Genomic DNA, 70,225 nt, shown 5'->3' with positions numbered 1-70,225 from the left:
TTAGTGGGTGAGTGAGTGAGTGAGTGGTGAGTGAGTGGTGAGTGAGTGGGTGAGTGATTGAGTGAGTGGGTGAGTGAGTGGGTGAGTTGGTGAGTGAGTGGTGAGTGAGTGGTGAGTGAGTTGGTGAGTCGGTGAGTGAGTGGGTGAGTGAGTGAGTGGTGGGTGAGTGAGTGGGTGGGTGGGTGAGTGAGTGAGTGGGTGAGTGAGTTGGTGAGTGAGTGGTTAGTGAGTGGGTGAGTGAGTGATGAGTGAGTGGTGAGTGAGTGAGTGGTGGGTGAGTGAGTGGGTGGGTGGGTGAGTGAGTGAGTGGGTGAGTGAGTTGGTGAGTGATTGGTGAGTGAGTGGGTGAGTGAGTGAGTGGGTGAGTGAGTTGGTGAGTGAGTGGTGAGTGAGTGGTGAGTGAGTTGGTGAGTCGGTGAGTGAGTGGGTGAGTGAGTGAGTGAGTGGGTGAGTGAGTGGTGAGTGAGTGGGTGAGTGAGTGAATGGGTGAGTGAGTTGGTGAGTGAGTGGTGAGTGAGTGGTGAGTGAGTTGGTGAGTGAGTGAGTGAGTCGGTGAGTGAGTGGTGAGTGAGTGAGTGGGTGAGTGAGTTGGTGAGCGATTGGTGAGTGAGTGGGTGAGTGAGTGAGTGGGTGAGTGAGTTGGTGAGTGAGTGGTGAGTGAGTGGTGAGTGAGTTGGTGAGTCGGTGAGTGAGTGGGTGAGTGAGTGAGTGAGTGGGTGAGTGAGTGGTGAGTGAGTGGGTGAGTGAGTGAGTGGGTGAGTGAGTTGGTGAGTGAGTGGTGAGTGAGTGGTGAGTGAGTTGGTGAGTGAGTGAGTGAGTCGGTGAGTGAGTGGTGAGTGAGTGGGTGGTGAGTGAGTGAGTGGGTGAGTGGTGAGTGAGTGGGTGAGTGAGTTGGTGAGTGAGTGGTGAGTGGGTGGGTGAGTGAGTTGGTGAGTGGGTGAGTGAGTGAGTGGGTGAGTGGGTGAGTGAGTGGTGAGTGAGTGAGGGGGTGAGTGAGTTGGTGAGTTGGTGAGTGAGTGGGTGAGTGGTGAGTTGGTGAGTGAGTGGTGAGTTGGTGAGTGAGTGAGTGAGTAGGTGGGTGAGTGAGTGGGTGGGTGAGTGAGTGAGTGGGTGAGTGGTGAGTGAGTGGTGAGTGAGTGAGTGAGTTGGTGAGTGAGTGAGTGAGTGGTGAGTGAGTGAGTGGGTGAGTAGTGAGTGAGTGAGTGGGTGAGTGAGTGGGTGGGTGAGTGAGTGGGTGAGTGGTGAGTGAGTGGTGAGTGAGTGAGTTGGTGAGTGAGTGAGTGGTGAGTGAGTGAGTGAGTGGGTGAGTGAGTTGGTGAGTGAGTGGTGAGTGAGTTGGTGAGTGAGTGAGTGGTGAGTGAGTTGGTGAGTGAGTGGGTGAGTGAGTGGTGAGTGAGTGAGTTGGTGAGTTGGTGAGTGAGTTGGTGAGTGAGTTGGTGAGTGAATGGTGAGTTGGTCAGTGAGTTGGTGAGTGAGTGAGTGGGTGAGTGAGTGAATGGTGAGTGAGTGAGTGGTGAGTGAATGGTGAGTGAGTGAGTGGTGAGTGAGTGAGTGGTGAGTGAGTGAGTGGGTGAGTGAGTTGGTGAGTGAGTGGTGAGTGAGTTGGTGAGTGAGTGAGTGGTGAGTGAGTTGGTGAGTGAGTGGGTGAGTGAGTGGTGAGTGAGTGAGTTGGTGAGTTGGTGAGTGAGTTGGTGAGTGAGTTGGTGAGTGAATGGTGAGTTGGTCAGTGAGTTGGTGAGTGAGTGAGTGGGTGAGTGAGTGAATGGTGAGTGAGTGAGTGGTGAGTGAATGGTGAGTGAGTGAGTGGTGAGTGAGTGAGTTGGTGAGTGAGTGAATGGTGAGTGAGTGAGTGGTGAGTGAATGGTGAGTGAGTGAGTCGTGAGTGAGTGAGTTGGTGAGTGAGTGAGTGGTGAGTGAGTGAGTGGGTGAGTGAGTGAATGGTGAGTGAGTGGTGAGTGAGTTGGTGAGTGAGTGGGTGAGTGAGTGGTGAGTGAGTTGGTGAGTGAGTGGTGAGTGAGTGGGTGAGTGAGTTGGTGAGTGAGTGGGTGAGTGAGTGGTGAGTGAGTGGTGAGTGAGTTGGTGAGTGAGTTGGTGAGTGAGTGGGTGAGTGAGTTGGTGAGTGAGTGGGTGAGTGAGTTGGTGAGTGAGTTGGTGAGTGAGTGAGTTGGTGAGTGAGTTGGTGAGTGAGTGAGTGGGTGAGTGAGTTGGTGAGTGAGTGGGTGAGTGAGTGGGTGAGTGAGTTGGTGAGTGAGTGGGTGAGTGAGTTGGTGAATGAGTGGTGAGTGAGTTGGTGAGTGAGTTGGTGAGTGAGTGGGTGAGTGAGTTGGTGAGTGAGTGGGTGAGTGAGTTGGTGAGTGAGTTGGTGAGTGAGTGAGTTGGTGAGTGAGTTGGTGAGTGAGTGAGTGGGTGAGTGAGTTGGTGAGTGAGTGGGTGAGTGAGTGGGTGAGTGAGTTGGTGAGTGAGTGGGTGAGTGAGTTGGTGAATGAGTGGTGAGTGAGTTGGTGAGTCTCATTACTTGCAGAAGAGGTGGTTCACGATGGCCAATACGAAGCAGAGGAACAGGAAGCACGTGACAGCCGTGAGGCCAATCAGGGCGTGGTACTCCGGCTTCCAGTCTGTGGATATAAAGCCCTCCACTCTACACCACCACACCTCTACAGCTACACCTCTACAGCTACACCTCTACAGCTACACCTCTACAGCTACACCTCTACAGCTACACCTCTACAGCTACACCACTACAGCTCTACAGCTACACCTCTACAGCTACACCTCTACAGCTACACCTCTACAGCTCTACAGCTACACCTCTACAGCTACACCTCTACAGCTACACCTCTACACCACTACAGCTACACCACTACAGCTACACCTCTACAGCTCTACAGCTACACCTCTACAGCTACACCACTACAGCTACACCTCTACAGCTACACCTCTACAGCTCTACAGCTACACCTCTACAGCTACACCTCTACAGCTACACCTCTACAGCTACACCTCTACAGCTACACCACTACACCTCTACAGCTACACCACTACAGCTACACCTCTACAGCTACACCTCTACAGCTACACCTCTACAGCTACACCACTACACCTCTACAGCTACACCTCTATAGCTACACCTCTACAGCTACACCTCTACAGCTCTACAGCTACACCACTACACCACCACACCTCTACAGCTACACCACTACACCTCTACAGCTACACCACTACACCTCTACAGCTACACCTCTATAGCTACACCACTACAGCTACACCTCTACAGCTACACCTCTACAGCTACACCTCTACAGCTACACCAAGACAGCTACACCTCTACACCTCTACAGCTACACCTCTATAGCTACACCTCTACACCTCTACAGCTACACCTCTACAGCTCTACAGCTACACCTCTACAGCTACACCACTACAGCTACACCTCTACAGCTACACCTCTATAGCTACACCTCTACAGCTACACCACTACACCTCTACAGCTACACCTCTACAGCTACACCTCTACAGCTACACCTCTACAGCTACACCTCTATAGCTACACCTCTACAGCTCTACAGCTACACCTCTACAGCTACACCTCTACAGCTACACCTCTACACCACTACAGCTACACCTCTACAGCTACACCACTACAGCTACACCTCTACAGCTACACCTCTACAGCTACACCTCTACAGCTACACCTCTACACCACTACAGCTACACCACTACAGCTACACCACTACAGCTACACCTCTACAGCTACACCTCTACAGCTACACCTCTACAGCTACACCTCTACAGCTACACCTCTACACCACTACAGCTACACCACTACAGCTACACCTCTACAGCTACACCTCTACAGCTACATCACTACAGCTACACCTCTATAGCTACACCACTACAGCTACACCTCTACAGCTACACCTCTACACCTCTACAGCTACACCTCTACAGCTACACCTCTACAGCTACACCACTACACCTCTACAGCTACACCACTACAGCTACACCACTACAGCTACACCTCTACACCACTACAGCTACACCTCTACAGCTACACCTCTACAGCTACACCTCTACAGCTACATCACTACAGCTACACCTCTATAGCTACACCACTACAGCTACACCTCTACAGCTACACCTCTACACCTCTACAGCTACACCTCTACAGCTACACCTCTACAGCTACACCACTACACCTCTACAGCTACACCACTACACCTCTACACCTCTACAGCTACACCTCTACAGCTACACCTCTACAGCTACACCTCTACAGCTACACCTCTACAGCTACACCACTACACCACTACAGCTACACCTCTATAGCTACACCTCTACAGCTACACCTCTACAGCTCTACAGCTACACCACTACACCACCACACCTCTACAGCTACACCACTACACGTCTACAGCTACACCTCTACAGCTACACCTCTACAGCTACACCACTACAGCTCTACAGCTACACCACTACACCACCACACCTCTACAGCTACACCACTACACGTCTACAGCTACACCTCTACAGCTACACCTCTACAGCTACACCACTACAGCTCTACAGCTACACCACTACACCACCACACCTCTACAGCTACACCTCTACACCACTACAGCTACACCACTACAGCTACACCTCTACAGCTACACCACTACACCACTACAGCTACACCTCTACAGCTACACCTCTACAGCTACACCTCTACAGCTACACCTCTACAGCTACACCTCTACACCACTACAGCTACACCACTACAGCTCTACAGCTACACCTCTACAGCTACACCACTACAGCTACACCTCTACAGCTACACCTCTACAGCTACACCTCTACAGCTCTACAGCTACACCTCTACAGCTACACCTCTACAGCTACACCACTACACCTCTACAGCTACACCTCTACAGCTACACCTCTACAGCTATACCTCTACAGCTATACCTCTACAGCTACACCTCTACAGCTACACCACTACAGCTACACCTCTACAGCTAAACCTCTACAGCTATACCTCTACAGCTACACCTCTACACCTCTACAGCTACACCTCTACAGCTACACCACTACAGCTACACCTCTACAGCTACACCACTACAGCTACACCTCTACAGCTACACCTCTACAGCTACACCACTACAGCTACACCTCTACAGCTACACCACTACAGCTACACCACTACAGCTACACCTCTACAGCTACACCTCTACACCTCTACAGCTACACCTCTACAGCTACACCACTACACCTCTACAGTTACACCTCTACAGCTACACCTCTACAGCTACACCTCTACAGCTCTACAGCTACACCTCTACAGCTACACCTCTACAGCTACACCACTACACCACTACAGCTACACCTCTACAGCTACACCTCTACAGCTACACCTCTACAGCTACACCTCTACAGCTCTACAGCTACACCTCTACACCTCTACAGCTACACCACTACAGCTACACCTCTACAGCTACACCTCTACAGCTACACCTCTACACCTCTACAGCTACACCTCTACAGCTACACCACTACAGCTACACCTCTACAGCTACACCTCTACAGCTACACCACTACCGCTACACCTCTACAGCTACACCACTACAGCTCTACACCTCGACAGCTACACCTCTACAGCTACACCTCTACAGCTACACCACTACAGCTACACCTACACCTCTACACCTGTACAGCTCTACACCTCTACAGCTACACCTCTACAGCTACACCTCTACAGCTCTACACCTACACCTCTACAGCTACACCTCTACAGCTACACCTCTACAGCTCTACAGCTACACCTCTACAGCTACACCTCTACATCTCTACAGCTACACCTCTACACCTCTACACAGCTACACCTCTGTATAGCTGTGTAGCTGTGTAGCTCTGTAGCTGTGTAGCTGTAGTAGCTGTGTAGCTGTGTAGAGGTGTAGCTGAGTAGCTGTGTAGCTGTGTAGCTGAGTAGCTGTGTAGCTGAGTAGCTGGGTAGCTGTGTAGCTGAGTAGCTGTGTAGCTGTGTAGATGTGTAGCTGTGTAGCTGTAGTAGCTGTGTAGCTGTGTAGATGTGTAAGTGTGTAGCTGTGTAGCTGTAGTAGCTGTGTAGCTGTAGTAGCTGTGTAGCTGTGTAAGTGTGTAGCTGTGTAGCTGTGTGGGTGTGGAGCTGTGTAGCTGGGTAGCTGAGTAGCTGTGTAGCTGAGTAGCTGTGTAGCTGTGTAGATGTGTAGCTGTGTAGCTGTAGTAGCTGTGTAGCTGTAGTAGCTGTGTAGAGGTGTAGCTGTGTAGCTGTGTAGAGGTGTAGCTGTGTAGCTGTGTAGCTGTAGTAGCTGTGTAGATGTGTAGCTGTGTTGTGGTGTAGCTGTGTAGCTGTGTAGCTGGGTAGCTGAGTAGCTGTGTAGCTGTGTAGATGTGTAGCTGTGTAGCTGTGTGTGTAGCTGTGTCGCTGTGTAGCTGTGTAGCTGTGTGTGTAGCTGAGTAGCTGTGTAGCTGTGTAGAGTTGTAGCTGTGTAGATGTGTAGCTGTGTAGCTGAGTAGCTGTGTAGCTGTGTAGTTGAGTAGCTGTGTAGCTGTGTAGATGTGTAGCTGTGTAGCTGAGTAGCTGTGTAGCTGTGTAGAGTTGTAGCTGTGTAGCTGTGTACCTGTGTAGCTGTGTAGCTGTAGTAGCTGTGTAGCTGTGTCGCTGTGTAGCTGGATAGCTGAGTAGCGGTGTAGTTGTGTAGCTGTAGTAGCTGTGTAGCTGTGTAGGTGTGTAGCTGTGTAGCTGTAGTAGCTGTGTAGATGTGTAGCTGTGTAGCTGTAGTAGCTGTGTAGCTGTGTGTGTAGCTGTGTAGCTGTGTAGATGTGTAGCTGTGTAGCTGAGTAGCTGTGTAGATGTGTAGCTGTGTAGCTGTGTAGATGTGTAGCTGTGTAGCTGAGTAGCTGTGTAGCTGTGTAGATGTGTAGCTGTGTAGCTGTGTAGCTGAGTAGCTGTGTAGCTGTGTAGCTGGTCAGCTGTGTAGCTGAGTAGCTGTGTAGCTGTAGTAGCTGTGTAGCTGTGTAGAGGTGTAGCTGTGTAGCTGTGTAGGTGTGTAGCTGTGTAGCTGTGTAGAGGTGTAGCTGTGTAGCTGTGTAGGTGTGTAGCTGTGTGGGTGTGTAGCTGAGTAGCTGTGTAGCTGTGTAGCTGTAGTAGATGTGTAGCTGTGTAGCTGTGTAGAGGTGTAGCTGTGTAGCTGTGTAGAGGTGTAGGTGTGTAGCTGTGTAGCTGTGTAGCTGAGTAGCTGTGTAGCTGTGTAGCTGAGTAGCTGTGTAGCTGAGTAGCTGTGTAGCTGTGTAGATGTGTAGCTGTGTAGATGTGTAGCTGTGTAGCTGAGTAGATGTGTAGCTGTAGTAGCTGTGTAGCTGTGTAGAGGTGTAGCTGAGTAGCTGTGTAGCTGTGTAGATGTGTAGCTGTGTAGATGTGTAGCTGTGTTGCTGTGTAGCTGTAGTAGCTGTGTAGAGGAGTAGCTGTGTAGCTGTGTAGATGAGTAGCTGTGTAGCTGTAGTAGCTGTGTAGCTGTGTGTGTAGCTGTGTAGCTGTGTAGATGTGTAGCTGTGTAGCTGAGTAGCTGTGTAGATGTGTAGCTGTGTAGCTGTGTAGATGTGTAGCTGTGTAGCTGAGTAGCTGTGTAGCTGTGTAGATGTGTAGCTGTGTAGCTGTGTAGCTGAGTAGCTGTGTAGCTGTGTAGCTGGTCAGCTGTGTAGCTGAGTAGCTGTGTAGCTGTAGTAGCTGTGTAGCTGTGTAGAGGTGTAGCTGTGTAGCTGTGTAGGTGTGTAGCTGTGTAGCTGTGTAGAGGTGTAGCTGTGTAGCTGTGTAGGTGTGTAGCTGTGTGGGTGTGTAGCTGAGTAGCTGTGTAGCTGTGTAGCTGTAGTAGATGTGTAGCTGTGTAGCTGTGTAGAGGTGTAGCTGTGTAGCTGTGTAGAGGTGTAGGTGTGTAGCTGTGTAGCTGAGTAGCTGTGTAGCTGTGTAGCTGAGTAGCTGTGTAGCTGAGTAGCTGTGTAGCTGTGTAGATGTGTAGCTGTGTAGATGTGTAGCTGTGTAGCTGAGTAGATGTGTAGCTGTAGTAGCTGTGTAGCTGTGTAGAGGTGTAGCTGAGTAGCTGTGTAGCTGTGTAGATGTGTAGCTGTGTAGATGTGTAGCTGTGTTGCTGTGTAGCTGTAGTAGCTGTGTAGAGGAGTAGCTGTGTAGCTGTGTAGATGAGTAGCTGTGTAGCTGAGTAGCTGTGTAGCTGTGTAGATGTGTAGCTGTGTAGCTGTGTAGCTGGGTAGCTGAGTAGCTGTGTAGCTGTGTAGATGTGTAGCTGTGTAGCTGGGTAGCTTAGTAGCTGTGTAGCTGTGTAGATGTGTAGCTGTGTAGATGTGTAGCTGTGTAGATGTGTAGCTGTGTAGCTGTGTAGCTGTGTAGATGTGTAGCTGGGTAGCTGAGTAGCTGTGTAGATGTGTAGCTGTGTAGCTGTGTACCTGTGTAGATGTGTAGCTGTGTAGCTGGGTAGCTTAGTAGCTGTGTAGATGTGTAGCTGTGTAGATGTGTAGCTGTGTAGCTGTGTAGATGTGTAGCTGTAGTAGCTGTGTAGCTGTGTAGAGGAGTAGCTGTGTAGCTGTGTAGAGGTGTAGCTGTGTAGCTGTGTAGATGTGTAGCTGTGTAGCTGAGTAGCTGTGTAGCTGTGTAGAGGTGTAGCTGAGTAGCTGTGTAGCTGAGTAGCTGTGTAGCTGTGTAGCTGAGTAGCTGTGTAGCTGTGTAGCTGAGTAGCTGGGTAGCTGTGTAGCTGAGTAGCTGTGTAGCTGTGTAGATGTGTAGCTGTGTAGCTGTAGTAGCTGTAGTAGCTGTGTAGATGTGTAAGTGTGTAGCTGTGTAGCTGTAGTAGCTGTGTAGCTGTGGTAGCTGTGTAGCTGTGTAGATGTGTAAGTGTGTAGCTGTGTAGCTGTGTGGGTGTGGAGCTGTGTAGCTGTGTAGCTGGGTAGCTGAGTAGCTGTGTAGCTGTGTAGCTGAGTAGCTGTGTAGCTGTGTAGATGTGTAGCTGTGTAGCTGTAGTAGCTGTGTAGCTGTAGTAGCTGTGTAGAGGTGTAGCTGTGTAGCTGTGTAGAGGTGTAGCTGTGTAGCTGTAGTAGCTGTGTAGATGTGTAGCTGTGTTGTGGTGTAGCTGTGTAGCTGTGTAGCTGGGTAGCTGAGTAGCTGTGTAGCTGTGTAGATGTGTAGCTGTGTAGCTGTGTGTGTAGCTGTGTCGCTGTGTAGCTGTGTGTGTAGCTGAGTAGCTGTGTAGCTGTGTAGAGTTGTAGCTGTGTAGATGTGTAGCTGTGTAGCTGAGTAGCTGTGTAGCTGTGTAGTTGAGTAGCTGTGTAGCTGTGTAGATGTGTAGCTGTGTAGCTGAGTAGCTGTGTAGCTGTGTAGAGTTGTAGCTGTGTAGCTGTGTACCTGTGTAGCTGTAGTAGCTGTGTAGCTGTGTCGCTGTGTAGCTGGATAGCTGAGTAGCGGTGTAGCTGTGTAGCTGTAGTAGCTGTGTAGCTGTGTAGGTGTGTAGCTGTGTAGCTGTAGTAGCTGTGTAGATGTGTAGCTGTGTAGCTGTGTAGCTGTAGTAGCTGTGTAGCTGTGTGTGTAGCTGTGTAGCTGAGTAGCTGTGTAGCTGTGTAGATGTGTAGCTGTGTAGCTGTGTAGATGTGTAGCTGTGTAGCTGAGTAGCTGTGTAGCTGTGTAGATGTGTAGCTGTGTAGCTGAGTAGCTGTGTAGCTGTGTAGCTGGTCAGCTGTGTAGCTGAGTAGCTGTGTAGCTGTAGTAGCTGTGTAGCTGTGTAGAGGTGTAGCTGTGTAGCTGTGTAGGTGTGTAGCTGTGTAGCTGTGTAGAGGTGTAGCTGTGTAGCTGTGTAGGTGTGTAGCTGTGTGGGTGTGTAGCTGAGTAGCTGTGTAGCTGTGTAGCTGTAGTAGATGTGTAGCTGTGTAGCTGTGTAGAGGTGTAGCTGTGTAGCTGTGTAGAGGTGTAGGTGTGTAGCTGTGTAGCTGTGTAGATGTGTAGCTGAGTAGCTGTGTAGCTATGTAGCTGAGTAGCTGTGTAGCTGAGTAGCTGTGTAGCTGTGTAGATGTGTAGCTGTGTAGCTGTGTAGATGTGTAGCTGTGTAGCTGAGTAGATGTGTAGCTGTAGTAGCTGTGTAGCTGTGTAGAGGTGTAGCTGAGTAGCTGTGTAGCTGTGTAGATGTGTAGCTGTGTAGATGTGTAGCTGTGTTGCTGTGTAGCTGTAGTAGCTGTGTAGAGGAGTAGCTGTGTAGCTGTGTAGATGAGTAGCTGTGTAGCTGAGTAGCTGTGTAGCTGTGTAGATGTGTAGCTGTGTAGCTGGGTAGCTGAGTAGCTGTGTAGCTGTGTAGATGTGTAGCTGTGTAGCTGGGTAGCTTAGTAGCTGTGTAGCTGTGTAGATGTGTAGCTGTGTAGATGTGTAGCTGTGTAGATGTGTAGCTGTGTAGCTGTGTAGATGTGTAGCTGGGTAGCTGAGTAGCTGTGTAGATGTGTAGCTGTGTAGCTGTGTACCTGTGTAGATGTGTAGCTGTGTAGCTGGGTAGCTTAGTAGCTGTGTAGATGTGTAGCTGTGTAGATGTGTAGCTGTGTAGCTGTGTAGATGTGTAGCTGTAGTAGCTGTGTAGCTGTGTAGAGGAGTAGCTGTGTAGCTGTGTAGAGGTGTAGCTGTGTAGCTGTGTAGCTGAGTAGCTGTGTAGCTGTGTAGAGGAGTAGCTGTGTAGCTGTGTAGAGGAGTAGCTGTGTAGCTGTGTAGCTGTGTAGAGGAGTAGCTGTGTAGCTGTGTAGAGGTGTAGCTGTGTAGCTGTGTTGCTGTGTAGCTGTGTAGATGTATAGCTGTGTAGCTGAGTAGCTGTGTAGCTGTGTAGATGTGTAGAGGAGTAGCTGTGTAGCTGTGTAGCTGAGTAGCTGTGTAGCTGTGTAGCTGTTGTAGCTGTGTAGCTGTGTAGATGTGTAGCTGTGTAGCTGTAGTAGATGTGTAGCTGTGTAGAGGTGTAGCTGTAGTAGCTGTGTAGCTGTGTAGATGTGTAGCTGAGTAGCTGTGTAGCTGTGTAGCTGTAGTAGATGTGTAGCTGTGTAGAGGTGTAGCTGTAGTAGCTGTGTAGCTGTGTAGATGTGTAGCTGTGTAGCTGTGTAGATGTGTAGCTGTTGTAGCTGTGTAGATGTGTAGCTGTGTAGATGTGTAGCTGTGTAGCTGAGTAGCTGTGTAGCTGTGTAGCTGGGTAGAGGTGTAGCTGTGTAGAGGTGTAGCTGTAGTAGCTGTGTAGCTGAGTAGAGGTGTAGCTGTGTAGCTGGGTAGCTGTGTAGCTGAGTAGCTGTGTAGCTGGGTAGCTGTGTAGATGTGTAGCTGTGTAGCTGTGTAGATGTGTAGCTGTGTAGCTGTGTAGATGTGTAGCTGTGTAGCTGAGTAGCTGTGTAGATGTGTAGCTGTGTAGCTGTAGTAGCTGTGTAGATGTGTAGAGGTGTAGCTGTGTAGCTGAGTAGCTGTGTAGCTGTGTAGATGTGTAGCTGTGTAGCTGAGTAGCTGTGTAGATGTGTAGCTGTGTAGCTGTGTAGATGTGTAGCTGTGTAGATGTGTAGCTGTGTAAATGTGTAGCTGGGTAGCTGTGTAGCTGTGTAGCTGTAGTAGCTGTGTAGATGTGTAGCTGTGTAGAGGTGTAGCTGTGTAGATGTAGTAGCTGAGTAGCTGTGTAGCTGTGTAGCTGTAGTAGCTGTGTAGATGTGTAGCTGTGTAGAGGTGTAGCTGTGTAGATGTAGTAGCTGAGTAGCTGTGTAGCTGTGTAGAGGTGTAGCTGTGTAGCTGTGTAGATGTGTAGCTGTGTAGCTGTAGTAGCTGTGTAGCTGAGTAGCTGTGTAGCTGTAGTAGCTGTGTAGCTGAGTAGCTGTGTAGCTGTGTTTTTGTGTAGCTGTGTAGATGTGTAGCTGTGTAGCTGAGTAGCTGTGTAGCTGAGTAGCTGTGTAGCTGTAGCTGAGTAGCTGTGTAGCTGTGTAGCTGTAGTAGCTGTGTAGATGTGTAGATTTGTAGATGTGTAGATCTATATTTGTATATTTACCGACTGATGCCATTTTCTTGAACTCGACAGAGACACACAGAGAGAGACACACAGGGAGACAGAGAGACACACAGAGAGAGACACAGAGACAGAGAGACACAGAGACAGAGAGACACACAGAGAGACACACAGAGAGACACACACAGAGAGAGACAAAGAGACACAGAGACAGAGAGACACACAGAGAGAGACACACACAGAGAGAGACACAGAGACAGAGAGACACAGAGACAGAGAGACACACAGAGAGAGACACACAGAGAGAGACACGGGGAGACACTGAGAGATAGAGACAGACAGAGAGACACACAGAGAGACACTAAGAGAGAGACACACAGAGAGACACTCAGAGAGAGACACACAGAGAGACACTAAGAGAGAGACACACAGAGAGACACACAGAGCGAGAGAGAGACACGGGGAGACACTGTGATAGAGACAGACAGAGAGGCACTGAGAGAGTGAGACACAGAGTGAGACACTGAGAGAGACACGGGGAGAGACACACAGAGAGACACTCAGAGAGAGAGAGCGAGACACGGGGAGACACTGTGACAGAGACAGACAGAGAGACACTGAGAGAGTGAGACACAGAGTGAGACACTGAGAGACACACGGGGAGAGACACACAGAGTGAGACACACAGAGTGAGACACGGGGAGACAAAGAGACAGAGAGAGGGGGACTGGGTCAGAGTGTGCACTGTCGGTGGTGATAAGTTTGGGTTAAAGTCCATTGTTAGGTGTGAGTGGGTGAGTGAGTGGGTGAGTGAGTGAGTGGGTGAGTGAATGGGTGAGTGAGTGGGTGAGTGAGTGGGTGAGTGAGTGAGTGGGTGAGTGAATGGGTGAGTGAGTGAGTGGGTGAGTGAGTGGGTGAGTGAGTGAGTGGGTGAGTGAGTGGGTGGGTGAGTGAGTGGGTGAGTGGGTGAGTGAGTGGGTGAGTGAGTGAGTGGGTGAGTGAATGGGTGAGTGAGTGAGTGGGTGAGTGAGTGGGTGAGTGAGTGAGTGGGTGAGTGAATGGGTGGGTGAGTGAGTGAGTGGGTGAGTGAGTGGGTGAGTGAGTGAGTGGGTGAGTGAGTGGGTGGGTGAGTGAGTGGGTGAGTGAGTGGGTGAGTGAGTGGGTGGGTGGGTGAGTGAGTGAGTGGGCGAGTGGGTGAGTGAGTGAGTGGGTGAGTGAGTGGGTGAGTGAGTGAGTGGGTGAGTGAGTGAGTGGGTGAGTGAGTGGGTGAGTGAGTGGGTGAGTGGGTGAGTGAGTGGGTGAGTGAGTGGGTGAGTGGGTGGGTGAGTGAGCGGGTGATTGAGTGAGTGAGTAGGTGAGTGAGTGAGTGGGTGAGTGAGTGGGTGAGCGAGTGGGTGAGTGGGTGAGTGAGTGGGTGAGTGAATGAGTGAGTGGGTGAGTGGGTGAATGGGTGAGTGAGTGGGTGAGTGAGTGAGTGGGTGAGTGAGTGAGTAGGTGAGTGAGTGGGTGAGTGAGTGAGTGAGTAGGTGAGTGAATAGGTGAGTGAGTGAGTGGGTGATTAGGTGAGTGAGTGGGTGAGTGAGTGGGTGAGTGAGTGAGTGGGTGAGTGAGTGGGTGAGTGAGTGGGTGAGTGAGTGGGTGAGTGAGTGGGTGAGTGAGTGGGTGGGTGAGTGAGTGAGTGGGTGAGTGAGTGGGTGAGTGAGTGAGTGGGTGAGTGGGTGAGTGAGTGGGTGAGTGGGTGGGTGAGTGAGTGGGTGGGTGAGTGGGTGAGTGAGTGGGTGAGTGAGTGAGTGGGTGAGTGAGTGGGTGGGTGGGTGAGTGAGTGGGTGGGTGAGTGAGTGGGTGAGTGGGTGAGTAGGTGAGTGAGTGGGTGAGTAGGTGAGTGAATAGGTGAGTGAATAGGTGAGTGAGTGAGTAGGTGAGTGAATAGGTGAGTGAGTGAGTGGGTGAGTGAATAGGTGAGTGGGTGGGTGAGTGGGTGAGTGGGTGAGTGGGTGGGTGAGTGGGTGAGTGGGTGGGTGAGTGGGTGAGTGGGTGGGTGAGTGAGTGGGTGAGTGAGTGAGTGAGTAGGTGAGTGAGTGAGTGAGTGGGTGAGTGAGTGAGTGAGTAGGTGAGTGGGTGAGTGAGTGAGTAGGTGAGTGAGTGGGTGGGTGAGTGAGTGAGTAGGTGAGTGAGTAGGTGAGTGAGTGAGTGGGTGAGTGGGTGGGTGAGTGGGTGAGTGGGTGGGTGAGTGGGTGAGTGGGTTGGTGAGTGAGTGGGTGAGTGAGTGAGTGAGTAGGTGAGTGAGTGAGTGGGTGAGTGAGTGAGTGAGTAGGTGAGTGAGTGAGTAGGTGAGTGAGTGAGTAGGTGAGTGAGTAAGTGAGTGAGTGAGTGGGTGAGTGGGTGAGTAGGTGAGTGAGTGGGTGAGTGGGTGAGTGAGTGGGTGAGTGGGTGAGTGAGTGGGTGAGTGAGTGGGTGAGTGGGTGGGTGAGTAAGTAGGTGATTGATTGAGTGAGTAGGTGAGTGAGTGAGTGGGTGAGTGAGTGAGTGGGTGAGTGGGTGAGTGAGTGAGTAGGTGAGTGAGTGGGTGGGTGAGTGAGTGAGTAGATGAGTGAGTAGGTGAGTGAGTGAGTGGGTGAGTGAGTGAGTGGGTGAGTGAGTGAGTGGGTGAGTGAGTGAGTAGGTGAGTGAGTGGGTGGGTGAGTGAGTGAGTGGGTGAGTGAGTAGGTGAGTGGGTGAGTGAGTAGGTGAGTGGGTGAGTGAGTGGGTGGGTGAGTGATTGGGCAAGTAAGTGGGTGAGTGAGTGAATAGGTGAGTGGGTGAGTAGGTGACTGAGTGAGTGAGTGAGTAGGTGAGTGGGTGAGTGAGTGGGTGAGTGAGTAGGTGAGTGAGTGAGTAGGTGAGTGAGTGAGTAGGTGAGTGGGTGAGTAGGTGAGTGAGTGAGTGAGTAGGTGAGTGGGTGAGTGAGTGGGTGAGTGAGTAGGTGAGTGAGTGAGTAGGTGAGTGAGTGAGTGAGTAGGTGAATGGGTCAGTGAGTGGGTGGGTGAGTGGGTGAGTGAGTGAGTGGGTGAGTGAGTGAGTGGGTGAGTGAGTGGGTTAGTGGGAGGGTGAGTGGGTGAGTGAGTGAGTGAGAGGCTACCTGGGGGAGCTTTGTCTGTGTGTGTAAGTGTGTCTGTGTTGGTGTGTCTGTGTGTGTGTGTCTGTGTGTGTGTGTGTCTGTGTGTGTGACTTTGTGTGTGTCTGTGTGTGACTGTGTGTCTGTGTGTGTGACTGTGTGTGTGTCTGTGTGTCTGTGTGTGTCTGTGTGTGTGTCTGTGTGTGTGTGTGACTGTGTGTGTCTGTGTGTGTGACTGTGTCTGTGTGTGTGTATCTGTGTGTGTCTGTGTGTGTGTATCTGTGTGTGTCTGTGTGTGATTGACTGTGTGTGTGACTGTGTGTGTCTCTGTGTGTGTGTGTGACTGTGCGTGTGACTGTGTGTGTGTTTGTGTGTCTGTGTGTGACTGTGTGTGTGTTTGTGTGTCTGTGTGTGTGTGTCTGTGTGTGTGTGTATCTGCGTGTGTGTCTGTGTGTGTCACTGTGTGTGTGACTGTGTGTGACTGTGTGTGTGTCTGTGTGTCTGTGTGTGTCTGGCAAAACAACCCCCTACCTCCTCGCGGTGCCGAACGGGCAACTCTGTCGTGGACAGTGCTGTGGGGGGAGATCCAATTTTGATTGGCTCCTCCCCTCATGGCGTCTGTGTCCACCACAGGGGCTAAACGGGGGCTCTGGACGGGTGCGAGGGGCTGGTAACCCCTCCACCTTCAATTAATTACCACGAAACCACGAATTAAACTGAAATATGTAACTAATAAGCTTGTGCCGGAGGCCCCGGGGGGCCAGGCGTCTATGACGTCTCCTGGCCAAACCCCAATTGGCGGAGCCAGGAGATTGAATACCTACCCTCGGGGCTACTCCAGAAACAACGAAAAGCCACTACGGGTGGCCACGTGGAATGTTCGAACGCTCACTGCAGAGGAGAGGCTGCCACTCCTCTGTCGGGAGCTGGACCGGTACCGCCTGGATCTATGCGGCATTCAGGAGGTCCGGTGGACCGGCTCTGGCTCCTGCCACCATGAGGGTGGACAGTCCTCTACTCGGGGCAGCAGACTGCCAAACAACAGGGTGTGGCTCTTCTTTTGAACAAAAGAATGAAGGGGGCGTGGGAGCGTGGCGGTGAGGTGTGGGAAGCTGTAAGCCCCAGGCTACTTTGGGCTCGCCTTCCCATCAACCGGAGGCGAGGAATGGTGGTCGTGGTTACTTATGCCCCCACCGAAGATGAACATCCGTGGAGGGATGCAGGCAAAGCCGATGAGTCAGATGCCTTCTATGACCTCCTGTCACAGGTGCTGGCTAAAGTGGCCCCTCGGGATAGAGTCATCATGTTGGGTGACTTCAATGCCCGAGTTGGTCATGATACTGGCACCTGGTCTGGAGTGATTGGAGGGCATGGGCCAGATCAGCTCAATAACAACGGTAGGAGGCTGCTAGATTTTTGTGCAGCCCATGGGCTTGTAATTACCAACACGCTGTTCCGGCATCGGCGCATCCACACAACATCATGGATGCATGCCGGGTCCAAGTAAGAACATCTGCTGGACTACGTAGTGACGGACCAGCGAATGCGAGCCCATGTCCTTGACACCAGGACCTACCGTGGAGCTGATCTGCCCTCTGACCATCGACTAGTCATCTGTAAGATGCGCCTGCCATTCTTCCACTCCGGTGGTGGGTGTACACCCAGGACCCCATTCCAACATAAAGTGGCCTGGTCTCAGTTATCTGATGAAAGTTGCAAGCGAGAATTTCATCATCGCTTGCGGCTGGGATTGGCATCGTCCCCGACTCCTCCTGATGTCGAGGGTAAATGGGCGAGGTTTAGGACTGTGACTCATGCAGCTGCAATGGCTGCTTTGGGTACACGGTCCAGACCTCCCCAGAGACCCTGGCTGACAGAGGAGGTGTTCAGGATGGTTGAGAAAAAGCGACAGGCCCACTGTCATCGGCTACAGAATCCCACGTCAGAGAATGAGGAGGCTTACCGCAGCCTTCGCTCGGAGGTTTGGAGAGCCGTGAGGCGCTGCAAGGATGGGTGGTGGTCGCGGGTTGCTGAGGAGATGGAGTCTGCCTCAGTGGCCCGTGATCACAAATCTCTATTTAACTCCATCAAAAAAGTAACCTGCAGCGCCACACCTATTACCATCATTAGGGGAAAAAACGGTGATCCAATCTCCGACCCCCAGGAACAGGTTCGCAGATTTGCTGAGCATTTCTGTGAGATCCTGGGGGAGGGAAAATCCCTCAGCCAGGAAAACATCGTGGCACAAAGTGGGGATGACCCTGCTGAGGCTGCGGTGCCTCAAATATTGGAAGAAGTCACCCCCTGTGAGTGGCTGGCTGAGGTGCCATCTGCTGAGGAAGTATTGAAGGTGATCCGGAGTCTGAGACCAGGAAAGGCAGCGGGCAGAGATGATCTCCCAAGCGAAATGCTGAGGGAGGGTGGCGTTTGTGCACAGACTGCCCTATATGACATCATAACAACAGTCTGGACCACTGGACGGGTTCCGCAGGATTGGAAGGATGCCCTGGTGGTCCCCCTTTTTTTTCTTAAAAAGGGGGACCGCACAGACTGTAACAACTACAGGGGCATCTCACTCCTCAGTGTGCCGGGAAAGGTCCTGGCAAGGATTATTCAGCATCGCCTTGCCAGGCACGCTGAGGAGAGGCTTGCGGAGCCCCAATGCGGTTTCAGGAAAGGGCGGTCCTGCACAGATGCCATATTTTCTGTCCGTCTGCTACAGCAGAGGTGTAGGGAATTCCAACAAGACCTACATCTCTGCTTTATTGACCTGGTCAAGGCCTATGATACCATCAGTAGGCCTGGGCTCTGGGTCGTTCTTCGTGCTTTTGGAGTACCTGACCCTCTGCTCACGATCATTAAGGACCTTCATGATGGTGAGCGGGCCCGGGTAAAACTACGTGGCCGGGAGTCAGAGCCATTCCCTGTACACCTTGGGGTGCGACAGGGATGTCCTCTGGCTCCCACATTATTTAACATCTATTTTGACCACGTAGTTCGTGAAGCCTTCAATAGCTGTACCGGGGGAATCTCCATATGGTACAGATATAATGGGAGGCTAATCGATGCCCGGGTGCGGTCAAGGGATGGCTCCCTATTGCTCAACCACGTTATGTATGCTGATGATTTGGTAATAGCTGCTCAGTCAGAGGAGGAGTTGGAGACGCTGCTGCTGAGACTGGAGCGTGCCACTAAGAGGTGGGGCCTTACCATCAGCCCCACCAAAACTAAGCACCTGCCTGGGTATTTTGTACCATCGGACACTCCACCCGCACAACTCCCAATCGGTGATGGGGCAGTTGTGGAGAGAGTGGAGAGTTTCCCATACCTGGGCAGTGTGCTTATGACTGGCTCCAGTTTAACAGCAGAGGTCTCACTCCGAATCAGTCGAGCGGCAATATCTTTTCAACGGTTGCGTAACGCTGTGTGGAAGCTACCTGGTCTGTCGCTCCGCACTAAGCTTCAGGCCTTCTCGGCCACGGTCATTCCCTCCCTTCTCTACGCTTGCGAAACGTGGACCCCCCTAATGGAACATCTTCGCCGGTTAGAAACATTTAGGCTGGCCTGCCTACGATCCATCCTGGGTTTAACCAGACTGGATTGTGTGAGGAGCTCACAAATCCTTGAAAGATCTGGGCAGGGTCCCATCGGTGAGCTCCTCCGGCAGGCAAGGCTGCGATGGCTGGGTCATGTAGCCCGCATGCCCAGCCACCGCATGTCGAAACAGCTTTTGTTTGGCCGGATCGAGGGGGCTAAGCGGGCGCGGCACGGGCTAGAGAAGAGATGGAGTGATGTGGTACAGGAGGACGTGGAGCTGAGTGGACTTGCCGATGACTGGTACCAGCGGTGTCAAGATCGGCCTCTGTGGAGGAGGCTCGTGAAGGATGCTACTGGGCAGTTGGAGGCAGTCGCCCTCCAACAACAACGGAGGGCGGAGGAGCGACGCTCACAACAACGAGCGGAGCGCCGGGTGGCTAAAGCACAGCAGGTTGGCACAGTAGGGGGCACAGGTGGTGCATCAGCCAGTCATCTCAGTCAGTCGACCCGTGGCACCTGCTGGGTCTGCCCCGTGACCTCCTGCCTGCGGGCGTTCGACACTTCACGTGGCCTCAGGGTGCACATAGCCTGGCACAAGCGTCGTGGTGACGTCACCGCCACTTAGTGGCGAATGGCGGTTGTTGTTGTTGTGTGTGTCTGTGTGTGTGTCTGTGTGTGTCTGTGTCTGTGTGTGTGTGTCTGTGTGTGTGTCTGTGTGTCTGTGTGTGTGTGTCTGTGTGTGTGTGTGTCTGTGTGTGACTGTGTGTCTGTGTGTGAGTGACTGTATGTGTGTGACTGTGTGTGTCTCTGTGTGTGTGTGACTGTGTGTGTGTCTGTGTGTGACTGTGTGTGACTGTGTGTGTGTGTCTGTGTGTGTGTGTATCTGCGTGTGTGTCAGTGTGTGTGTGACTGTGTGTGTGTGACTGTGTGTGTGTCTGTGTAAGTGTGTGTGTGTGTGTCTGTGTGTGTGTGTCTGTGTGTGTGTCTGTAACAGTCTAAAGTCCGTCTGTACCACCGTAGAGACCAGTATTTGTTCTTGACTCAGTCTCAAGGCATCAGATAGCAAATCTCTCTCTCCCTGCACGTCTCTCTAATAATCACCCACCACCACCACCCTCTCTCTCTGTACGTCTCTCTAATAATCACCCACCACCACCACCACCCTCTCTCTCTCTCCCTGTACGTCTCTCTAATAATCACCCACCACCACCACCCTCTCTCTCTCTCCCTGCACGTCTCTGTAATAATCACCCACCACCACCACCCTCCCTCTCTCTCTCTTAACAACTTCACAACGTGTGGGAAAAACACAGAGAGAATGGCTATGTTAAAGTCAAAACCTACACATCCACAGAGGCAACTAGTAATTTAGCATTGAAATAGCTGAGGGATTAGCTTGTGACTGGTCACAGGAATGGCTATGTTAAAGTCAAAACCTACACATCCACAGAGGCAACTAGTAATTTATCATTGAAATAGATGAGGGATTAGCTTGTGACTGGTCACATGAATGGCTATGTTAAAGTCAAAACCTACACATCCACAGAGGCAACTAGTAATTTAGCATTGAAATAGCTGAGGGATTAGCTTGTGACTGGTCACATGAATGGCTATGTTAAAGTAAAGACCTACACATCCACAGAGACAACTAGTAATTTAGCATTGAAATAGCTGAGGGATTAGCTTGTGACTGGTCACAGGAATGGCTATGTTAAAGTCAAAACCTACACATCCACAGAGGCATCTAGTAATTTATCATTGAAATAGCTGAGGGATTAGCTTGTGACTGGTCACAGGAATGGCTATGTTAAATTCAAAACCTACACATCCACAGAGGCAACTGGTAATTTATCATTGAAATAGCTGAGGGATTAGCTTGTGACTGGTCACAGGAATGGCTATGTTAAAGTCAAAACCTACACATCCACAGAGGCAACTAGTAATTTAGCATTGAAATAGCTGAGGGATTAGCTTGTGACTGGTCACAGGAATGGCTATGTTAAAGTCAAAACCTACACATCCACAGACGCATCTAGTAATTTATCATTGAAATAGCTGAGGGATTAGCTTGTGACTGGTCACAGGAATGGCTATGTTAAAGTCAAAACCTACACATCCACAGAGGCAACTAGTAATTTAGCATTGAAATAGCTGAGGGATTAGCTTGTGACTGGTCACAGGAATGGCTATGTTAAAGTCAAAACCTACACATCCACAGAGGCAACTAGTAATTTAGCATTGAAATAGCTGAGGGATTAGCTTGTGACTGGTCACAGGAATGGCTATGTTAAAGTAAAGACCTACACATCCACAGAGGCAACTAGTAATTTATCATTGAAATAGCTGAGGGATTAGCTTGTGACTGGTCACAGGAATGGCTATGTTAAAGTCAAAACCTACACATCCACAGAGGCAACTAGTAATTTATCATTGAAATAGCTGAGGGATTAACTTGTGACTGGTCACAGGAATGGCTATGTTAAAGTCAAAACCTACACATCCACAGAGGCATCTAGTAATTTATCATTGAAATAGCTGAGGGATTAGCTTGTGACTGGTCACAGGAATGGCTATGTTAAAGTCAAAACCAACACATCCACAGAGGCAACTGGTAATTTATCATTGAAATAGCTGAGGGATTAGCTTGTGACTGGTCACAGGAATGGCTATGTTAAAGTCAAAAACTACACATCCACAGAGGCAACTAGTAATTTATCATTGAAATAGCTGAGGGATTAGCTTGTGACTGGTCACAGGAATGGCTATGTTAAAGTCAAAACCTACACATCCACAGAGGCATCTAGTAATTTAGCATTGAAATAGCTGAAGGATTAACTTGTGACTGGTCACAGGAATGGCTATGTTAAAGTCAAAACCTACACATCCACAGAGGCATCTAGTCATTTAGCATTGAAATAGCTGAGGGATTAGCTTGTGACTGGTCACAGGAATGGCTATGTTAAAGTCAAAACCTACACATCCACAGAGGCAACTAGTAATTTAGCATTGAAATAGCTGAGGGATTAGCTTGTGACTGGTCACATGAATGGCTATGTTAAAGTAAAGACCTACACATCCACAGAGACAACTAGTAATTTAGCATTGAAATAGCTGAGGGATTAGCTTGTGACTGGTCACAGGAATGGCTATGTTAAAGTCAAAACCTACACATCCACAGAGGCAACTAGTAATTTATCATTGAAATAGATGAGGGATTAGCTTGTGACTGGTCACATGAATGGCTATGTTAAAGTCAAAACCTACACATCCACAGAGGCAACTAGTAATTTAGCATTGAAATAGCTGAGGGATTAGCTTGTGACTGGTCACATGAATGGCTATGTTAAAGTAAAGACCTACACATCCACAGAGACAACTAGTAATTTAGCATTGAAATAGCTGAGGGATTAGCTTGTGACTGGTCACAGGAATGGCTATGTTAAAGTCAAAACCTACACATCCACAGAGGCATCTAGTAATTTATCATTGAAATAGCTGAGGGATTAGCTTGTGACTGGTCACAGGAATGGCTATGTTAAATTCAAAACCTACACATCCACAGAGGCAACTGGTAATTTATCATTGAAATAGCTGAGGGATTAGCTTGTGACTGGTCACAGGAATGGCTATGTTAAAGTCAAAACCTACACATCCACAGAGGCAACTAGTAATTTAGCATTGAAATAGCTGAGGGATTAGCTTGTGACTGGTCACAGGAATGGCTATGTTAAAGTCAAAACCTACACATCCACAGACGCATCTAGTAATTTATCATTGAAATAGCTGAGGGATTAGCTTGTGACTGGTCACAGGAATGGCTATGTTAAAGTCAAAACCTACACATCCACAGAGGCAACTAGTAATTTAGCATTGAAATAGCTGAGGGATTAGCTTGTGACTGGTCACAGGAATGGCTATGTTAAAGTCAAAACCTACACATCCACAGAGGCAACTAGTAATTTAGCATTGAAATAGCTGAGGGATTAGCTTGTGACTGGTCACAGGAATGGCTATGTTAAAGTAAAGACCTACACATCCACAGAGGCAACTAGTAATTTATCATTGAAATAGCTGAGGGATTAGCTTGTGACTGGTCACAGGAATGGCTATGTTAAAGTCAAAACCTACACATCCACAGAGGCAACTAGTAATTTATCATTGAAATAGCTGAGGGATTAACTTGTGACTGGTCACAGGAATGGCTATGTTAAAGTCAAAACCTACACATCCACAGAGGCATCTAGTAATTTATCATTGAAATAGCTGAGGGATTAGCTTGTGACTGGTCACAGGAATGGCTATGTTAAAGTCAAAACCAACACATCCACAGAGGCAACTGGTAATTTATCATTGAAATAGCTGAGGGATTAGCTTGTGACTGGTCACAGGAATGGCTATGTTAAAGTCAAAAACTACACATCCACAGAGGCAACTAGTAATTTATCATTGAAATAGCTGAGGGATTAGCTTGTGACTGGTCACAGGAATGGCTATGTTAAAGTCAAAACCTACACATCCACAGAGGCATCTAGTAATTTAGCATTGAAATAGCTGAAGGATTAACTTGTGACTGGTCACAGGAATGGCTATGTTAAAGTCAAAACCTACACATCCACAGAGGCATCTAGTCATTTAGCATTGAAATAGCTGAGGGATTAGCTTGTGACTGGTCACAGGAATGGCTATGTTAAAGTCAAAACCTACACATCCACAGAGGCAACTAGTAATTTAGCATTGAAATAGCTGAGGGATTAGCTTGTGACTGGTCACATGAATGGCTATGTTAAAGTAAAGACCTACACATCCACAGAGACAACTAGTAATTTAGCATTGAAATAGCTGAGGGATTAGCTTGTGACTGGTCACAGGAATGGCTATGTTAAAGTCAAAACCTACACATCCACAGAGGCAACTAGTAATTTAGCATTGAAATAGCTGAGGGATTAGCTTGTGACTGGTCACATGAATGGCTATGTTAAAGTCAAAACCTACACATCCACAGAGGCAACTAGTAATTTAGCATTGAAATAGCTGAGGGATTAGCTTGTGACTGGTCACATGAATGGCTATGTTAAAGTAAAGACCTACACATCCACAGAGGCAACTAGTAATTTAGCATTGAAATAGCTGAGGGATTAGCTTGTGACTGGTCACAGGAATGGCTATGTTAAAGTCAAAGCCTACACATCCACAGAGGCAACTAGTAATTTATCATTGAAATAGCTGAGGGATTAGCTTGTGACTGGTCACAGGAATGGCTATGTTAAAGTCAAAACCTACACATCCACAGAGGCAACTTGTAATTTATCATTGAAATAGCTGAGGGATTAGCTTGTGACTGGTCACAGGAATGGCTATGTTAAAGTAAAGTCCTACACATCCACAGAGGCAACTAGTAATTTAGCATTGAAATAGCTGAGGGATTAGCTTGTGACTGGTCACAGGAATGGCTATGTTAAAGTCAAAACCTACACATTCACAGAGGCAACTAGTAATTTAGCATTGAAATAGCTGAGGGATTAGCTTGTGACTGGTCACAGGAATGGCTATGTTAAAGTCAAAGCCTACACATCCACAGAGGCAACTGGTAATTTATCATTGAAATAGCTGAGGGATTAGCTTGTGACTGGTCACAGGAATGGCTATGTTAAAGTCAAAACCTACACATCCACAGAGGCAACTAGTAATTTAGCATTGAAATAGCTGAGGGATTAGCTTGTGACTGGTCACAGGAATGGCTATGTTAAAGTCAAAACCTACACATCCACAGACGCATCTAGTAATTTATCATTGAAATAGCTGAGGGATTAGCTTGTGACTGGTCACAGGAATGGCTATGTTAAAGTCAAAACCTACACATCCACAGAGGCAACTAGTAATTTAGCATTGAAATAGCTGAGGGATTAGCTTGTGACTGGTCACAGGAATGGCTATGTTAAAGTCAAAACCTACACATCCACAGAGGCAACTAGTAATTTAGCATTGAAATAGCTGAGGGATTAGCTTGTGACTGGTCACATGAATGGCTATGTTAAAGTCAAAACCTACACATCCACAGAGGCAACTAGTAATTTAGCATTGAAATAGCTGAGGGATTAGCTTGTGACTGGTCACAGGAATGGCTATGTTAAAGTCAAAACCTACACATCCACAGAGGCAACTAGTAATTTAGCATTGAATTAGCTGAGGGATTAGCTTGTGACTGGTCACAGGAATGGCTATGTTAAAGTCAAAACCTACACATCCACAGAGGCAACTAGTAATTTAGCATTGAAATAGCTGAGGGATTAGCTTGTGACTGGTCACATGAATTGCTATGTTAAAGTCAAAACCTACACATCCACAGAGGCAACTGGTAATTTATCATTGAAATAGCTGAGGGATTAGATTGTGACTTGTCACAGGAATGGCTATGTTAAAGTCAAAACCTACACATCCACAGAGGCAACTAGTAATTTATCATTGAAATAGCTGAGGGATTAGCTTGTGACTGGTCACAGAAATGGCTATGTTAAAGTCAAAACCTTCACATCCCCAGAGGCAACTAGTAATTTATCATTGAAATAGCTGAGGGATTAGCTTGTGACTGGTCACAGGAATGGCTATGTTAAAGTCAAAACCTACACATCCACAGAGGCAACTAGTAATTTATCATTGAAATAGTTGAGGGATTAGCTTGTGACTGGTCACAGGAATGGCTATGTTAAAGTCAAAACCTACACATCCACAGAGGCAACTAGTAATTTATCATTGAAATAGCTGAGGGATTAGCTTGTGACTGGTCGCAGGAATGGCTATGTTAAAGTCAAAGCCTACACATCCACAGAGGCAACTAGTAATTTATCATTGAAATAGCTGAGGGATTAGCTTGTGACTGGTCACATGAATTGCTATGTTAAAGTCAAAACCTACACATCCACAGAGGCAACTAGTAATTTATCATTGAAATAGCTGAGGGATTAGCTTGTGACTGGTCACAGGAATTGCTATGTTAAAGTCAAAACCTACACATCCACAGAGGCAACTAGTAATTTATCATTGAAATAGCTGAGGGATTAGCTTGTGACTGGTCACATGAATTGCTATGTTAAAGTCAAAACCTACACATCCACAGAGGCAACTAGTAATTTATCATTGAAATAGCTGAGGGATTAGCTTGTGACTGGTCACAGGAATGGCTATGTTAATGTCAAAACCTACACATCCACAGAGGCAACTAGTAATTTAGCATTGAAATAGCTGAGGGATTAGCTTGTGACTGGTCACAGGAATGGCTATGTTAAAGTCAAAACCTACACATCCACAGAGGCAACTAGTAATTTAGCATTGAAATAGTTGAGGGATTAGCTTGTGACTGGTCACATGAATGGCTATGTTAAAGTCAAAACCTACACATCCACAGAGGCAACTAGTAATTTAGCATTGAAATAGCTGAGGGATTAGCTTGTGACTGGTCACATGAATGGCTATGTTAAAGTAAAGACCTACACATCCACAGAGGCAACTAGTAATTTAGCATTGAAATAGCTGAGGGATTAGCTTGTGACTGGTCACAGGAAGGGCTATGTTAAAGTCAAAGCATCCACATCCACAGAGGCAATTAGTAATTTAGCATTGAAATAGCTGAGGGATTAGCTTGTGACTGGTCACATGAATGGCTATGTTAAAGTCAAAGACCTACACATCCACAGAGGCAACTAGTAATTTATCATTGAAATAGCTAAGGGATTAACTTGTGACTGGTCACAGGAATGGCTATGTTAAAGTCAAAACCTACACATCCACAGAGGCAACTAGTAATTTAGCATTGAAATAGCTGAAGGATTAGCTTGTGACTGGTCACAGGAATTGCTATGTTAAAGTCAAAACCTACACATCCACAGAGGCAACTAGTAATTTAGCATTGAAATAGCTGAGGGATTAGCTTGTGACTGGTCACATGAATTGCTATGTTAAAGTCAAAACCTACACATCCACAGAGGCAACTGGTAATTTAGCATTGAAATAGCTGAGGGATTAGCTTGTGACTGGTCACATGAATTGCTATGTTAAAGTCAAAACCTACACATCCACAGAGGCAACTAGTAATTTATCATTGAAATAGCTGAGGGATTAGCTTGTGACTGGTCACAGGAATGGCTATGTTAAAGTCAAAACCTACACATCCACAGAGGCAACTAGTACTTTAGCATTGAAATAGCTGAGGGATTAGCTTGTGACTGGTCACAGGAATGGCTATGTTAAAGTCAAAACCTACACATCCACAGAGGCAACTAGTAATTTAGCATTGAAATAGCTGAGGGATTAGCTTGTGACTGGTCACATGAATGGCTATGTTAAAGTCAAAACCTACACATCCACAGAGGCAACTTGTAATTTAGCATTGAAATAGCTGAGGGATTAGCTTGTGACTGGTCACAGGAATGGCTATGTTAAAGTCAAAACCTACACATCCACAGAGGCAACTGGTAATTTATCATTGAAATAGCTGAGGGATTAGGTTGTGACTGGTCACATGAATGGCTATGTTAAAGTCAAAACCTACACATCCACAGAGGCAACTAGTAATTTATCATTGAAATAGCTGAGGGATTAGCTTGTGACTGGTCACAGGAATGGCTATGTTAAAGTCAAAACCTACACATCCACAGAGGCAACTAGTACTTTAGCATTGAAATAGCTGAGGGATTAGCTTGTGACTGGTCACAGGAATGGCTATGTTAAAGTCAAAACCTACACATCCACAGAGGCAACTAGTAATTTAGCATTGAAATAGCTGAGGGATTAGCTTGTGACTGGTCACATGAATGGCTATGTTAAAGTCAAAACCTACACATCCACAGAGGCAACTTGTAATTTAGCATTGAAATAGCTGAGGGATTAGCTTGTGACTGGTCACAGGAATGGCTATGTTAAAGTCAAAACCTACACATCCACAGAGGCAACTGGTAATTTATCATTGAAATAGCTGAGGGATTAGCTTGTGACTGGTCACATGAATGGCTATGTTAAAGTCAAAACCTACACATCCACAGAGGCAACTAGTACTTTAGCATTGAAATAGCTGAGGGATTAGCTTGTGACTGGTCACAGGAATGGCTATGTTAAAGTCAAAACCTACACATCCACAGAGGCAACTAGTAATTTATCATTGAAATAGCTGAGGGATTAGCTTGTGACTGGTCACATGAATGGCTATGTTAAAGTCAAAGACCTACACATCCACAGAGGCAACTAGTAATTTATCATTGAAATAGCTAAGGGATTAGCTTGTGACTGGTCACAGGAATGGCTATGTTAAAGTCAAAACCTACACATCCACAGAGGCAACTAGTAATTTAGCATTGAAATAGCTGAAGGATTAGCTTGTGACTGGTCACAGGAATTGCTATTTTAAAGTCAAAACCTACACATCCACAGAGGCAACTAGTAATTTAGCATTGAAATAGCTGAGGGATTAGCTTGTGACTGGTCACATGAATTGCTATGTTAAAGTCAAAACCTACACATCCACAGAGGCAACTGGTAATTTAGCATTGAAATAGCTGAGGGATTAGCTTGTGACTGGTCACATGAATTGCTATGTTAAAGTCAAAACCTACACATCCACAGAGGCAACTAGTAATTTATCATTGAAATAGCTGAGGGATTAGCTTGTGACTGGTCACAGGAATGGCTATGTTAAAGTCAAAACCTACACATCCACAGAGGCAACTAGTACTTTAGCATTGAAATAGCTGAGGGATTAGCTTGTGACTGGTCACAGGAATGGCTATGTTGAAGTCAAAACCTACACATCCACAGAGGCAACTAGTAATTTAGCATTGAAATAGCTGAGGGATTAGCTTGTGACTGGTCACATGAATGGCTATGTTAAAGTCAAAACCTACACATCCACAGAGGCAACTTGTAATTTAGCATTGAAATAGCTGAGGAATTAGCTTGTGACTGGTCACAGGAATGGCTATGTTAAAGTCAAAACCTACACATCCACAGAGGCAACTAGTAATTTATCATTGAAATAGCTGAGTGATTAGCTTGTGACTGGTCACAGGAATGGCTATGTTAAAGTCAAAGACCTACACATCCACAGAGGCAACTAGTAATTTATCATTGAAATAGCTGAGGGATTAGCTTGTGACTGGTCACATGAATTGCTATGTTAAAGTCAAAGACCTACACATCCACAGAGGCAACTAGTAATTTAGCATTGAAATAGCTGAGGGATTAGCTTGTGACTGGTCACAGGAATGGCTATGTTAAAGTCAAAACCTACACATCCACAGAGGCAACTAGTAATTTAGCATTGAAATAGCTGAGGGATTAGCTTGTGACTGGTCACAGGAATGGCTATGTTAAAGTCAAAACCTACACATCCACAGAGGCAACTTGTAATTTAGCATTGAAATAGCTGAGGGATTAGCTTGTGACTGGTCACATGAATGGCTATGTTAAAGTCAAAACCTACACATCCACAGAGGCAACTTGTAATTTAGCATTGAAATAGCTGAGGGATTAGCTTGTGACTGGTCACAGGAATGGCTATGTTAAAGTCAAAACCTACACATCCACAGAGGCAACTGGTAATTTATCATTGAAATAGCTGAGGGATTAGCTTGTGACTGGTCACATGAATGGCTATGTTAAAGTCAAAACCTACACATCCACAGAGGCAACTAGTAATTTATCATTGAAATAGCTGAGGGATTAGCTTGTGACTGGTCACAGGAATGGCTATGTTAAAGTCAAAACCTACACATCCACAGAGGCAACTAGTACTTTAGCATTGAAATAGCTGAGGGATTAGCTTGTGACTGGTCACAGGAATGGCTATGTTAAAGTCAAAACCTACACATCCACAGAGGCAACTAGTAATTTAGCATTGAAATAGCTGAGGGATTAGCTTGTGACTGGTCACATGAATGGCTATGTTAAAGTCAAAACCTACACATCCACAGAGGCAACTTGTAATTTAGCATTGAAATAGCTGAGGGATTAGCTTGTGACTGGTCACAGGAATGGCTATGTTAAAGTCAAAACCTACACATCCACAGAGGCAACTGGTAATTTATCATTGAAATAGCTGAGGGATTAGCTTGTGACTGGTCACATGAATGGCTATGTTAAAGTCAAAACCTACACATCCACAGAGGCAACTAGTACTTTAGCATTGAAATAGCTGAGGGATTAGCTTGTGACTGGTCACAGGAATGGCTATGTTAAAGTCAAAACCTACACATCCACAGAGGCAACTAGTAATTTATCATTGAAATAGCTGAGGGATTAGCTTGTGACTGGTCACATGAATGGCTATGTTAAAGTCAAAGACCTACACATCCACAGAGGCAACTAGTAATTTATCATTGAAATAGCTAAGGGATTAGCTTGTGACTGGTCACAGGAATGGCTATGTTAAAGTCAAAACCTACACATCCACAGAGGCAACTAGTAATTTAGCATTGAAATAGCTGAAGGATTAGCTTGTGACTGGTCACAGGAATTGCTATTTTAAAGTCAAAACCTACACATCCACAGAGGCAACTAGTAATTTAGCATTGAAATAGCTGAGGGATTAGCTTGTGACTGGTCACATGAATTGCTATGTTAAAGTCAAAACCTACACATCTACAGAGGCAACTAGTAATTTATCATTGAAATAGCTGAGGGATTAGCTTGTGACTGGTCACAGGAATGGCTATGTTAAAGTCAAAACCTACACATCCACAGAGGCAACTAGTACTTTAGCATTGAAATAGCTGAGGGATTAGCTTGTGACTGGTCACAGGAATGGCTATGTTGAAGTCAAAACCTACACATCCACAGAGGCAACTAGTAATTTAGCATTGAAATAGCTGAGGGATTAGCTTGTGACTGGTCACATGAATGGCTATGTTAAAGTCAAAACCTACACATCCACAGAGGCAACTTGTAATTTAGCATTGAAATAGCTGAGGAATTAGCTTGTGACTGGTCACAGGAATGGCTATGTTAAAGTCAAAACCTACACATCCACAGAGGCAACTAGTAATTTATCATTGAAATAGCTGAGTGATTAGCTTGTGACTGGTCACAGGAATGGCTATGTTAAAGTCAAAGACCTACACATCCACAGAGGCAACTAGTAATTTATCATTGAAATAGCTGAGGGATTAGCTTGTGACTGGTCACATGAATTGCTATGTTAAAGTCAAAGACCTACACATCCACAGAGGCAACTAGTAATTTAGCATTGAAATAGCTGAGGGATTAGCTTGTGACTGGTCACAGGAATGGCTATGTTAAAGTCAAAACCTACACATCCACAGAGGCAACTAGTAATTTAGCATTGAAATAGCTGAGGGATTAGCTTGTGACTGGTCACAGGAATGGCTATGTTAAAGTCAAAACCTACACATCCACAGAGGCAACTTGTAATTTAGCATTGAAATAGCTGAGGGATTAGCTTGTGACTGGTCACAGGAATGGCTATGTTTAAGTCAAAGACCTACACATCCACAGAGGCATCTAGTAATTTAGCATTGAAATAGCTGAGGGATTAGCTTGTGACTGGTCACAGGAATGGCTATGTTAAAGTCAAAACCTACACATCCACAGAGGCAACTAGTACTTTAGCATTGAAATAGCTGAGGGATTAGCTTGTGACTGGTCACAGGAATGGCTATGTTAAAGTCAAAACCTACACATCCACAGAGGCAACTAGTAATTTAGCATTGAAATAGCTGAGGGATTAGCTTGTGACTGGTCACATGAATGGCTATGTTAAAGTCAAAACCTACACATCCACAGAGGCAACTTGTAATTTAGCATTGAAATAGCTGAGGAATTAGCTTGTGACTGGTCACAGGAATGGCTATGTTAAAGTCAAAACCTACACATCCACAGAGGCAACTAGTAATTTATCATTGAAATAGCTGAGTGATTAGCTTGTGACTGGTCACAGGAATGGCTATGTTAAAGTCAAAGACCTACACATCCACAGAGGCAACTAGTAATTTATCATTGAAATAGCTGAGGGATTAGCTTGTGACTGGTCACAGGAATGGCTATGTTAAAGTCAAAACCTACACATCCACAGAGGCAACTGGTAATTTATCATTGAAATAGCTGAGGGATTAGCTTGTGACTGGTCACAGGAATGGCTATGTTAAAGTCAAAACCTACACATCCACAGAGGCAACTGGTAATTTAGCATTGAAATAGCTGAGGGATTAGCTTGTGACTGGTCACAGGAATGGCTATATTAAAATCAAAGACCTACACATCCACAGAGGCATCTAGTAATTTATCATTGAAATAGCTGAGGGATTAGCTTGTGACTGGTCACAGGAATGGCTATATTAAAATCAAAGACCTACACATCCACAGAGGCAACTAGTAATTTATCATTGAAATAGCTGAGGGATTAGCTTGTGACTGGTCACAGGAATGGCTATGTTAAAGTCAAAGACCTACACATCCACAGAGGCAACTAGTAATTTATCATTGAAATAGCTGAGGGATTAGCTTGTGACTGGTCACAGGAATGGCTATGTTAAAGTCAAAACCTACACATCCACAGAGGCAACTGGTAATTTATCATTGAAATAGCTGAGGGATTAGCTTGTGACTGGTCACAGGAATGGCTATGTTAAAGTCAAAACCTACACATCCACAGAGGCAACTGGTAATTTATCATTGAAATAGCTGAGGGATTAGCTTGTGACTGGTCACAGGAATGGCTATGTTTAAGTCAAAGACCTACACATCCACAGAGGCAACTAGTAATTTATCATTGAAATAGCTGAGGGATTAGCTTGTGACTGGTCACAGGAATGGCTATGTTAAAGTCAAAACCTACACATCCACAGAGGCAACTAGTAATTTATCATTGAAATAGCTGAGGGATTAGCTTGTGACTGGTCACAGGAATGGCTATGTTAAAGTCAAAGACCTACACATCCACAGAGGCAACTAGTAATTTATCATTGAAATAGCTGAGGGATTAGCTTGTGACTGGTCACAGGAATGGCTATGTTAAAGTCAAAACCTACACATCCACAGAGGCAACTGGTAATTTATCATTGAAATAGCTGAGGGATTAGCTTGTGACTGGTCACAGGAATGGCTATGTTAAAGTCAAAACCTACACATCCACAGAGGCAACTGGTAATTTATCATTGAAATAGCTGAGGGATTAGCTTGTGACTGGTCACAGGAATGGCTATGTTTAAGTCAAAGACCTACACATCCACAGAGGCAACTAGTAATTTATCATTGAAATAGCTGAGGGATTAGCTTGTGACTGGTCACAGGGCCGGGAGAGGGTTGGTGGCAGGCAAAACGCAGCCACCACCAGCCCCTCCCCCCTCCACCCCCCTCCACCCCCCCCGTCACCCCCCCCGTCCCCCCTGCAGCCCCCCCCCCCTGCCGAGGCGAGGCTCCGACTCCTCCCACGTGAGGAGTCGGAGCCCCGCCCCCCACTCACGGTCGAGGATCAGCAAACGCGTCCAGCGTGATAAATAGATAAAGAGAGAGAGATAAGAGAGAGTTAAGAGAGAGATAAGAGAGAGTTAAGAGAGAGATAATGGAGAGATAATGGAGATAATAGAGAGATAATAGAGAGATAAGAGAGAGTTGAGAGAGTTAAGAGAGAGATAAGAGAGATAAGAGAGCGTTAAGAGAGAGATAAGAGAGAGTTAAGAGAGAGATAAGAGAGAGATAAGAGAGATAAGAGAGAGTTAAGAGAGAGTTAAGAGAGAGATAAGAGAGAGTTAAGAGAGAGATAAGAGAGAGTTAAGAGAGAGATAATGGAGAGATAAGAGAGAGTTAAGAGAGAGACAAGAGAGAGTTAAGAGAGAGATAAGAGAGAGATAAGAGAGAGATAAGAGAGAGTTAAGAGAGAGATAATAGAGAGATAAGAGAGAGATAATGGAGAGATAAGAGAGATAAGAGAGAGTTAAGAGAGAGTTAAGAGAGAGTTAAGAGAGAGATAAGAGAGAGTTAAGAGAGAGATAAGAGAGAGTTAAGAGAGAGATAAGAGAGATAAGAGAGATAATGGAGAGATAAGAGAGATAATAGAGAGATAATAGAGAGATAAGAGAGAGTTAAGAGAGAGTTAAGAGAGAGATAAGAGAGATAAGAGAAAGTTAAGAGAGAGTTAAGAGAGAGTTAAGAGAGTTAAGAGAGAGTTAAGAGAGAGATAAGAGAGAGTTAAGAGAGAGATGAGAGAGAGATAAGAGAGAGATAATGGAGAGATAAGAGAGATAATAGGGAGATAATAGAGAGATAAGAGAGAGTTAAGAGAGAGATAAGAGAGATAAGAGAGAGATAAGAGAGAGACAAGAGAGAGAGACAAGAGAGAGACAAGAGAGTTAAGAGAGATAATAGTGATAATGGAGAGATAATAGAGAGATAAGAGAGAGTTAAATAGAGAGATAAAGAGAGATAAGATAGATAATTAGAGAGATAAGAGAGATAAATGGAGAGATAATAGAGATACATAGAGAGATAAGAGAGAGACATCACGCATGCATTATGATAATCACCACCACCAAGCATCTGGTTGGTGGGAAGATGACGTCACGCATATATTATGATAATCGAACCATCGCCGATTATCTGGGCAGTGCCTGGCTGACACCACACAAATTATGATAATCGTCACCACCTCCCAGCAAAAATAAAATGACAAAAAATCACGACGACGTTTCGGCCACAACGCAAGTGGCCTTCATCAGGCGAAGGGACCGGACTGTCCAGAGGACAGCGTTGGAGTGAAGACAGCCAAGACAAGGTCTCCTCCTTTACGCCGTGTGGGAGGAAACGCCTTGACAAAGGAATTATCGTAACAATGATGTACTGGACCGGCACGGTGGGTGGGGGGGAAGGAGTTTACATAATGTTGGTGTGAGGCGAAATAAGCTGCTGTGAAAGTTTGGGATACCACTACTTGAATAAATATACTACCGTTGAAAATTAGTTTAACGTTTGGTTTGATTCAGAACATCTTTCCAACGATTGCTTAATTTGAAACCATCTTCTCGGTTGAAATCGTGTCCGTGTTTGTAGATCTGAATTGCCTCGTGGACAAATCTCTGATAAAAACCCGTGGGTTTGCAGAGAACCTCGGCGTCGGAGAAAATTATATCGTGATCACCCACAGCGTTGTAACAGTGATCAGCCACGGCAGAAGAATTCGTTTTGCCGTGTTTCAAATCTGATTTGTGCTCGCGAATTCGGTCAGAGACATGTGGTTTCATCAATTTGTAAACACCGGGGTACTGTAAGTCAGGAACGACATCCTTCACGGAAGGGATCAGGTCACGAATTTTGTGTACTGTATTGAACCGGACCTGGATCTTGTGTTTGTTTAGAATTTTGGAGATTTTTTTTAGTAACGCCTGCTATATATGGTAGTGTGATGGTTTTGACCGGAGTATCAAGTGGTTGTTTCTGTATGGAGGGAGAAACAGCTTGGTGGATGGTACGGTCAGAGTATCCGTTTCTCTTGAGGGCCAGGTGTACATGTTTTAATTCACTGGTCAGGTGGTGTTGGTCCGAAATGCAATGAGCCCTGTGGTATAACGTTTTGATGAGAGAATTCTTTTGGGCTGGGTGGTGGTGGGAATCAGGTTTCAAGTAGGAATCTGTGTGGGTGGGTTTCCTGTAGACAGAATGCCCCAATGAGCCATCAGGTCTCCTCTCAAACAGAACATCCAAGAATGGCAGCTTGCCATCTTTCTCCACTTCCATGGTGAATTTGATGGCGGGATGTCTGGAATTGATGTGGTGTAGGAAAAGGTTCAGAGCTGGGAGGCCATGTGGCCAAATGACGAAAGTGTCATCCACATATCTCTTCCACAGGGAAGGTCTGAGGGTGGAAGTCTGGATGGCGTCCGATTCAAATTTCTCCATGAAAATAGTGGCTATCACTGGTGATAAGGGGGATCCCATGGGGGTACCCTCATTTTGTTTGTAGAAGGAGCCATTCCAAGTAAAGTAGGTATTGTTGAGGCAGTGTCTAATCAGCGCAGGTGTATCGGGGTCTAGTTCATGTTGGACCAAATTTTCAATTATTTCAATGGTATCAGGTACTGGGACCTTGGTGAACAAGGAGACCACATCGAAGCTGACGAGGATATCGTCAGGGGACAGTACAACGTCTTTGGCCATAGAGACCAATTGGGCTGAGTTAAGTACCGCTGAGGCGGTCTTGCCAGTGAAAGGCGGCAAGGTCTAGTCCATGTACCAAATTTTCAATTATTTCAATGGTATCAGGTACTGGGACCTTGGTGAACAAAGAGACCACATCGAAGCTGACGAGGATATCGTCAGGGGACAGTACAACGTCTTTGACCATAGAGACCAATTGGGCTGAGTTAAGTACCGCTGAGGCGGTCTTGCCAGTGAAAGGCGGCAAGGTATCTGACAGAAAACGGGCTAGTCTATAGGTAGGGGAGTTGATCGTGGATACGATGGGTCGAAGTGGGGTGCCTTCTTTATGAATCTTGGGGAGACCATAGAATCTAGGGGGTCTTGCAGCAGAAGGTTCTAGGGATGGACGTTTAGTTGGGTCGATTAGGGAATTCGAACTTGTGATGATCTTGTTGGTTTTCATCGCTAGGCTATTGGTAGGGTCATTTTTTTTTATTTTTGAGTAACTTCCGTCGTTGAGCAGGTTCTGGATTTTGTTGTTGGACGAATCTTTATCCATAATAACAGTAGCGTTGCCTTTATCGGCTGAGAGGATGACTATATCAATTCTTATTCTTAGTTTTTTTCGGTAAAGTCACGTTGAAGAGAAACAACAAAATAATAAATATATAAAATATATATGTTTTATATATGTGTTTTATATATATTTTATTATTTTGTTGTTTCTCTTCAACGTGACTTTACCGAAAAAAAACTAAGAATATGAATTACTGCAGTCACGAAAGCTTTAAATCAAAATTCACATCAATTCTGTTTTTTTTTAAATTCGCGAGTTCAGAGCGTTCATTTTTTTGCTGATGTTGCTAATGGGTTTCTTAGCATTCTTAAGCTTAAAGGAGGCGACCTGGGCCTGGACTGTCTTCACTCCAACGCTGTCCTCTGGACAGTCCGGTCCCTTCGCCTGATGAAGGCCGCTTGTGTTGTGGCCGAAACGTCGTCGTGATTTTTTGTTACTTTATATTTTGTACCTACACTTGGTGACTTTACCGAATGGAACCAAAGAGTGTGGATCCTTGCAGTCACCAAAGCCTTAAATCTAGAAATACATTTTTTTTTATAATTTCGATTGAAAGCTTTCGTGAGTGCAGGGATTACTCTTTGTGTTTTTGGGTAAAGTCACGTATAAATAATAAGTAATAAAGTAACAGAATTTGTTATTTTATTAAAACCTAATAAATAATAAAATATAATTACTTTCTATTTTATTATTTCTTGTTTATAATTTGTTATTTTATTATTTCTTATTTATACGTGACTTTACCGAAAAAAACAAAGAATTTTGTTGTTTTATTTGTATTTTTTTATTTCCCTTCTACGTGACTTTACTTTAAAGAACCAAGAATATAAATTTTATGATTTTAACATTTCCCGCCTTTTCTCTCTACAACTTCCGGTTTCTCGTCGCTCGCCCCGTAGAGACTTCCGCTTCCGGGTCATGGCCGCTTCACCGTTCACGGAGTGAAGGTGACGTCACGCATAAATTATGATAACATATTCGTGCACGCTTTTGATTGGTGCACACGGTTTTTACCACGTCTATGCGCGCCTCCGGTTTGGTGAGAGCGGTTTTACGCCTTAAATTATGATAATCAGCGGACGTTTTTATTATTTAACTTCGAATAAAAAAGATTAACATTTTTTTATTAATAATTAACTTAATTTTCCCGCTCTTTATTTCTTCCGCTGCCACGCCCCCTTAGCCCCCCCTCCCCACCTCGCCACCCCTCCCTCCCCCGCCTCTCCCCCCTGCCCCTTCGCCCCGCCCCCTCACCACCCCCTCGCCACGCCCCCTCCTCCTTCACCCCCCCCCCAGCACCCCCCTTCGCCACCCCTCCCCCCTCTCTCCCTCCAACCTCCCCCCTGCCCCTTCGCCCCGCCCCCTCACCACCCCCTCGCCACGCCCCCTCTCCCTTCTCCCCGCCCCCCAGCACTCCCATTCGCCACCCCTCCCCCCTCACTCCCTCCACCCGCCCCCCGCCTTCGTCGCCCCGCCCACTCTCCACACCTCGCTTCCCCCCGCGGCCCTCAAACCACGCCCCCTTCCCTCACCCGCTCCTCCCCTCTTCCTTCGCCCCGCCCCCTCACAGCCCCCTCCCCACCCCCCCCGTAGCGACTTCCGCTTCCTGTCCGTGTCAACTTCACTCGGCTGCCACCCACCGCTTCGCGGGTTTCTCTCTCCGGCCGACAGCGACTCGTGAGGGGGGTCCGGCGACTCGTGGGGGGCCGTCGGGGGTGGAAATTGTCGACTGGTCGCTCAAGTTCTGAGGTAAAGTCGGGGTCGGAGCGTCGGACAAACGTCGTGCGGACGTTGGATGACGATTTTTTTTTATTTTATTTTAAATCAACACGCGTGTGAGCCGATAGGTTAATCGTAACACGTTGACGTGGCGTGTCTCCTGTGGTGTTTCTGTGTCTCTCACTGTCTCTGTGTCTGTCTCTGTCTGTCTCTGTGTCTCTCTCACTCTGTGTGTGTCTGTGTCTCACTCTGTCTCTGTGTCTCACTCTGTCTCTGTGTCTCACTCTGTCTCTGTGTCTCACTCTGTCTCTGTGTCTCACTCTGTCTGTCTCTGTGTCTCACTCTGTCTCTGTGTCTCTCACTCTGTCTCTCTCTGTCTGTCTCTGTGTCTCTCTCACTCTGTGTCTGTGTGTCTCACTCTGTCTCTGTGTCTCACTCTGTCTCTCTGTCTCTGTCTCACTCTGTCTCTCTGTCTCACTCTGTCTCACTCTGTCTCTCTGTCTCACTCTGTCTCTCTGTCTCTCTCTGTCTCACTCTGTCTCACTCTGTCTGTGTGTCTCACTCTGTCTCTGTGTCTCACTCTGTCTGTCTCTGTATGTCTCTGTGTCTAACACTCTGTCTCTGTGTCTCTCTCACTCTGTGTGTGTCTGTGTCTCACTCTGTCTCTGTGTCTCACTCTGTCTGTCTCTGTGTCTCTCTCACTCTGTCTGTCTCTGTGTCTCTCTCACTCTGTCTGTCTCTCTCACTCTGTCTCTCTCTCACTCTGTCTCTCTCTCTGTCTGTCTCTGTGTTTCACTCTGTCTCTGTGTCTCACTCTGTCTGTCTCTGTGTCTCACTCTGTCTCTGTGTCTCACTCTGTCTGTCTCTGTGTCTCTCACTCTGTCTCTCTCACTCTGTCTCTCTCACTGTGTCTGTGTCTCTGTCTGTCTCTGTGTCTCTCTCACTCTGTGTCTGTGTCTCTCACTCTGTCTGTGTCTGTCTCTCTCACTCTGTCTGTCTCTCTGTCTGTCTCTGTGTCTGTCTGTCTCTCTCACTTTGTCTCTCTCATTGTGTCTCACTCTGTCTCTCTCTGTCTCTCTCACTCTGTCTGTCTCTCTCACTCTGTCTGTCTCTCTCACTCTGTCTCTGTGTCTCACTCTGTCTCTGTGTCTCACTCTGTCTCTGTGTCTCACTCTGTCTCTGTGTCTCACTCTGTCTCTGTGTCTCACTCTCTGTCTCTGTCTCTCTCACTCTGTCTCTCTCACTCTGTCTCTCTCTGTCTGTCTCTGTCTGTCTCACTCTGTCTGTCTGTCTCACTCTGTCTGTCTCACTCTGTCTCTCTCATTGTGTCTCTCTCACTCTGTCTCTCTCTCTGTCTGTCTCTGTGTCTCTCACTCTGTCTCTGTGTCTCTGTCTGTCTCTCTCACTCTGTCTGTCTCACTCTGTCTGTCTGTCTGTCTCTCTCACTCTGTCTGTCTCACTCTGTCTCTCTCATTGTGTCTCAGTCTGTCTCACTCTGTCTGTCTCATCTCTGTCTGTCTGTCTCTCTCACTCTGTCTGTCTCACTCTGTCTCTCTCATTGTGTCTCAGTCTGTCTCACTCTGTCTGTCTCACTCTGTCTGTCTCACTCTGTCTCTCTCATTGTGTCTCAGTCTGTCTCACTCAGTCTGTCTCACTCTGTCTGTCTCACTCTGTCTGTCTCACTCTGTCTCTCTCATTGTGTCTCAGTCTGTCTCACTCAGTCTGTCTCACTCTGTCTGTCTCACTCTGTCTGTCTCACTCTGTCTGTCTCTCTCTGTCTGTCTCTGTCTCACTCTGTCTCTCTGTCTCTGTCTCACTCTGTCTCTCTGTCTCACTCTGTCTCTCTGTCTCTCTCTGTCTCACTCTGTCTCACTCTGTCTGTGTGTCTCACTCTGTCTCTGTGTCTCACTCTGTCTGTCTCTGTATGTCTCTGTGTCTAACACTCTGTCTCTGTGTCTCTCTCACTCTGTGTGTGTCTGTGTCTCACTCTGTCTCTGTGTCTCACTCTGTCTGTCTCTGTGTCTCTCTCACTCTGTCTCTCTCTCACTCTGTCTCTCTCTCTGTCTGTCTCTGTGTCTCACTCTGTCTCTGTGTCTCTCTCTGTCTGTCTCTGTGTCTCTCACTCTGTCTCTCTCACTCTGTCTCTCTCACTGTGTCTGTGTCTCTGTCTGTCTCTGTGTCTCTCTCACTCTGTGTCTGTGTCTCTCACTCTGTCTGTGTCTGTCTCTCTCACTCTGTCTGTCTCTCTGTCTGTCTCTGTGTCTGTCTGTCTCTCTCACTCTGTCTCTCTCATTGTGTCTCACTCTGTCTCTCTCTGTCTCTCTCACTCTGTCTGTCTCTCTCACTCTGTCTGTCTTTCTCACTCTGTCTCTGTGTCTCACTCTGTCTCTGTGTCTCACTCTGTCTCTGTGTCTCACTCTGTCTCTGTGTCTCACTCTGTCTCTGTGTCTCACTCTGTCTCTGTGTCTCACTCTCTGTCTCTGTCTCTCTCACTCTGTCTCTCTCACTCTGTCTCTCTCTGTCTGTCTCTGTCTGTCTCACTCTGTCTGTCTGTCTCACTCTGTCTGTCTCTGTCTCTCTCTGTCTGTCTGTCTCACTCTGTCTGTCTCTGTCTCACTCTGTCTGTCTCTGTCTCTCTCTGTCTGTCTGTCTCACTCTGTCTGTGTCTCTCACTCTGTCTGTCTCATTCTGTCTGTCTCACTCTGTCTGTCTGTCTGTCTCACTCTGTCTCTCTCTGTCTGTCTCTGTCTGTCTCACTCTGTCTGTCTGTCTCACTCTGTCTGTCTGTCTCACTCTGTCTGTCTCTGTCTCTCTCTGTCTGTCTCACTCTGTCTGTCTCTGTCTCTCTCTGTCTGTCTCACTCTGTCTCTCTCATTGTGTCTCTCTCACTCTGTCTCTCTCTCTGTCTGTCTCTGTGTCTCTCACTCTGTCTCTGTGTCTCTGTCTGTCTCTCTCACTCTGTCTGTCTCACTCTGTCTCTCTCATTGTGTCTCTCTCACTCTGTCTCTCTCTCTGTCTGTCTCTGTGTCTCTCACTCTGTCTCTGTGTCTCTGTCTGTCTCTCTCACTCTGTCTGTCTCACTCTGTCTGTCTGTCTGTCTCTCTCACTCTGTCTGTCTCACTCTGTCTCTCTCATTGTGTCTCTCTCACTCTGTCTCTCTCTCTGTCTGTCTCTGTGTCTCTCACTCTGTCTCTGTGTCTCTGTCTGTCTCTCTCACTCTGTCTGTCTCACTCTGTCTGTCTGTCTCACTCTGTCTCTGTCTCACTCTGTCTGTCTCTGTCTCTCTCTGTCTGTCTCTGTCTCTCTCTGTCTGTCTCACTCTGTCTCTCTCATTGTGTCTCAGTCTGTCTCACTCTGTCTGTCTCACTCTGTCTGTCTCACTCTGTCTCTCTCATTGTGTCTCTCTCACTCTGTCTGTCTCACTCTGTCTGTCTCACTCTGTCTGTCTGTCTGTCTCTCTCACTCTGTCTGTCTCACTCTGTCTCTCTCATTGTGTCTCAGTCTGTCTCACTCTGTCTGTCTCACTCTGTCTGTCTCACTCTGTCTCTCTCATTGTGTCTCAGTCTGTCTCACTCAGTCTGTCTCACTCTGTCTGTCTCACTCTGTCTCTCTCACTCTGTCTGTCTCTCTCTGTCTGTCTCTGTGTCTCACTCTGTCTCTGTGTCTCACTCTGTGTCTGTGTCTCACTCACTCTGTCTGTCTCTGTGTCTCTCACTCTGTCTCTGTGTCTGTGTCTCTCTCACTCTGTCTGTCTCACTCTGTCTGTCTCTGTGTCTCACTCTGTCTCTGTGTCTCACTCTGTCTGTCTCTGTGTCTCTCACTCTGTCTCTCTCACTCTGTCTGTTTCTCTGTCTGTCTCTGTGTCTCTCACTCTGTCTCTGTGTCTGTGTCTCTCTCACTCTGTCTGTCTCACTCTGTCTGTCTCTGTGTCTCACTCTGTCTCTGTGTCTCACTCTGTCTGTCTCTGTGTCTCTCACTCTGTCTCTCTCACTCTGTCTGTTTCTCTGTCTGTCTCTGTGTCTCTCACTCTGTCTCTCTCTGTCTGTCTCACTCTGTCTGTCTCTCTCACTCTGTCTCTGTTTCTCACTCTGTCTGTCTCTGTGTCTCTCACTCTGTCTCTCTCTGTCTGTCTCACTCTGTCTGTCTCTCTCACTCTGTCTGTCTGTCTCTCACTCTGTCTGTCTCTGTCTCTCTCACTCTGTCTCTCTCTGTCTGTCTCTGTCTGTCTCACTCTGTCTGTCTGTCTCACTCTGTCTGTCTCTGTCTCTCTCTGTCTGTCTCACTCTGTCTGTGTCTCTCACTCTGTCTGTCTCATTCTGTCTGTCTCACTCTGTCTGTCTGTCTCTCTCACTCTGTCTGTCTCACTCTGTCTCTCTCATTGTGTCTCAGTCTGTCTCACTCTGTCTCTCTCACTCTGTCTCTCTCTGTCTGTCTCACTCTGTATCTCTCACTCTGTCTGTCTCTGTGTCTCTCACTCTGTCTGTCTGTCTCTCTCACTCTGTCTGTCTCTGTGTCTCACTCTGTCTGTGTCTCACTCTGTGTCTCTCACTCTGTGTCTCACTCTGTGTCTGTGTCTCTCACTCTGTGTCTCACTCTGTCTGTCTCTGTGTCTCTCACTCTGTCTGTCTCTGTGTCTCTCTCACTCTGTCTGTCTCTGTGTCTCTCACTCTGTCTGTCTCTGTCTGTCTCTGTCTGTCTCACTCTGTCTGTCTGTCTCACTCTGTCTGTCTCTGTGTCTCTCACTCTGTCTGTCTCTGTGTCTCTCACTCTGTCTGTCTCTGTGTCTCTCTCACTCTGTCTGTCTCTGTGTCTCTCACTCTGTCTGTCTCTGTGTCTCTCACTCTGTCTGTCTGTCTGTCTCTCTCACTCTGTCTTGTCTCTGTCTCACTCACTCTGTCTGTCTCTCTCACTCTGTCTCTGTCTCTGTGTCTCTCTCACTCTGTCTGTCTCTGTCACTCTGTCTGTCTCTGTGTCTCTCACTCTGTCTCTGTCACTCTGTCACTCTGTGTCTGTCTCTGTGTCTCTCACTCTGTCTGTCTCTGTCACTCTGTCTGTCTCTGTCTCTCTCACTCTGTCTGTCTCTGTGTCTCTCACTCTGTCTCTGTGTCTCTCACTCTGTCTCTGTGTCTCACTCTGTCTGTCTCTGTGTCTCACTCTGTCTGTCTGTCTCTCTCACTCTGTCTGTCTCTGTGTCTCTCACTCTGTCTCTGTGTCTCTCTCACTCTGTCTCTGTCACTCTGTCACTCTGTGTCTGTCTCTGTGTCTCTCACTCTGTCTCTGTGTCTCTCACTCTGTCTGTCTCTGTCTCTCACTCTGTCTCTCTCTGTGTCTCTCTCACTCTGTCTGTCTCTGTGTCTCTCACTCTGTCTGTCTCTGTCTCTGTGTCTCTCACTCTGTCTGTCTCTGTCTCTCACTCTGTCTCTCTCTGTGTCTCTCTCACTCTGTCTGTCTCTGTCTCTCTCACTCTGTCTGTCTCTGTGTCTCTCACTCTGTCTGTCTCTGTGTCTCTCACTCTGTCTGTCTGTCTCTGTGTCTCTCACTCTGTCTGTCTCTGTCTCTCTCACTCTGTCTGTCTCTGTGTCTCTCACTCTGTCTGTCTCTGTGTCTCTCACTCTGTCTGTCTCTGTGTCTCTCACTCTGTCTGTCTGTCTCTGTGTCTCTCACTCTGTCTGTCTCTGTCTCTCTCACTCTGTCTGTCTCTGTGTCTCTCACTCTGTCTGTCTCTGTGTCTCTCACTCTGTCTGTCTCTGTGTCTCTCACTCTGTCTGTCTCTGTGTCTCTCACTCTGTCTGTCTCTGTGTCTCTCACTCTGTCTGTCTCTGTGTCTCTCACTCTGTCTGTCTCTGTGTCTCTCACTCTGTCTGTCTCTGTCTCTCTCACTCTGTCTGTCTCTGTGTCTCTCACTCTGTCTGTCTCTGTCTCTCTCACTCTGTCTGTCTCTGTCTCTCTCACTCTGTCTGTCTCTGTGTCTCTCACTCTGTCTGTCTCTGTGTCTCTCACTCTGTCTGTCTGTCTCTCACTCTGTCTTGTCTCTGTCTCACTCACTCTGTCTGTCTCTGTGTCTGTCACTCTGTCTGTCTCTCTCACTCTGTCTGTCTCTCTCTCACTCTGTCTCTGTCTCTCTCTCACTCTGTCTGTCTCTGTCTCTCTCACTCTGTCTGTCTCTGTGTCTCTGTGTCTCTCACTCTGTCTGTCTCTGTCACTGTCTGTCTCTGTCTCTCTCACTCTGTCTGTCTCTGTGTCTCTCACTCTGTCTCTGTGTCTCTCACTCTGTCTGTCTCTGTGTCTCTCACTCTGTCTCTCTCACATTGTCTCTCTCACTCTGTCTGTCTCTGTGTCTCTCACTCTGTCTGTCTCTGTGTCTCTCACATTGTCTCTCTCCCCGTGTCATTCTCTCTGGGTGACTGAGTGGGTGACTGATTGGGCGAGTGACTGAGTGAGTGGCTGAGCGAGTGGCTGACTGCGTAGCTGAGTGAGTAGCTGAGTGACTGAGTGAGTAGCTGAGTAAGTGACTGTCTGAGTGAGTGACTGAGTGAGTGAGTAGCTGAGTAAGTGACTGTCTGAGTGAGTGACTGAGTGAGTGAGTGGCTGAGTGACTGTCTGAGTGAGTGACTGAGTGAGTGAGTGGCTGAGTGAGTGAGTGACTGAGTGAGTGGCTAAGTGACTGTCTGAGTGAGTGACTGAGTGAGTGAGTGGCTGAGTGAGTGAGTGGCTGAGTGAGTGAGTGGATGAGTGAGTGGCTGAGTGAGTGGGAGACTGATTGTCTGAGTGAGTGAGTGGCTGAGTGAGTGAATGACTGAGTGAGTGGCTGAGTGAGTGAGTGGCTGAGTGAGTGAGTGACTGAGTGAGTGGCTAAGTGACTGTCTGAGTTAGTGAGTGGCTGAGTGAGTGGCTGAGTGAGTGGGAGACTGATTGTCTGAGTGAGTGAGTGGCTGAGTGAGTGACTGAGTGAGTGAGTGGCTGAGTGAGTGAGTGGCTGAGTGATTGTCTGAGTGAGTGAGTAGCTGAGTGAGTGAGTAGCTGAGTGATTGTCTGAGTGAGTGAGTAGCTGAGTGATTGTCTGAGTGAATGAGTAGCTGAGTGCGTGAGTGGCTGAGTGAGTGGCTGAGTGAGTGGCTGAGTGAGTGACTGACTGAGTGAGTGGCTGAGTGAGTGGCTGAGTGAGTGACTGACTGAGTGAGTGGCTGAGTGAGTAGCTGAGTGAGTGAGTGAGTAGCTGAGTGAGTGACTGAGTGAGTGACTGAGTGGGTGACTGAGTGGGTGACTGACTGAGTGAGTAGCTGAGTGACTGAGTGAGTGGCTGACTGAGTAACTGAGTGAGTGACTGAGTGACTGAGTAACTGAGTGAGTAACTGAGTGAGTGACTGAGTGAGTGACTGAGTGAGTGAGTAACTGAGTGAGTAACTGAGTGAGTAACTGAGTGAGTAACTGATTGAGTGACTGAGTGAGTGACTGAGTGACTGAGTGGCTGACTGACTGAGTGAGTGAGTGAGTAACTGAGTGAGTAACTGAGTGAGTGACTGACTGAGTGAGTAACTGAGTGAGTGAGTAACTGAGTGAGTGACTGAGTGGCTGAGTAACTGAGTGAGTAACTGAGTGACTGAGTGAGTGACTGACTGAGTGACTGACTGAGTGAGTGAGTGAGTGACTGAGTGAGTGACTGAGTGACTGAGTGACTGAGTGAGTGACTGAGTGACTGAGTGGCTGACTGACTGAGTGAGTGAGTAACTGAGTGAGTAACTGAGTGAGTGACTGACTGAGTGAGTAACTGAGTGAGTGAGTAACTGAGTGAGTGACTGAGTGGCTGAGTAACTGAGTGAGTGACTGAGTGAGTGACTGACTGACTGAGTGACTGAGTGACTGAGTGAGTGAGTGACTGAGTGACTGAGTGACTGACTGACTGAGTGACTGAGTGAGTGACTGAGTGAGTGACTGAGTGAGTGACTGAGTGAGTGACTGACTGAGTGAGTGACTGACTGACTGAGTGAGTGACTGAGTGACTGACTGAGTGAGTGACTGACTGACTGAGTGACTGAGTGACTGACTGAGTGACTGACTGAGTGAGTGAGTGAGTGAGTGACTGAGTGAGTGACTGAGTGACTGACTGACTGAGTGAGTGACTGAGTGACTGACTGAGTGAGTGACTGACTGAGTGACTGAGTGACTGACTGAGTGACTGACTGAGTGAGTGAGTGAGTGACTGAGTGAGTGACTGAGTGAGTGACTAAGTGAGTGACTGAGTGACTGACTGACTGACTGAGTGACTGACTGAGTAACTGACTGACTGACTGAGTGACTGACTGAGTGACTGACTGACTGACTGAGTGACTGACTGACTGACTGAGTGAGTAACTGAGTGAGTAACTGATTGAGTAACTGAGTGAGTGACTGAGTGAGTGACTGAGTGAGTGAGTAACTGAGTGAGTGACTGACTGAGTGACTGACTGAGTGACTGACTGAGTGACTGACTGAGTGACTGACTGAGTGAGTGAGTGACTGAGTGAGTGACTGAGTGACTGACTGAGCGACTGACTGAGTGACTGACTGAGTGAGTGAGTGACTGAGTGAGTGACTGAGTGACTGACTGAGTGACTGACTGAGTGACTGACTGAGTGACTGACTGAGTGAGTGACTGACTGAGTGACTGACTGAGTGACTGACTGAGTGAGTGAGTGACTGACTGAGTGACTGAGTGACTGACTGACTGACTGAGTGACTGACTGACTGAGTGACTGACTGAGTGACTGAGTGACTGACTGAGTGACTGAGTGACTGAGTGACTGACTGAGTGAGTGAGTGACTGACTGACTGACTGACTGACTGACTGAGTGACTGACTGAGTGACTGACTGAGTGACTGACTGACTGACTGACTGACTGACTGAGTGACTGACTGACTGAGTGACTGACTGACTGACTGACTGACTGACTGACTGACTGAGTGACTGACTGACTGACTGAGTGACTGAGAGTAATCTCTCCCCCCGCAGTGAGCCAGCGATGGCTCCTCTCCGTGTGGCTCTCCTCCACCCTGACCTGGGCATCGGTGGAGCTGAGAGGCTCTGTGTGGACGTGGCTCTGAGCCTGCAGGAGCGTGGCCACACCGTGCACGTGTTCACCGCCCACCACGATCACTCACACTGCTTCCCAGAGACCACCGACGGGACTCTCAAGGTTGGGGATTGGTCACTCAGTCACTCACTCACTCACCCACCCAGTCACTCACTCACACTGCTTCCCAGAGACCACCGACGGGACTCTCAAGGTTGGGGATTGGTCACTCACTCAGTCAGTCAGTCACTCAGTCACTCAGTCACCCACCCAGTCACTCACTCACACTGCTTCCCAGAGACCACCGACGGGACTCTCAAGGTTGGGGATTGGTCACTCACTCAGTCAGTCACTCAGTCACTCAGTCAGTCACTGAGTCACTCACTCAGTCACTCACTCAGACACTCAGTCAGTCACCCACCCACTCACCCACTCAGTCACTCACTCACCCACTCACCCACTCACCCACTCACTCACTCACCCACTCACCCACTCACTCACACTGCTTCCCAGAGACCACCGACGGGACTCTCAAGGTTGGGGATTGTCACTCAGTCAGTCAGTCAGTCACTCAGTCAGTCACTCAGTCAGTCACTCACTCACTCACTCACCCAGTCACTCACTCACTCACCCAGTCACTCACTCACACTGCTTCCCAGAGACCACCGACGGGACTCTCAAGGTTGGGGATTGGTCACTCACTCACTCACCCAGTCACTCACTCACTCACCCAGTCACTCACTCACTCACACTGCTTCCCAGAGACCACCGACGGGACTCTCAAGGTTGGGGATTGGTCACTCACTCACTCACCCAGTCACTCACTCACTCACCCAGTCACTCACTCACCCAGTCACTCACTCACTCACCCAGTCACTCACTCACACTGCTTCCCAGAGACCACCGACGGGACTCTCAAGGTTGGGGATTGTCACTCAGTCACTCACTCAGTCAGTCACTCACCCACCCAGTCACTCACTCACACTGCTTCCCAGAGACCACCGACGGGACTCTCAAGGTTGGGGATTGGTCACTCAGTCACCCACTCACTCACTCAGTCACTCAGTCACTCACTCAGTCAGTCAGTCACTCACTCAGTCACTCACTCACTCACTCAGTCACTCACACTGCTTCCCAGAGACCACCGACGGGACTCTCAAGGTTGGGGATTGGTCACTCACTCACTCAGTCACTCAGTCAGTCACTCAGTCAGTCACTCACTCAGTCAGTCACTCACTCAGTCACTCAGTCACTCAGTCACTCACTCAGTCACTCAGTCACTCACTCAGTCACCCACTCACCCAGTCACTCACTCACACTGCTTCCCAGAGACCACCGACGGGACTCTGAAGGTTGGGGATTGGTCACTCACTCACTCACCCAGTCACTCACTCACACTGCTTCCCAGAGACCACCGACGGGACTCTGAAGGTTGGGGATTGGTCACTCACTCACTCACCCAGTCACTCACTCACTCACCCAGTCACTCACTCACACTGCTTCCCAGAGACCACCGACGGGACTCTGAAGGTTGGGGATTGGTCACTCACTCACTCACCCAGTCAGTCAGTCACTCAGTCAGTCAGTCAGTCACTCACTCACTCACCCAGTCACTCACTCACACTGCTTCCCAGAGACCACCGACGGGACTCTCAAGGTTGGGGATTGGTCACTCAGTCAGTCACTCAGTCAGTCAGTCACTCAGTCAGTCACTCACTCAGTCACTCACTCACTCAGTCAGTCACTCACTCAGTCACCCACTCACCCAGTCACTCACTCGCACTGCTTCCCAGAGACCACCGACGGGACTCTCAAGGTTGGGGATTGGTCACTCAGTCAGTCACTCAGTCAGTCAGTCACTCAGTCACTCAGTCAGTCACTCACTCAGTCACTCACTCACTCAGTCAGTCACTCACTCAGTCACCCACTCACCCAGTCACTCACTCACACTGCTTCCCAGAGACCACCGACGGGACTCTCAAGGTTGGGGATTGGTCACTCAGTCAGTCAGTCAGTCACTCAGTCAGTCAGTCACTCATTCACTCAGTCAGTCACCCACTCACTCACTCAGTCAGTCACTCAGTCAGTCACTCAGTCAGTCAGTCACTCAGTCACTCAGTCACTCACTCACTCAGTCAGTCACTCACTCAGTCAGTCACTCACTCAGTCACTCAGTCACTCACTCAGTCAGTCACTCACCCAGTCACTCACCCACTCACTCACCCACCCAGTCACTCACTCACACTGCTTCCCAGAGACCACCGACGGGACTGTCAAGGTTGGGGATTGGTCACTCACTCACTCACCCACTCACTCACTCACTCAGTCACTCAGTCACTCACTCAGTCACTCAGTCAGTCAGTCACTCAGTCATTCACTCAGTCACTCAGTCAGTCAGTCACCCACTCACCCACTCACTCAGTCACTCAGTCAGTCAGTCACTCAGTCACTCACTCACACACTCAGTCACTCACTCACACTGCTTCCCAGAGACCACCGACGGGACTCTCAAGGTTGGGGATTGGTCACTCACTCACTCAGTCAGTCACTCACCCAGTCATACAGTCAGTCAGTCAGTCACTCACCCAGTCACTCACTCAGTCACTCAGTCAGTCAGTCACTCAGTCACTCACTCACTCACCCAGTCACTCACTCACACTGCTTCCCAGAGACCACCGACGGGACTCTCAAGGTTGGGGATTGGTCATTCAGTCAGTCAGTCAGTCACTCAGTCAGTCAGTCACTCATTCACTCAGTCAGTCACCCACTCACTCACTCAGTCAGTCACTCAGTCACTCACTCAGTCACTCACTCAGTCACTCACTCACTCACTCAGTCACTCACTCACACTGCTTCCCAGAGACCACCGACGGGACTGTCAAGGTTGGGGATTGGTCACTCACTCACCCAGTCACTCAGTCAGTCACTCAGTCACTCAGTCAGTCACTCAGTCACTTAGTCAGTCACTCACTCAGTCACTCACTCACTCAGTCAGTCAGTCACCCACTCACCCACTCACTCAGTCACTCAGTCAGTCAGTCAGTCACTTAGTCAGTCACTCACTCAGTCACTCACTCACTCAGTCAGTCAGTCACTCACTCAGTCACTCAGTCACTCACTCAGTCACTCAGTCACTCAGTCAGTCACTCACTCAGTCAGTCACTCAGTCACTCAGTCACTCACCCAGTCACTCACTCAGTCACTCACTCAGTCACTCACTCAGTCACTCAGTCACTCAGTCACTCACTCAGTCACTCACTCAGTCACTCACTCAGTCACTCACTCAGTCACTCACTCAATTACTCACTCACTCAGTCAGTCAGCCACTCAGTCACTCAGTCAGTCACTCAGTCACTCACTCAATTACTCACTCACTCAGTCAGTCAGCCACTCAGTCACTCAGTCACTCACTCACACTGCTTCCCAGAGACCACCGATGGAACTGTGAAGGTTGGGGATTGTCACTCAGTCATTCAGTCAGTCACTCAGTCAGTCAGTCACTCAGTCAGTCACTCAGTCAGTCAGTCACCCACTCACTCAGTCACTCAGTCAGTCACTCAGTCACCCACCCACTCACTCACTCACCCACCCACTCACTCACTCACTCACCCACTCACCCACCCACTCACTCACCCACTCACTCACTCACTCAGTCACTCAGTCACCCACCCACTCACCCACCCACTCACTCACCCACCCACTCACCCAGTCACTCACTCAGTCACTCAGTCACCCACTCACCCACTCACTCAGTCACTCACTCAGTCATTCAGTCACTCAGTCACTCAGTCACTCACTCAGTCACTCACCCACCCACTCATTCAGTCAGTCACTCACTCACTCAGTCACTCACTCACTCAGTCACTCACTCAGTCAGTCATTCAGTCACTCACTCAGTCACTCACTCAGTCAGTCAGTCACTCAGTCACTCACCCAGTCACTCACTCACCCACTCAGTCACTCACTCAGTCACTCAGTCACTCACTCACCCAGTCACTCACTCACTCAGTCACTCACTCAGTCAGTCATTCAGTCACTCACTCAGTCACTCACTCACTCAGTCAGTCACTCAGTCACTCACTCAGTCACTCACCCACCCACCCACCCACTCACCCACCCACCCACCCCCCCACCCCCCCACCCACTCACCCACCCACCCACCCCCCCACCCACCCACCCCACCCACCCCACCCACCCCTGTGTGTGTGTAGGTGACTGTAGCAGGTGATTGGCTCCCTCACAGCGTGTGTGGCTGGGGGCGGGCTCTATGCGCGTGGCTGAGGATGTTCTATTTGGCGTTCTGCGTTGTCTACTTCAGCGGGGACCCGGGAGGCCCCTTCCACGTGGCCATCTGTGACCAGGTGCCAGCCGCGGTGCCTCTCTTGAGGTGAGGCGCTCAGAGGGGAGGGCGCCGCTTTAGCCCCCTCTCTTAACTCTCTCTTAACTCTCTCTTAGCTCTCTCTTAACTCTCTCTCTTAACTCTCTCTTAACTCTCTCTTTAAACTCTCTCTTAGCTCTCTCTTAGCTCTCTCTTAACTCTCTCTTAACTCTCTCTTAACTCTCTCTTAACTCTCTCTTAACTCTCTCTTTAAACTCTCTCTTAGCTCTCTCTTAACTCTCTCTTAACTCTCTCTTTAAACTCTCTCTTTAAACTCTCTTAAAACTCTCTCTTAGCTCTCTCTCTTAACTCTCTCTTTAAACTCTCTCTTAACTCTCTAAACTCTCTCTTAGCTTTCTCTCTCTTAACTCTCTCTTAACTCTCTCTTAGCTCTCTTAACTCTCTCTCTTAACTCTCTCTTAACTCTCTCTCTCTTAACTCTCTCTTAGCTCTCTCTTAACTCTCTCTCTCTTAACTCTCTCTTTAAACTCTCTCTTATCTCTCTCTTAACTCTCTCTAAACTCTCTCTTAACTCTCTGTTAACTCTCTCTTAACTCTGTCTTTAAACTCTCTCTCAACTCTCTCTTAACTCTCTCTTAACTCTCTCTTAACTCTCTCTTAGCTCTCTTAACTCTCTCTTAACGCTCTCTTAACTCTCTCTCTCTTAACTCTCTCTCTCTCTTAACTCTCTCTTAACTCTCTCTCTCTCTTAACTCTCTCTTAACTCTCTCTTAACTCTCTCTTAACTCTCTCTTAGCTCTCTCTTAACTCTCTCTTAACTCTCTCTCTCTCTTAACTCTCTCTTAACTCTCTCTTAACTCTCTCTTAACTCTCTCTTAGCTCTCTCTTAACTCTCTCTTTAAACTCTCTCTTAACTCTCTCTCTTAACTCTCTCTCTTAACTCTCTTAACTCTCTCTTAACTCTCTTAACTCTCTCTTAACTCTCTCTTAACTCTCTCTTAACTCTCTCTCGCTCTTAACTCTCTCTCGCTCTTAACTCTCTCAACTCTCTCTTAACTCTCTCTTAACTCTCTCTTAGCTCTCTCTTAACTCTCTCTCTTAACTCTCTCTTAACTCTCTCTTTAAACTCTCTCTTAACTCTCTCTCTTAACTCTCTCTTAACTCTCTCTTAGCTCTCTCTCTCTTAACTCTCTCTTAACTCTCTCTTAACTCTCTCTTAGCTCTCTCTTAACTCTCTCTTAACTCTCTCTTAACTCTCTCTTAACTCTCTCTCTTAACTCTCTCTCTCTTAACTCTCTCTCTCTTAACTCTCTCTCTTAACTCTCTCTTAACTCTCTCTTAACTCTCTCTTTTACTCTCTCTTTTACTCTCTCTTATCTCTCTCTTAACTCTCTCTTAACTCTCTCTTAACTCTCTCTTAACTCTCTCTCTCTTAACTCTCTCTTAACTCTCTCTTAACTCTCTCTTAACGCTCTCTCTTAGCTCTCTCTTAACTCTCTCTCTTAACTCTCTCTTAACTCTCTCTTAACTCTCTCTTAACTCTCTCTCTTAACTCTCTCTCTTAACTCTCTCTTAACTCTCTCTTAACTCTCTCTTAACTCTCTCTTTTACTCTCTCTTATCTCTCTCTTAACTCTCTCTTAACTCTCTCTTAACTCTCTCTCTTAACTCTCTCTTAACTCTCTCTTAACTCTCTCTTAACTCTCTTAGCTCTCTCTTAACTCTCTCTTAACTCTCTCTTAGCTCTCTCTTAACTCTCTCTTAGCTCTCTCTTAACTCTCTCTCTTAACTCTCTCTTAACTCTCTCTCTTAACTCTCTCTTTAAACTCTCTCTTAACTCTCTCTTAGCTCTCTCTTAACTCTCTCTTAGCTCTCTCTTAACTCTCTCTTAACTCTCTCTTAACTCTCTCTCGCTCTTAACTCTCTCTTAACTCTCTCTTAACTCTCTCTCTTAACTCTCTCTTAACTCTCTCTCTCTTAACTCTCTCTCTTAACTCTCTCTCTTAACTCTCTCTTAGCTCTCTCTCTTAACTCTCTCTTAACTCTCTCTCTTAACTCTCTCTTTTAACTCTCTCTTAACTCTCTCTTAACTCTCTTTTAACTCTCTCTTAACTCTCTCTTAACTCTCTCAACTCTCTCTTAACTCTCTCTTAACTCTCTCTTAAAACTCTCTCTTAAAACTCTCTCTTAGCTCTCTCTTAACTCTCTCTTAGCTCTCTCTTAACTCTCTCTCTTAACTCTCTCTTTAAACTCTCTCTTAACTCTCTCTTAGCTCTCTCTTAACTCTCTCTTAACTCTCTCTTAACTCTCTCTCGCTCTTAACTCTCTCTTAACTCTCTCTTAACTCTCTCTTAACTCTCTCTTAACTCTCTTAACTCTCTCTTAACTCTCTCTTAACTCTCTCTTAACTCTCTCTCGCTCTTAACTCTCTCTCGCTCTTAACTCTCTCAACTCTCTCTTAACTCTCTCTTAACTCTCTCTTAACTCTCTCTTAACTCTCTCTCTTAACTCTCTCTCTTAACTCTCTCTTAGCTCTCTCTTAGCTCTCTCTTAACTCTCTCTTAACTCTCTCTCTCTTAACTCTCTCTCTTAACTCTCTCTTAACTCTCTCTTAACTCTCTCTTAACTCTCTCTCTTAACTCTCTCTCTTAACTCTCTCTTAACTCTCTCTCTTTTACTCTCTCTTAACTCTCTCTTAACTCTCTCTTAACTCTCTCTCTTAACTCTCTCTCTTAACTCTCTCTTAACTCTCTCTTAGCTCTCTCTTAACTCTCTCTTATCTCTCCATTATCTCTCTATTCATCTCTCTATTATCTCTCTATTTATCTCTCTCTTATCTCTCTCTTATCTCTCTCTTATCTCTCTCTTATCTCTCGCTTATCTCTCGCTTATCTCTCCATTATCTCTCTATTTATCTCTCTCTTATCTCTCTATTTATCTCTCTCTTATCTCTGTCTTATCTCTCTCTTGTCTCTTATCTCTCTCTTATCTCTCTCTTATCTCTCTCTTATCTCTCTCTTATCTCTCTCTTATCTCTCTCTTATCTCTATCTTGTCTCTCTCTCGTCTCTCTCTTATCTCTCTCTTATCTCTATCTTGTCTCTATATTATCTCCATTATCTCTCCCTTATCTCTCCCTTATCTCTCCCTTATCTCTCTCTTATCTCTCCCTTATCTCTCCCTTATCTCTCCCTTATCTCTCCCTTATCTCTCTCCCTTATCTCCCCCTTGTCTCTCTCCCCCACAGGCTGTGCACCACAATAAGGGTGGTCTTCTACTGCCACTACCCAGACCTGTTACTCTCCCTTATCTCTCTCTTATCTCTCCCTTATCTCTCCCTTATCTCTCCCCCTTATCTCTCTCCCCCACAGGCTGTGCACCACAATGAGGGTGGTCTTCTACTGCCACTACCCAGACCTGTTACTCTCCCTTATCTCTCCCTTATCTCTCTCTTATCTCTCCCTTATCTCTCCCTTATCTCTCCCTTATCTCTCTCTTATCTCTCTCTCCCTTATCTCTCTCTCCCTTATCTCTCTCCCCCACAGGCTGTGCACCACAATGAGGGTGGTCTTCTACTGCCACTACCCAGACCTGCTCCTGTCTCCACGCTCCGCTCCGTTCTCCCTCAGGAGGTTCTATCGTCTGCCCCTGGACCACGCTGAGGAGTGGGCTACAGGCCTGGCACATCGCCTCTGTGTGAATTCACGGTTCACCGGTAACCCACGGCAACCACCGCAGCCACCACCGGATTATCTCCGTAGCAACCGCCGTAGCAACCGCCATAGCAACCACGGATAATCACCATAGCAACCGCCATAGCAACCACTGATAATCACCATAGCAACCGCCATAGCGACCACGGATAACCACCATAACGACCGCCATAGCAACCACGGATAATCACCATAGCAACCGCCATAGCGACCACGGATAATCACCATAGCAACCGCCATAGCGACCACGGATAGTCACCATAGCGGCCGCCATAGCAACCGCCATAGCAACCACGGATAATCACCACAGCAACCGCTATAGCAACCACTGATAATCACCATAGCGACCGCCATAGCAACCGCCATAGCAACCACGAATAATCACCATAGCGACCGCCATAGCAACCACGAATGATCACCATAGCGACCGCCATAGCAACCATGGATAGTCACCATAGCAACCGCCATAACAACCACGGATTATCACCATAGCGACCGCCATAGCAACCACCATTGCAACCACGAATAATCACCATAGCGACCATCATAGCAACCACCATAGCGGCCATAGCAACCACCACCATCACCACCACCACAACCACCACCATCGCTACCACAACCATCACCACCACCACCACAACCACCACCATCACCACATCACCACCACTACAACCATCACCACAACCACCACAGCCACCACCACAACAGCCACCACAACCACCATCGCTACCACCACTACAACCACCACAACCACCACAACCACTACCACAACAACAACCACCACAACCATCACCACAACAACCACCACCACAACAACCACAACAACAACCACAACAACACAACAACAACAACCACAACAACAACCACAACAACAACCACAACAACCACAACAACAACCACAACAACACAACAACAACACAACAACAACAACAACCACAACAACAACCACAACAACACAACAACAACATCAACAACCACAACAACCACAGCTACGATTACCGTAACGAATATCCTCTCTCCCCCCCCCACTCTCCTCCCCACTCCCCCCATCATCTCCCCCCACCACCACCATCTCCTCCCCACCACCACCATCTCCCCCCACCACCACCATCTCTCCCCCCACCACCTCTCCCCCCACCACCACCACCATCTCCCCCCACCACCACCACCATCTCCCCCCACCACCACCATCTCCCACCACCACCATCTCCCCCCACCACCACCACCATCTCCCCCCACCACCACCATCTCCCACCACCATCTCTCCCCCCACCACCACTACCATCTCCCCACCACCACAACCACCACCACCATCTCCCCCCACCACCACCACCAACATCTCCCCCCACCACCACCACCACTCTCACCACCACCACCACCTCTCCCCCCACCACCACCATCTCCCCCCACCACCACCACCACCATCTCTCCCCCCACCACCACCACCACCATCTCCCCCCCCCACCACCACCACCATCTCTCCTCCCACCACCACCACCATCTCCCCCCACCACCACCACCAACATCTCCCCCCACCACCACCATCACTCTCACCACCACCACCACCTCTCCCCCCACCACCACCATCTCCCCCCACCACCACCACCATCTCCCCCCACCACCACCACCACCATCTCCCCCCCCCACCACCACCACCATCTCTCCCCCCACCACCACCACCACCATCTCTCCCCCCACCACCACCACCACCATCTCTCCCACCACCACCACCACCATCTCCCACCACCACCATCACCACCATCTCCCACCACCACCACCACCACACAGCGTCGGTCTTCAGGGAAACTTTCCCCTCTCTCAGCCACCGCCCTCTGCGGGTGATCTACCCCTCGGTGAGGCTCTCTCCACTGCTGGACCGTGGTGACGGTGGTGGTGGTGGTGGTGGCGGTGGTGGTGGCGGTGGTGACGGTGGTGGTGGTGGTGGTGGTGATGGTGGTGATGGTGGTGGTGGAGGTGGTGGAGGGCCTCAGGCAGACGATTTGGCCTCGCTCGGCCTGCCACCGGGCGTCTTCACATCACGGAGAACCATCTTGTTCCTGTCCATCAATCGCTACGAGCACAAGAAGGGTCTGGAGCTAGCGCTACACGCCATGGGTAAGACACAGAGAGACACAGAGACACAGAGAGACACACACAGACACACACACACAGACACACAGAGACAGAGAGACATCTTGTTCCTGTCCATCAATCGCTACGAGCACAAGAAGGGTCTGGAGCTAGCGCTACACGCCATGGGTGAGACACACAGACACACAGACAGACACACAGAGACAGAGACACAGAGTCACACAGACACAGAGACACAGACAGAGAGAAACAGAGACACAGACACACAGACACAGAGACACAGAGACACAGACACACAGACAGAGACACAGAGACACACAGACACACAGACACACAGAGACACAGACACAGACACAGACAGAGACACACAGAGACACAGAGACACAGACACACAGAGACACAGACACACAGACAGACACAGAGACACAGAGACACAGACACACAGAGAGACAGACACAGAGACAGAGAGACATCTTGTTCCTGTCCATCAATCGCTACGAGCACAAGAAGGGTCTGGAGCTAGCGCTACACGCCATGGGTGAGACACAGAGACACAGAGACAGAGACACAGACAGACACACACAGACACACAGACACAGAGACACAGACACAGAGACACAGAGACACAGACACAGAGACACAGAGACAGAGAGACAGAGAGACATCTTGTTCCTGTCCATCAATCGCTACGAGCACAAGAAGGGTCTGGAGCTAGCGCTACACGCCATGGGTAAGAAACACAGACACAGAGAGACACAGAGACACAGACAGAGACACAGACAGACACACAGAGACACACAGAGAGACAGAGACACAGAGACAGAGAGACATCTTGTTCCTGTCAATCAATCGCTACGAGCACAAGAAGGGTCTGGAGCTAGCGCTACACGACATGGGTGAGACACACAGAGACAGAGACACAGACACACAGACAGAGAGACAGAGACACAGAGACACAGACACACAGAGAGACAGAGACACAGAGACAGAGAGACACAGAGACACAGACACACAGAGACAGACAGACAGACAGAGACACAGAGACACACAGACAGAGAGACACAGACACACAGAGACAGACAGACAGAGACACAGACAGAGACACACAGACACACAGACACAGAGACACAGACAGAGAGACACAGACAGAGAGACACAGAGACACACAGACAGAGACACACAGAGACAGAGAGACACAGAGACAGAGAGACACAGAGACAGAGAGACACAGACACAGAGACACAGACACACAGAGACAGACAGACAGACAGAGACACAGAGACACACAGACAGAGAGACACAGACACACAGAGACAGACAGACAGAGACAGAGACACAGACAGAGACACACAGACACAGAGACACAGACAGAGAGACACAGACAGAGAGACACAGAGACACACAGACAGAGACACACAGAGACAGACAGACACAGAGACAGAGAGACACAGAGACAGAGAGACACAGACACAGAGACACAGACACACAGACAGAGAGACACAGAGACACAGAGACAGACACAGAGACAGAGAGACATCTTGTTCCTGTCCATCAATCGCTACGAGCACAAGAAGGGTCTGGAGCTAGCGCTACACGACATGGGTAAGACACACAGACACAGACACAGACAGAGACAGAGAGACACGGGGACACAGACAGAGACACAGACAGAGACACAGACACAGAGACAGAGACACAGACACAGACAGAGACAGAGAGACACGGGGACACAGACAGAGACACAGAGACACAGACAGAGACACAGACAGAGACACAAACACAGACACAGAGACACAGAGACAGTGTCTATGGGTCTCTGTGAATCTCACCACTGCCCCATCATCCTCACTCTCCTCACCACCCTCACCACCCTCACCACCCTCACCCACTCACCACCACCCTCACCACCCTCACCACCCTCACCACCCTCACCCACTCACCACCACCCTCACCCACTCACCACCCTCACCCACTCACCACCCTCACCACCACCCTCACCCACCCACCACCCTCACCACCCTCACCCCCCTTCCTCACCACCACCACCACCCTCACCCACTCACCACCACTCTCACCACCACCCTCACCACCCTCACCCCCCTTCTTCACCCACCCTCACCCACCCTCACCACCCTCACCCCCCTTCCTCACCCTCACCTCACCCCCCTTCCTCACCCACTCACCACCCTCACCACCCTCACCCCTCACCCACCCCCCTAGCCCACCTGCGCCCGCTGCTGTCCCCCCGCGTGTGGCCGAGTTGCCACTTGGTGGTGGCCGGTGGCTTCGACCCCCAGAGCCCGGAGAACGCCGCTGTGCTGGAGGGCCTGCGGGCCATGGCCCTGGCTTTGGGCCTCCGTCGCCACGGCGACAACCATGGCGGTAACCACGGCGACAGTAACCATGGTGACAGTAACCACGGTAACAACCACGGTGACAACCACGTGACCTTCCTGAAGTCTCCGTGCGAGGCACTGAAGCTGAGCCTGTTGGCCTGCTGCCGCGCCGTTCTCTACACGCCGCCCAGGGAGCACTTCGGCATCGTGCCGCTGGAGGCCATGGCAGCCGCGAGGCCAGTCATCGCCGTTGACTCGGGGGGGCCGCTGGAGACGGTGGCGGCGGGGGGGGGGGGCTCGGGGGGCGCGAGGGGGGGCTCGGGGGGGGGCAGGGGGGGCGGCAGGGGGGGCGGGGGTGGTGGTGGTGGTGGTGGTGATGGTGGTGGAGGTGGTGGTGGTGGTGGTGGAGGTGGTGGTGGAGGTGGTGGTGGACTTGGTGGTGGTGGAGGTGGTGGTGGAGGTGGTGGTGGTCGTGGTGGTGGGGGTAGAGGTGGAGGTGTTGGTGGAGGTGGTGATGATGGTGGTGGTAGTGGTGGTGGTGGTAGTGGTGGTGGTGGAGGTGGTGGTGGTGATGGTGGTGATGGTGGTGGTGGTGGAGGTGATGGTGGTGGTGGTAGTGGTGGTGGTGGAGGTGATGGTGGTGGAGGTAGTGAGAGTGGTAGAGGTGGTGGTGATGGTAGAGGTGGTAGAGGTGGACGTGGTGGTGGTGGACTTGGTGGTGGTGGTGGTGGACTTGGTGGTGGTGGTGGTAGAGTTGGTGGAGTTGGTGAGAAGGTGGAAGGGATTCGGAGGAGGAGGTGGACAAAGGAGGAGGAGCAGGAGCAGGATGATGGTGGTGGTGATGATGATGGTGGTAGAGGTGGTGGTGATGGTGGTGGTGGTGGTGATGATGATGGTGGTGATGATGGTGATGATGATGGTGATGCTGGTGATGATGATGGTGATGATGATGCTGGTGATGATGATGGTGGTGATGGTGGTGATGATGATGATGATGGTAGTGATGATGATGATGAAACCGAGCCAGGCCCAGGTTTCCTGCTCCCCGCGGAGGCCGAGGTGTGGGCCCGAGCCCTCTGTCGCCTGGCGATGCGGCCCAGCCTGGCAAGGGCGATGGGGCAGGCCGGCCGGGCGAGGGTCAGGGCTCACTTCTCGTGGGAGGCCTTTGGCAGGCAGGTGGAGGAGGTGGTGAGTGGGGTGAGTGAGTGGGATGGTGAGGTGGTGGTGAGGTGAGTGGGTGGGTGGGTGAGTGGGTGGGGTGGTGAGTGGGTGAGTGAGTGGGTGAGTGAGTGGGTGAGTGAGTGGGTGAGTGGGTGGGTGAGTGAGTGGGTGAGTGGGTGAGTGAGGGGGTGAGGTGAGTGGGTGAGTGAGTGAGTGAGTGGGTGAGTGAGTGAGTGGGTGGGTGAGTGAGTGGGTGAGTGAGTGAGTGGGTGGGTGGGTGAGTGAGTGGGTAAGTGAGTGAGTGAGTGGGTGAGTGGGTGGGTGAGTGGGTGAGTGAGTGAGTGGGTGAGTGGGTGGGTGAGTGGGTGAGTGGGTGGGTGAGTGGGTGAGTGGGTGGTTGAGTGGGTGGGTGAGTGGGTGAGCGGGTGGGTGAGCGGGTGAGTGAGTGGGTGAGTGAGTGAGTGAGTGGGTGAGTGGGTGGGTGAGTGGGTGAGTGGGTGGGTGAGTGAGTGAGTGGGTGAGTGGGTGAGTGGGTGAGTGGGTGGGTGAGTGAGTGAGTGGGTGGGTGAGTGAGGGGGTGAGGTGAGTGAAGTGGTGAGTGAGTGGGATGGTGAGGTGGTGGTGAGGTGAGTGGGTGGGTGGGTGAGTGGGGTGGTGAGTGGGTGGGTGAGTGAGTGGGTGGGTGAGTGGGTGAGTGGGTGAGTGAGTGGGTGAGTGAGGGGGTGGTGGTGAGTGAGTGGGTGGGTGAGTGGGTGGGTGGGTGAGTGGGTGGTGGTGAGGGGTGAGGGGGTGGTGGTGAGGGGGTGGTGAGGGGGATGGGGGTGAGTGGTGGTGAGGGTGAGGCAGGGAGTGGTGGTGCAGTGGTTAGCGCACTGTGTAGCGAGGGCCTCTCTCTCTGTGTGTATACTGATGAATAATTATTAAATGATTTCACCTGATGCTCAATATTTGTTGTTGTTGTTGTTATTTTTGTATTTTCCCTTCCCCTCCTGATGAAGGTGGCTTGCGTTGTGATCGGAACGTCGGTGTTTAAAAAAAGCAAATTTTATTTATTTATTTTTCTATCTACGTCACAACTTGACCGACAGAAACACAACAAAGTGGATTCCTGCAGTGACAAAAGTTTAAAGTCGAAACATTGTGACGTGTTTATGATGTGTGTGTGGGTGTGTGGGTGGGTGTGTGGGTGGGTGAGTGGGTGTGTGGGTGGGTGAGTGTGTGGGTGTGTGGGTGGGTGTGTGGGTGGGTGAGTGAGTGGGTGTGTGGGTGTGTGGGTGGGTGTGTGGGTGGGTGAGTGAGTGGGTGTGTGGTTGGTGTGGGTGTGGGTGAGTGGGTGTGTGGGTGTGTGGGTGAGTGGGTGTGTGGGTGTGTGGGTGTGTGGTTGGGTGTGGGTGGGTGTGTGGGTGGGTGGTTGGGTGAGTGGGTGGGTGGGTGTGTGGGTGGGTGAGTGGGTGGGTGTGTGGGTGGGTGAGTGGGTGGGTGGGTGGGTGAGTGGGTGGGTGAGTGAGTGAGTGGGTGGTTGAGTGAGTGAGTGGGTGGGTGAGTGGGTGTGTGGGTGGGTGAGTGAGTGGGTGTGTGGGTGGGTGTGTGGGTGGGTGTGTGGGTGGGTGTGTGGGTGCGTGAGTGAGTGAGTGGGTGTGTGGGTGGGTGTGTGGGTGGGTGTGTGGGTGGGTGTGTGGGTGGGTGAGTGAGTGGGTGTGTGGGTGGGTGTGTGGGTGGGTGGGTGAGTGAGTGGGTGAGTGAGTGAGTGAGTGGGTAAGTGAGTAGGTGAGTGAGTGGGTGGGTGAGTGGGTGGGTGAGTGAGTGTGTGAGTGGGTGTGTGAGTGAGTGGGTGGGTGTGTGGGTGGGTGAGTGAGTGGGTGAGTGAGTGGGTGAGTCAGTGGGTGAGTGAGTGAGTCAGTGGGTGAGTGAATGAGTGAGTGGGTGAGTGGGTGGGTGAGTGAGTGGGTGGGTGGGTGAGTGGGTGGGTGAGTGAGTGGGTGGGTGAGTAAGTGAGTAGGTGAGTGAGTGGGTGGGTGAGTGGGTGGGTGAGTGAGTGGGTGGGTGGGTGTGTGGGTGGGTGGGTCGGTGAGTGGGTGGGTGAGTGAGTGGGTGAGTGAGTGGGTGGGTGAGTGGGTGGGTGGGTGGGTGAGTGAGTGGGTAAGTGGGTGGGTGGGTGTCTGGGTGAGTGGGTGAGTGGGTGGGTGAGTGGGTGGGTGAGTGGGTGGGTGAGTGAGTGGGTGGGTGAGTGGGTGAGTGGGTGAGTGGGTGGGTGGGTGAGTGAGTGGGTGGGTGTGGGTGGGTGAGTGGGTGAGTGGGTGGGTGGGTGAGTGAGTGAGTGGGTGGGTGGGTGGGTGAGTGGGTGGGTGAGTGAGTGGGTGAGTGAGTGAGTGCGGGAGTGGGTGGGTGGGTGGGTGAGTGCGTGGGTGAGTGAGTAGGTGGGTGAGTGAGTGGTGAGTGAAAGGGTGAGTGGGTGGGTGGGTGAGTGAGTTGGTGGGTGAGTGGATGGGTGATGAGTGAGTGGTGAGTGAGTGGGTGGGTGAGTGAGTGCGTGAGTGAGTGGATGAGTGGGTGAGTGGTGAGTGAGTGAGTGGATGGGTGATGAGTGAGTTGTGAGTGGTGGGGTGAGTGAGTGGGTGTGAGTGAGTGGGTGAGTGAGTGAGTGGGTGGGTGGGTGAGTAGGGGTGTGAGGGTGGTGGTGACGGTGGTGAGGGGGATGGGGGTGAGTGGTGGTGAGGGTGAGGCAGGGAGTGGTGGTGCAGTGGTTAGCGCACTGTGTAGCGAGGGCCTCTCTCTCTGTGTGTATACTGATGAATAATTATTAAATGATTTCACCTGATGCTCAATATTTGTTGTTGGTGTTATTTTTTTATTTTTCCTTCCCCTCCTGATGAAGGTGGCTTGCGTTGTGATCGGAACGTCGGTGTTTAAAAAAAAACAAATTTTATTTATTTATTTTTCTATCTACGTGACAACTTAACCAACAGAAACACAACAAAGTGGATTCCTGCAGTGACAAAAGTTTAAAGTCGAAACATTGTGACGTGTTTATGATGTGTGTGTGGGTGTGTGGGTGGGTGTGTGGGTGGGTGAGTGGGTGAGTGTGTGAGTGGGTGGGTGGGTGGGTGGGTGGGTGGTTGGGTGAGTGGGTGGGTGTGTGGGTGGGTGTGTGAGTGGGTGGGTGGGTGGGTGTGTGGGTGGGTGTGTGGGTGTGTGGGTGGGTGTGTGGGTGGGTGAGTGGGTGAGTGTGTGAGTGGGTGGGTGGGTGGGTGTGTGGGTGGGTGAGTGAGTGTGGGTGGGTGGGTGTGTGGGTGGGTGTGTGGGTGGGTGGTTGGGTGAGTGGGTGGGTGTGTGGGTGGGTGTGTGGGTGGGTGGTTGGGTGATGGGTGGGTGGGTGTGTGGGTGGGTGTGTGGGTGGGTGGGTGGGTGAGTGGGTGAGTGTGTGAGTGGGTGTGTGGTTGGGTGTGGGTGGGTGGGTGGGTGTGTGGGTGGGTGAGTGAGTGGGTGGGTGGGTGTGTGGGTGGGTGTGTGGGTGGGTGTGTGGGTGGGTGGTTGGGTGAGTGGGTGGGTGTGTGGGTGGGTGTGTGGGTGGGTGGTTGGGTGAGTGGGTGGGTGGGTGTGTGGGTGTGTGTGTGGGTGGGTGGGTGAGTGAGTGGGTGGGTGAGTGGGTGGGTGAGTGGGTGGGTGAGTGAGTGGGTGGGTGAGTGGGTGGGTGAGTGAGTGGGTGGGTGAGTGGGTGGGTGAGTGAGTGAGTAGGTGAGTGGGTGGGTGAGTGAGTGGGTGGGTGGGTGAGTGGGTGGGTGAGTGGGTGGGTGAGTGGGTGGGTGAGTGGGTGGGTGGTGAGTGGGTGGGTGAGTGGGTGGGTGAGTGGGTGGGTGGGTGGGTGAGTGGGTGGGTGGGGTGGGTGAGTGGGTGGGTGAGTGGGGTGAGTGAGTGGGATGGTGAGGTGGTGGTGAGGTGGTGGGTGGGTGAGTGGGTGAGTGAGTGGGTGAGTGGGTGGGTGAGTGGGTGAGTGGGGTGGTGAGTGGGTGGGTGGGTGGGTGAGTGGGTGAGTGAGTGAGTGGGTGAGTGGGGTGAGTGAGTGGGATGGTGGGTGGTGGTGAGGTGAGTGAGTGGGTGGGTGAGTGAGTGGGTGGGTGGGTGAGTGAGTGGGTAAGTGAGTGAGTGAGTGGGTGAGTGGGTGGGTGAGTGGGTGAGTGAGTGAGTGGGTGAGTGGGTGAGTGAGTGGGTGGGTGAGTGGGTGAGCCGGGTGAGTGGGTGGTTGAGTGGGTGGGTGAGTGGGTGAGTGGGTGAGTGGGTGGTTGAGTGGGTGGGTGAGTGGGTGAGGGGTGGGTGAGCGGGTGAGTGAGTGAGTGAGTGGGTGAGTGAGTGGGTGAGTGGGTGAGTGGGTGGGTGAGTGAGTGGGTGGGTGAGTGAGTGAGTGGGTGGGTGAGTGAGGGGGTGAGGTGAGTGAAGTGGTGAGTGAGTGGGATGGTGAGGTGGTGGTGAGGTGAGTGGGTGGGTGGGTGAGTGGGGTGGTGAGTGGGTGGGTGAGTGAGTGGGTGGGTGAGTGGGTGAGTGAGTGAGTGAGTGGGTGAGTGAGGGGGTGAGGTGAGTGAGTGAGTGGGTGGGTGAGTGGGTGGGTGGGTGAGTGGGTGGTGGTGAGGGGGTGAGGGGGTGGTGGGAGGGGGTGGTGAGGGGGATGGGGGTGAGTGGTGGTGAGGGTGAGGCAGGGAGTGGTGGTGCAGTGGTTAGCGCACTGTGTAGCGAGGGCCTCTCTCTCTGTGTGTATACTGATGAATAATTATTAAATGATTTCACCTGATGCTCAATATTTGTTGTTGTTGTTGTTATTATTTTTGTATTTTCCCTTCCCCTCCTGATGAAGGTGGCTTGCGTTGTGATCGGAACGTCGGTGTTTAAAAAAAGCAAATTTTATTTATTTATTTTTCTATCTACGTCACAACTTCACCAACAGAAACACAACAAAGTGGATTCCTGCAGTGACAAAAGTTTAAAGTCGAAACATTGTGACGTGTTTATGATGTGTGTGTGGGTGTGTGGGTGGGTGTGTGGGTGGGTGTGTGGGTGGGTGAGTGAGTGGGTGGGTGAGTGGGTGGTTGGGTGTGTGGGTGGGTGGGTGTGTGGGTGGGTGTGTGGGTGGGTGAGTGAGTGGGTGGGTGAGTGGGTGGGTGAGTGAGTGGGTGTGTGTGGGTGTGTGGGTGGGTGTGTGGGTGGGTGTGTGGGTGGGTGAGTGAGTGGGTGGGTGAGTGGGTGGTTGGGTGTGTGGGTGGGTGGGTGTGTGGGTGGGTGTGTGGGTGGGTGAGTGAGTGGGTGGGTGAGTGGGTGGTTGGGTGTGTGGGTGGGTGGGTGTGTGGGTGGGTGTGTGGGTGAGTGGGTGTGTGGGTGGGTGGGTGAGTGGATGGGTGTGGGTGGGTGGGTGGGTGAGTGGGTGGGTGTGTGGGTGGGTGAGTGGGTGTGTGGGTGGGTGAGTGGGTGGGTGTGTGGGTGGGTGTGTGGGTGGGTGAGTGGGTGGGTGTGTGGATGGGTGTGTGGGTGGGTGAGTGAGTGGGTGTGTGGGTGGGTGTGTGGGTGGGTGGGTGTGTGGGTGGGTGAGTGGATGTGTGAGTCAGTGGGTGGGTGAGTGAGTGAGTGGGTGAGTAGGTGAGTGAGTGGGTGGGTGGGTGTGTGGGTGGGTGAGTGGGTGGGTGGGTGTGTGGGTGGGTGGGTGTGTGGGTGGGTGGGTGTGTGGGTGGGTGTGTGGGTGGGTGAGTGGGTGGGTGAGTGGGTGGGTGAGTGGGTGGGTGAGTCAGTGGGTGGGAGAGTGAGTGAGTGGGTGAGTGAGTAGGTGAGTGGGTGGGTGAGTGGGTGGATGAGTGAGTGTGTGAGTGAGTGGGTGAGTCAGTGGGTGAGTGAGTGAGTGGGTGAGTGATTGAGTGAGTGGGTGAGTGGGTGGGTGAGTGAGTGTGTGGGTGGGTGTGTGGGTGGGTGGGTGAGTGGGTGGGTGTGGGTGTGTGGGTGGGTGTGTGGGTGGGTGAGTGGGTGGGTGGGTGTGTGGATGGGTGTGTGGGTGGGTGAGTGAGTGGGTGTGTGGGTGGGTGAGGGGTGGGTGGGTGGGTGTGTGGGTGGGTGAGTGGATGTGTGAGTCAGTGGGTGGGTGAGTGAGTGAGTGGGTGAGTAGGTGAGTGAGTGGGTGGGTGGGTGGTGTGGGTGGGTGGTGGGTGGGTGGGTGTGTGGGTGGTGGGTGGGTGTGTGGGTGGGTGGGTGAGTGAGTGGGTGAGTGGGTGGGTGAGTGGGTGGGTGAGTCAGTGGGTGGGTGAGTGAGTGAGTGGGTGAGTGAGTGAGTGGGTGAGTGGGTGGGTGAGTGGGTGGATGAGTGAGTGTGTGAGTGAGTGGGTGAGTCAGTGGGTGAGTGAGTGAGTGGGTGAGTGATTGAGTGAGTGGGTGAGTGGGTGAGTGGGTGGGTGGGAGAGTGAGTGGGTGGGTGAGTGAGTGGGTGGGTGAGGGAGTGGGTGTGTGGGTGGGTGGGTGAGTGGGTGGGTGAGTGAGTGGGTGAGTGTGTGGGTGGGTGAGTGGGTGGGTGAGTGAGTGTGTGAGTGGGTGTGTGAGTGTGTGAGTGGGTGAGTGGGTGGGTGTGTGGGTGGGTGAGTGAGTGGGTGAGTCAGTGGGTGAGTCAGTGGGTGAGTGAGTGAGCCAGTAAGTGACTGAGTGATTGAGTGAGTGGGTGAGTGGGTGAGTGAGTGGGTGTGTGGGTGTGTGGGTGAGTGAGTGGGTGAGTGAGTGTGAGTGTGAGGGTGGGTGAGAGTGAGTGGGTGGGTGTGTGGGTGGGTGAGTGAGTGAGTGAGTGGGTGAGTGGGTGGGTGTGTGGGTGGGTGAGTGAGTGAGTGGGTGTGTGGGTGGGTGTGTGGGTGTGTGGGTGGGTGTGTGGGTGGGTGGGTGGGTGAGTGAGTGGGTGGGTGGGTGGGTGTGTGGGTGGGTGAGTGAGTGAGTGAGTGGGTGGGTGAGTGAGTGAGTGAGTGGGTGAGTGAGTAGGTGAGTGAGTGGTGGGTGGGTGAGTGGGTGGGTGAGTGAGTGTGTGAGTGGGTGTGTGAGTGAGTGGGTGGGTGTGTGGGTGGGTGAGTGAGTGGGTGAGTTCAGTGGGTGAGTCAGTGGGTGAGTGAGTGAGTGAGTGGGTGAGTGATTGAGTGAGTGGGTGAGTGAGTGGGTGTGTGGGTGGGTGTGTGGGTGGGTGAGTGAGTGAGTGGGTGGGTGAGTGAGTGTGAGTGGGTGGTTGAGTGAGTGGGTGGTTGGTGAGTGGGTGTGTGTGTGTGGGTGGGTGAGTGAGTGAGGTGAGTGAGTGGGTGAGTGGGTGTGTGGGTGGGTGTGTGGGTGGGTGAGTGAGTGGGTGGGTGAGTGGGTGGGTGGGTGGGTGAGTGAGTGGGTAAGTGGGTGGGTGGGTGTGTGGGTGAGTGAGTGGGTGAGTGGGTGGGTGAGTGGGTGGGTGAGTGAGTGGGTGGGTGAGTGGGTGAGTGGGTGGGTGAGTGGGTGGGTGGGTGGGTGGGTGGTGGGTGGGTGGGTGAGTGAGTGGGTGGGTGGGTGGGTGAGTGAGTGGGTGGGTGAGTGGGTAAGTGAGTGGGTGAGTGAGTAGGTGAGTGAGTGAGTGGGTGAGTGAGTGGTGAGTGAGTCGGTGATTGAGTGGTGAGTGAAAGGGTGAGTGGGTGGGTGCGTGAGTGAGTTGGTGGGTGAGTGGATGGGTGAGTGGTGAGTGAGTGGGTGGGTGAGTGAGTGCGTGAGTGAGTGAGTGGATGAGTGGGTGAGTGGGTGAGTGGTGAGTGAGTGAGTGGATGGGTGATGAGTGAGTTGTGAGTGGTGGGGTGAGTGAGTGGGTGTGAGTGAGTTGGTGATTGGGTTGGTGAGTGAGTGGGTGAGTGAGTTGGTGAGTGGGTTGGTGAGTGGGTGGGTGAGTGAGTGAGTGCGTGAGTGGGTGAGTGAGTGACTGAGTGGGTGCGTGAGTGAGTTGGTGAGTTGGTGGTTGTGTGAGTGGATGGATGGTGGAGTGGATGGGTGGTTGAGTGGGTTAGTGGGTTGAGTGGATGGGAAGGTGGGTGAGTGGGTGAGTGGGTGAGTGGGTGAATGGGTGGATGAGTGGGTGAATGGGTGGATGAGTGGGTGAATGGGTAGGTGAGTGAGTGAGTGGGTGGGTGAGTGGGTGAATGAGTGGGTGAGTGGGAGGGTGAATGGGTGAGTGAGTGGGTGGGTGGTGAATGGATGGGTGATGAGTGAGTGGTGAGTGGGTGAGTGAGTGGGTGAGTGAGTGCGTGAATGAGTGGGTGATTGGATGAGTGGGTGGGGGAGTGAGTGGTGGGTGAGTGGTTGAGTGAGTGGTGGGTGAGTAGGTGGGTGAGTGAGTGGGTGAGTGAGTGAGTGTGTGGGTGAGTGGATGGGTGATGGGTGAGTGAGTGGGTGAGTGAATAAATGGGGTGAGTGAGTGAGTGGTGGGTGAGTGGTGGGTGAGTGGGTGGGTGAGTGGGTGAGTGAGTGAGTGGTTGAGTGGATGAATGGGTCATCAAGTTGTGAGTGAGTGAGTGAGGGGGTTGAGTGAGTGAGTGGGTGAGTGAGTGGGTGAGTGAGTGGGTGAGTGGGTGAATGGGTGGATGAGTGGGTGAATGGGTGGGTGAGTGAGTGGGTGGGTGAGTGGGTGAATGAGTGGGTGAGTGGGAGGGTGAATGGGTGAGTGAGTGGGTGGGTGGGTGGTGAATGGATGGGTGATGAGTGAGTGGTGAGTGGGTGAGTGAGTGGGTGAGTGAGTGCGTGAATGAGTGGGTGATTGGATGAGTGGGTGGGGGAGTGAGTGGTGGGTGAGTGGTTGAGTGAGTGGTGGGTGAGTAGGTGGGTGAGTGGGTGAGTGAGTGGGTGAGTGAGTGAGTGTGTGGGTGAGTGGATGGGTGATGGGTGAGTGAGTGGGTGAGTGAATAAATGGGTGAGTGAGTGAGTGGGTGAGTGGGTGGGTGAGTGAGTGAGTGGTGGGTGAGTGGTGGGTGAGTGGGTGGGTGAGTGGGTGAGTGAGTGAGTGGTTAAGTGGATGAATGGGTCATCAAGTTGTGAGTTAGTGAGTGAGGGGTTGAGTGAGTGAGTGAGTGGGTGAGTGGGTGGGTGAGTGTGTGGGTGTGTGGGTGGGTGGGTGAGTGGTTGAGTGGGTGAGTGGGTGTGGGTGAGTGGGTGAGTGAGTGGGTGAGTGAGTGAGTGGGTGAGTGAGTGAGTGGGTGAGTGGGTGGGTGAGTGGGGGAGTGAGTGAGTGGTTGAGTGGATGAATGGGTCATCAAGTTGTGAGTGAGTGAGTGAGGGGTTGAGTGAGTGAGTGAGTGGGTGAGTGTGTGGGTGTGTGGGTGGGTGAGTGGTTGAGTGGGTGAGTGGGTGGGTGAGTGGGTGAGTGGTTGAGTGAGTGAGTGGGTGAGTGGGTGGGTGAGTGAGTGGGTGGGTGAGTGGGTGAGTGAGTGAGTGTGTGAGTGTGTGGTTGTGT

The 70,225-nt window shown here is 49.9% G+C and overlaps 2 protein-coding genes across 2 annotated transcripts; one reads left to right on the top strand and one right to left on the bottom strand.

The window, feature by feature from the left end:
* Positions 1 to 37,941: 37,941 nt before the first annotated feature.
* ALG2 (ALG2 alpha-1,3/1,6-mannosyltransferase) lies at positions 37,942 to 61,885 on the top strand. Its single transcript, XM_076057954.1, has 8 exons — positions 37,942 to 38,110; positions 47,070 to 47,253; positions 51,342 to 51,517; positions 55,013 to 55,182; positions 56,969 to 57,295; positions 59,492 to 59,913; positions 60,708 to 60,783; positions 61,857 to 61,885. Exons 2-8 carry the CDS (start codon positions 47,080 to 47,082, stop codon positions 61,883 to 61,885), a joined length of 1,374 nt encoding a protein of 457 aa, XP_075914069.1. The 5' UTR covers positions 37,942 to 38,110; positions 47,070 to 47,079.
* Positions 61,886 to 68,075: 6,190 nt separating this feature from the next.
* Positions 68,076 to 69,743, bottom strand: LOC142907941 (uncharacterized; the record flags this gene model as incomplete). Its single annotated transcript, XM_076057953.1, has 3 exons — positions 68,076 to 68,404; positions 68,594 to 68,962; positions 69,362 to 69,743. Coding segments are annotated over 3 exons (1,080 nt in total), but the record flags the coding sequence as incomplete, so codon positions are not given.
* Positions 69,744 to 70,225: the final 482 nt, after the last annotated feature.

This window comes from Petromyzon marinus, chromosome 85, assembly GCF_048934315.1.
Source record: "Petromyzon marinus isolate PM22_M1 ecotype Great Lakes invasive population chromosome 85, UKy_Petmar_22M1.pri1.0, whole genome shotgun sequence".
Taxonomy (NCBI): Eukaryota; Metazoa; Chordata; class Hyperoartia; order Petromyzontiformes; family Petromyzontidae; genus Petromyzon; species Petromyzon marinus.
The sequence above is the reverse complement of the archived record's forward strand: the minus strand, read 5'-3'. Positions and strand labels throughout refer to the sequence as shown.

Bases quoted from the DNA above. Each gene is read 5' to 3' on its own strand.
- ALG2 (XM_076057954.1), top strand. From the start codon at position 47,080: ATGGCTCCTCTCCGTGTGGCTCTCCTCCACCCTGACCTGGGCATCGGT. The intron at 55,183-56,968 runs GTAACCCACGGC...ACCACCACACAG, and splicing joins TGTGAATTCACGGTTCACCG to CGTCGGTCTTCAGGGAAACT. The intron at 57,296-59,491 runs GTAAGACACAGA...CCACCCCCCTAG, and splicing joins GCTAGCGCTACACGCCATGG to CCCACCTGCGCCCGCTGCTG.